The 71,524-nt window shown below is 33.2% G+C and overlaps 7 protein-coding genes and 1 pseudogene across 8 annotated transcripts; 6 read left to right on the top strand and 2 right to left on the bottom strand.

The window, feature by feature from the left end:
- The first annotated feature begins 12,472 nt into the window (after window positions 1-12,472).
- On the top strand, window positions 12,473-13,490 carry LOC123210497 (thaumatin-like protein). Its single transcript, XM_044628886.1, has one exon. The coding sequence runs from the start codon at window positions 12,557-12,559 to the stop codon at window positions 13,232-13,234; it is 678 nt and encodes a 225-aa protein (XP_044484821.1). The 5' UTR covers window positions 12,473-12,556; the 3' UTR covers window positions 13,235-13,490.
- Window positions 13,491-19,555: 6,065 nt separating this feature from the next.
- On the top strand, window positions 19,556-21,003 carry LOC123211392 (16 kDa phloem protein 2). 2 transcript variants are annotated; one of them, XM_044630085.1, is made up of 5 exons: window positions 19,556-19,685; window positions 20,070-20,135; window positions 20,231-20,357; window positions 20,527-20,647; window positions 20,733-21,003. In XM_044630085.1, exons 1-5 carry the CDS (start codon window positions 19,619-19,621, stop codon window positions 20,802-20,804), a joined length of 453 nt encoding a protein of 150 aa, XP_044486020.1. In that variant the 5' UTR covers window positions 19,556-19,618; the 3' UTR covers window positions 20,805-21,003. The 2 variants fall into 2 exon arrangements, with proteins under 2 accessions (XP_044486020.1, XP_044486018.1); XM_044630083.1 differs by having other exon boundaries at window positions 19,564-19,685; window positions 20,067-20,135.
- A 224-nt stretch (window positions 21,004-21,227) lies between these two features.
- On the bottom strand, window positions 21,228-29,745 carry LOC123211391. Its single transcript, XM_044630082.1, has 8 exons — window positions 29,490-29,745; window positions 26,927-27,193; window positions 26,742-26,843; window positions 25,861-26,049; window positions 24,691-24,786; window positions 24,420-24,551; window positions 23,363-23,426; window positions 21,228-23,278 (listed from the first exon to the last, which is right to left on the bottom strand). The coding sequence occupies exons 1-8, from the start codon at window positions 29,568-29,570 to the stop codon at window positions 21,450-21,452; spliced, it is 2,760 nt and encodes a 919-aa protein (XP_044486017.1). The 5' UTR covers window positions 29,571-29,745; the 3' UTR covers window positions 21,228-21,449.
- Window positions 29,746-30,337: 592 nt separating this feature from the next.
- LOC123211764 (transcription initiation factor IIE subunit beta-like) lies at window positions 30,338-35,157 on the top strand. Its single transcript, XM_044630629.1, has 4 exons — window positions 30,338-31,217; window positions 32,158-32,289; window positions 32,430-32,546; window positions 34,294-35,157. The coding sequence occupies exons 1-4, from the start codon at window positions 30,963-30,965 to the stop codon at window positions 34,633-34,635; spliced, it is 846 nt and encodes a 281-aa protein (XP_044486564.1). The 5' UTR covers window positions 30,338-30,962; the 3' UTR covers window positions 34,636-35,157.
- Window positions 35,158-45,014: 9,857 nt separating this feature from the next.
- On the bottom strand, window positions 45,015-50,201 carry LOC123212205 (probable DEAD-box ATP-dependent RNA helicase 48). Its single transcript, XM_044631279.1, has 10 exons — window positions 48,965-50,201; window positions 48,749-48,855; window positions 48,333-48,388; window positions 48,025-48,249; window positions 47,664-47,870; window positions 47,480-47,566; window positions 47,160-47,255; window positions 46,866-47,081; window positions 45,850-46,032; window positions 45,015-45,375 (listed from the first exon to the last, which is right to left on the bottom strand). Exons 1-10 carry the CDS (start codon window positions 50,104-50,106, stop codon window positions 45,145-45,147), a joined length of 2,550 nt encoding a protein of 849 aa, XP_044487214.1. The 5' UTR covers window positions 50,107-50,201; the 3' UTR covers window positions 45,015-45,144.
- Window positions 50,202-51,280: 1,079 nt separating this feature from the next.
- LOC123211115 ((+)-neomenthol dehydrogenase-like) lies at window positions 51,281-52,513 on the top strand. Its single transcript, XM_044629653.1, has 3 exons — window positions 51,281-51,508; window positions 51,829-52,011; window positions 52,124-52,513. Exons 1-3 carry the CDS (start codon window positions 51,281-51,283, stop codon window positions 52,511-52,513), a joined length of 801 nt encoding a protein of 266 aa, XP_044485588.1.
- A 4,846-nt stretch (window positions 52,514-57,359) lies between these two features.
- On the top strand, window positions 57,360-58,761 carry LOC123212453 (salutaridine reductase-like). Its single transcript, XM_044631600.1, has 5 exons — window positions 57,360-57,416; window positions 57,496-57,739; window positions 57,819-57,896; window positions 57,979-58,161; window positions 58,289-58,761. The coding sequence occupies exons 1-5, from the start codon at window positions 57,370-57,372 to the stop codon at window positions 58,664-58,666; spliced, it is 930 nt and encodes a 309-aa protein (XP_044487535.1). The 5' UTR covers window positions 57,360-57,369; the 3' UTR covers window positions 58,667-58,761.
- Window positions 58,762-60,557: 1,796 nt separating this feature from the next.
- On the top strand, window positions 60,558-61,313 carry LOC123211116 (annotated as a pseudogene).
- Window positions 61,314-71,524: the final 10,211 nt, after the last annotated feature.

The following is a 71,524-nucleotide window of genomic DNA, read 5'->3' on the forward strand; positions in this document are numbered from 1 at the left end:
CCTGAAGTTTACAAAATCATGAATATATATATATATATATATATATATATATATATATATATACACACACACACACTCATACACACATATATATGGGCCCGAAGTCTCAAGTTTCATCAAAGTATTTATTTTATAATAACTATATCACATTTACAACTTGAAGTTTGCATAAATTGTGAAAAATATAGACTTGAAGTCCGAAATAGAATCAAAATTAAAGCATACATATTATAATATTATGGATATTAATTACAAAACCAAAAATTAAAAAAAAAAGGATAATATATGAACCTGAAGTTTCAAAAATTAATCTCAATATTTCCTTTACAAAATCAGTTGTTTTGCAAATATAAAATAATATCTGAACTTGAAGCTTCAAAGATTAATTCCTATATATTGTCTATAAAACCATAAGTTTTGTGAATATGACAATATTTGAACTCGAAGTTTCTAAAATTGAGTAGATAATATTAAATGGGCTTTTTACACCATCCTCCACTTAGAATATAAGAGCCTTGAAAAATTGATTAAATAAAATGTTCTAGATAGACAAATACAAAACTACTATTTTTTTTGTGTCATATCCCCAAAGGATTGTAAACTAAATATGTGGATATAATGATAAATCCACTAGATTCATGGAGAAATTTGAACATCAAATTCAATAATAATCTCAATGGCTTTGTACTTTAGTGCAACTCTGTTATGTTCATAATCTTTCAATGATTGAGTTAATGTAGAAGAGAAAATATTTTCCATCTTTTATAAGTTTTATAATATCCTCCTGTAGTTGTAATATTGGAAAAAAAATTATGAGTTAATTTTTTCCGTTAATGAAAACCATCAAAATGGCCTATAAGTACTGCATCATTTCTTGAAGTGAATGCAACTACTAGAAGTAGTTATTATGGGTTTGAGTAAGGTCATAGATAAAATAATTTTTTATCTGAAGATGGTTATAATATAAAATCTCACTTATACCACCAAAAGTGGACAAATATTGGAACAAAACAAATAATAATACAGAGTAAATCACAAAACAATATACGTGGTCATAAATACCATAAGTTGTGTACTTGTAGTACACACAAACATTGGGTAGATTTATGTTAAGCATCCATAAGAATTAAATTTATTGATGATTTAGATTTTGTCAATATAATGAATCTTGATATTTTAAGACTTCTTTCAAGACTAAAATATAGATCACTCGAGTTGTGATATGAATGCACAAGATTTTTTATAATTAAAATTCATCATATATAATTTTTTTGGAGTCATGAATATTATTTTGTGTTTTATAATCATGTTCACCTTTCTTTCACTATTTTGTGTACATTATGACTAACGTAATTTTTAAATAAAAGGATATATACTCCAAAATTGAAGCGTTAACTTCAAAAGTTGATGATGGAGACATGTGTTTGGTAGATAGTGCAACAATGCACACAATTCTGAATGAAAATAAATTTTTCTTAACTTTAGCACTGATTGAAGCTAAAATAAATACTATATTAGGATCAATAAATTTGATTGAAGGTTTTGAAAAAACTACAATTTTGTTGAAAAATGGGATCAAATTAAACATTATTGATACATTATGTTCAAGTAAATCTAGAATAAATTTACTTAGTTTTAAAGATATAAAAAATAATGGTTATTATATTGAAACTATGAGTGAAATTGGTGTAGAATCTATCTGTATAACTAGTAATGCGTCCGAAAGAAAGCTTATACTAGAAAAATTACTTGTTTTATCATCTGGATTGTATTATACAATCATAAAGACAATTGAAACCTATACAGTATTAAAAGAGAAGTTCTCTGATTCAAAAGTCTTTATGCTTTAGCATGACTGTCTAAGTCACTCAGGATCTACAATGTGCATATAATTATTAAAAGTTCACATAGACATATATTAAAAGATCATAAAATTTTATTGTCTAGTGAAAAATTCTGCATTGCCTGTACACAAAACAAATTGGTAATCAGCCATCTCTTTTCAAAATTGGAGTTGAATCTCTATAATTCCTATAAAGGATTCAAGGGGACATATGTGGACCCATTCATTCACTAAGTTGGTCATTTCATTATTTTATGGTTTTAATTGATGCATCTATATGACAGTCTTATATTTGTTTATTACCAATTTGAAATGTTGTATTTGCTAAACTGTTAACATAAATTATCAAATTAAAGACACATTTCACAGATTATTCAATCAAGTCAATATGGGTAGATAATCAGATGAATTTACATCCAAGTAATTTGATGATTATTACATGTCTATGGAAATTGATGTTAAACATCTAGTTTCGCATGTCCACACTCAGAATAGATTAGTTGAGTCTCTCATAAATGACTTCAAGTAATTGCACGTACTTTATTATTAAGAACTCAATTACCAACATTTATGTGGGGACATGTCATATTACATGTTGTAACATTAATTCATTTGTGACCTTCTTCTTATCATCAATATTCTCCTTTATAATTGATTATCGGTCACCAACCTGATATATCTTATTTGACGATATTTGATTGTATTGTATATATCCCTATTGTATCTCTTAAAAGCACAAAAATGGGACTCAAACGTCGTTTGAGAATTTATATTGGATATAATATATCATCCAGTATCATATATTTAAAACTATTAATAGGTGATCTTTTTACTACACAATTTGTAGATTATCAATTTGATGAGACAACATTCTCACGTTTAAGGGAAAAGAAAACGTCTCTTGAAGTTAGACATGAATTTATTTAGTTTGTACTTACCATATCTCGTCTAGATTCTTACACATTTCAAAATGAAACTGAAGTGCAGAAGATAATGCAATTATAAATTATTGCAAACCAAATGTCTAGTGCATTTATAAATATGACAAAAGTGACAAGATCACATGTACTAGCTGTCAATGTACTAACAAGAATTAATATGACTACTGAACAGCTCATTCAAGTTATGACTGATCAATCTACTGCATGTAAGAAACATGGTAGACCTATTGGATTGAAGGGCATTATTTATCGAAAAAGAAAGAAAAATAATTAAACAGATATCAATTATAATGATCCTAAAATGAATGAAAAATCCATAATAGATGTGGAACCATGAAACGGTTAACATTGATGATATATTCTCATTTGCAGTAGCTACTGAAATTATAAATGATGATAATTTTGAACCACGTACTGTAGTTGAGTGCAGACAAAAGCATGATTGGTCTGCATGGGAAGAAGCAATTTGAGCAAAATTAGCTTCTCTAACAAAATGTCAAGTATTCGGATCTGTAGTTCTAACACCTAAAGATGTATAAACTGTTAGATATAAATAGGTATTTATGAGAAAAAGAAATGAAAAAAATGAGATTGCTAAATATAAAGTCAGACTTGTAGCCCAAGACTTTTCCTAAATGCCAAGTATAGACTTTGATGAAACATATAAACCTGTGATGGATATAATCACATTCAAATATTTAATCAGTTTAATAGTCTTTAAAGGATTGGATATGCGTCTAATGAACATAGTTACTGTCTATTTATATGGAAACTTAGATACTGAAATTTATATGAAACTCTCTGAATGGTATAAATTGCCTAAAGCAAAAAGGGTCAATTCAAGAAGCATATACTCAATTAAATTATAAAGATCATTATATGGATTAAAACAATACAAAAGAATGTGGTACAATCACCTCAGTGAATATTTGAAAAAAAAAATGTTATATGAATGACCTTATATATACATGTGTTTTTATTAAAATGTCAAAATTGAGATTTGTCATTATAATAGTTTATGTTGATAACATGAATTTAATTGAACCCCTAAAGAGCTCTAAAAAACTGTTGAATATCTAAAAAAATAATTTGAGATGAAAAATTCGAAAAAAACAAAATATTGTCTAGGCCTGCAGATCAAGCATAATTTAAATAGAATACTTATCAATTAATTAACATATATTGAAAAATTATTAAAATGCTTTAATCTAGATAAGACTTATCCTTAAAGCACCCCAATAGCATAATTTAAATAGAATACTTATCAATTAATTAACATATATTGAAAAATTATTAAAATGTTTTAATCTTGATAAGACTTATCCTTTAAACACCCCAATGATTCTTCAATCTCTTGATTCGAAAAAAAACCTATTTCATTCTAAAAAAGAAGATGAAAAAATACTCAATCCTAAAGTATTATATCTTAATATCATTGGAGCTCTATTATATTTGGCCAAATGCATTAGATTAAGCATATTCTTCGTAGTCAATTTATTGCCCTGATTAGCTTTGCACCAACCCGTCACTATTAGAACGAAATCAAACATATACTTTGTTACTTATGTGGGAGTACAGATTTGAGATTATTCTATTTTGTCAAATCCTTTAAAAATCTTAGTTCAGTTGGATATACTAATACTGGTTATCTTTTTGACCCTCACAAGGCCTGCTCACAGATGAGATATGTTTTTACTTATAATGATACAAGTACATCTTGGCGCTCCACCAAATAGACTTCGGTTGCAACGTCTTCAAATCATTCAAAGACTTTAGCCCTCTATGTATTGACTCAAAGAGTCATTATACTCTTATTCTGATGATAACAAACTACTATGTCTCTAAGCATATTGACTAATGATTTTACTTAAGTGTGAGTTTAGATTGGAAGAATTTATTTAATGCACTTGAAAGAGTTTCAAGATGAAAATAAAAGACAAGACTCAAGTGAAAAATTCTTGAAGATTTGAAGAAAAACTCAAGTTTAGGTAGATATGTTTGTAATTTTGAAGTATTTGTTTTGATTAAAATATTTATTTATATGTGAAAACTCACTTAAAAACTTATTCTCATATCTTTCACAATTTGGGTTAAAATTTTTTTTTTTCAAACTTATTGAGTTAAGCAAAATTTTTATGAAAGTTTATTAATTAATTTAAAATGATGAAGTTTTGTGAACTACATTTTCATGTCTCAAAGTTGGTTTTGAAAGAACTTTCATAAATAAGTTAAATTATCATTTTTCAAAGGTTCAGGGTGTAAATTATAAATTTTCAAAAATTCAGTGGGTAAAATGTAAAAAAAATTGGTTGACCAAATTTGACCAATTGAATTTTTCAATGGCAACTTCGAATTATTTAGAATCCATGCATTTTGGTTTTAGAAATTTAGTTGACCAAATTCAATTCGGTAGACTAAATTTTGTTTGAATTTTCTAACGGTTAGTACCACGTAGACATAAAAGAAGTGTCACATCATATTTGGTTGATCAAATTAGATCCAATTTATGGAATTACATTCGATTGACATAATTTTACGTTTTTTGGAAAATTAAAACAGCTAGTTTTTGTGTACAATAGTAACTTTCCTAATTATTTCTATATAAACTCAATCAAATTCATTTGAAAAAGACTTTTTGTAACATCCGAATTCAGGTGTGTCAGTAAACTCCACTTCCAAAATTACCCCTAGAGTTGATTTTATAACTTGTTGTGTAAAGAAATTGCAAAAGAATTATAGAAAACTGCTAAATGAGCAATATTTTTCAAAGGGGGTAAAGTGGTCATTTTACAAAGATTCAAGGGACAAAGTGGGAATTAAAATTGAAGGGCACACTTGAAATTATATGGTGGTGCTAAGGGTTTTTGGTAATTGACTAAGGATAAAATAGTAATTTATGGAAAATGTTAAGGGCAAAATGGTCCAAAAGGCTTATAAATTATATAATCTATTCATTCTCTTCAACAATTGCCGAGAGCTCCATTATTTTTTTAGCTAAAACTTCCCTTAACCAAAATTCGTCCAAAAACCTAGCTAAACCACCTAATTTTCAGAGGCCCCAGTTATAAAAAGTGTAGATCTGTCAATTCTGGTCAGTTCTAAGGTAAGAAATTTAATTTTTAAGATATGTAAAATTTGAGAGTTTGATGAATGATCATATTTTTGGTTGATTAAGGTTGCCAGAAAGAAGAAAAGAAGGTGAATAAGCTTAAATCACCAAATCAGCAAAGAAAAGGTAAGAATTTCATACTTTACATACTTGAAGTAAATTTGAGTTAGGTTATTTAAATAACCTTTACTTATATCAGTATGTAAGGTATTATAATTAAGGTGATTTATGCTTAAAATGATAAAGAAATTCATTATGATTCAGGATGTAATTTTTGGCCATAAGGGTAAAAAGGTAATTTTGGCCATAAGGGCAAAAATGTCATTTTATGCGATATAGGTTAATATTGTTTAATTATGTGTATGTTATGTGAAATAACCCTTATATTAAACCTATATTGTATAATTGAAATTAATTTGAGGCATGATATATATATATATAAATGCATGAGAAAATAATATGATATTTGAGAAGGAATGAAAAGAATAAGGGAAAATAACAAATGCGCATATTTCATATTATGGATATATATGCATACATGAGGAATCATAACATATGCATGATTTAGAAAAAAAAATAAAGAAAGAGGAAAAATATTTTCTAAGTCATGCATGCTTTCATAATGACTCATATGATACAGGAAAGCAGAAAACATACTTAAAATTCTTACACGCCAGCTGTACTGTGTGGACAGCAAATAAAATAATCGGTTGTATTGTGTGGACAACCAGCTGTACTGTGTGGACAGCAAATAAAATAATCGGTTGTACTGTGTGGACAACCAGTTGTACTGTGTGGACAACAAAGAAAAATATCAGCTGTACTGTGTGGACAGCAAATAAAATAATCGGTTGTACTGTGTGGACAACCAGCTGTACTGTGTGGATAACAAATAAAATAATCAGTTGTACTGTGTGGACAACCAGCTGTACTGTGTGGACAGCAAAGAAAAATATCAGCTGTACTGTGTGGACAGCAAAGAAAAATATTAGCTGTACTGTGTGGACAGCAAAGAAAAAAAAAATGCGTGTAAGAGAGAATTATACTTTGTATGGTGACTGCAAGTACTATCATATGTAGTCTAGATCGATCAATGAGAAAGAGAGAGAAACAAATTAGTAAATATTTTATGAAAGTCATTTGCATTAGAATTATGCATACAAGCCTGTATGACTGATAAAGAGTTAAGAAAGATGTACGAACAGAAAATAGAAATGTCATGACACTCATACATGCATAAATCATAATGAGTGATTCATATCTGTATAATAAGGAAATGAATAAATGTGTGAAAGAAAAGAATTATGATATGTGTTAAATGCGTGTCCTGTGTCAATTATTTTATTGTAAATAGTTCAGACACGCTGAGTATGGAAAAGATTAGAAAAGATTAGTACTGGTATAAAATGCTTTAAGTGTTAAGTATGATTTTCTTACTGAGCCATAGTCGCTCACCCCGTTTAATTTAATATTTTACAGGTAAAGAAATGCAGCAAAGGTTCCCGGGGAGCACTAATGAGACATGAGGCTAAGGGAGGAAGGCACCATAATTTTGTGATTTAAATGTTATGATGTATATGTAATATATATATATATATATATATATATATATATATATATATATATATATACACGACTAGATTTGAAAATTGATTATAAAGTTTCTGTGGGTGATAATTTTTATATTTGTTATTATTATTATGTATTTATTTTACTAATTGTGATTAAGTTGATAAAAATCCAGTCGATTGGTAGGACTGGTTTGTGTGAATTATAAATTGGGAGTGTTACAGGGCATAATGAAAAAGAGAAAAATATTCCCCGGGCCCTCTAAAATAGGGGAACTCATGCCGTTTTTCTGTAACACACCCAATGGTTAGGAGAGGTTACACTTTTGCCACCAAGAAATTTTATAGATTTGAGAACAAATCAATTTTGAGCTATTCACTTGCAAATTCTCTTCTTTATTCAAAACTTTTGCTTACACACTTTTTGATTTCATTTGCATTAGGTTGTAATAAGCGTAAATTTTCATATACACTCTTTAAGAGAGATTATATTTCAAAATTCATACTATGAAAGAGTGAGGTTCACTCTTGAAGAGACAAAAAAATTTTTAGTGAGAGAAATTAAGTTTTAGTACTTGTAAAGGTTAATAGCACCTTGTGAAGAAAAGCTTGGTTGAGATTTTGTCAACCAAAGATTAGTGGAATACTCCAAGGAAGATAGCTTGAAGAAGTGGACGTAGGTAGGGTTATGCCAAACCACTCTATATCATGTGTTTAATTTTCTTATTCCTTAAACTTATATTTTATGTTATGTTATTTTGATTGTGTTAATTATTCAAAATATCTCTTTTCATTCTCATAAATTGCATTAAAATAGTTAACATCCATTAAATTAAATAAATTGGTTTAATTCTTTAATTTGGTAAAAATTGTTTTAGTTTGCTAATTCACTCCTTTTAGGCTATTTGATCCTTTATCATGAAACCAGTTGAGAATGTATATAGTTATGGTTTATCATTCATTATATATAGAATACATGCAGTCTTCTTTTTACAATAAACACTTCTTCCTATTATATAAAGACAATGCAATATGTATTGTTCAAATTAGAGGTGGATACATTAAAAAATACAAAACTAAACATATCTCACCAAAGTTTTTTTACACTCATAAGCTCTAGCAAAACAGAAAAATTAATGTCAAACAAATATGATTTAGTGAAAATCTAACAGATTTATTCATCAAGACATTATCGACATTAACATTTGAAAAGTTAGTGTATAATATCAATATGTGACGACTCAACAGACTACCAAATTAATTTCATTACAAAGAGGAGGCACATTCATTAGAAGAAGCATTTATCAAGGGAGCAAATTTTTTAATTTTATCATATATTGAATAAAATATACACTATACTCTTTTTCCTTTTACTAGGTTTTGTCCCACTGGATTTTCCTAATAAGATTTTTAATGAGGCAATTTAAATATGGTCAATATTACTTTATAAAATATTAAATAATTACGTTTATCTGTTTTAGTTTTTATCCTATTGAAATTTTTTTTAATAAGAGTAATATAATTATTTATAAATAGTAGAAATCTAATGAGAAGTGTTAAATATACTGTAGATTTTCCACCACATAATCAAGTTTGATGTGAGAATGCATTAAATAATTTGGTGGCTTTCGTAAATATAATTTTCCCACCCAGCGAAGAAATGGGCCATTTGGGCAGGCAATATTGACTTTGGGTGGCTTGCTTTAAATGGCCCTGGAAATTTGCTTTATCTCATGTACTAGAGGGGGGGAAACTGGCATGAATATCCCCTCCTCTCTTCATTTGTTAGTGCCACGCATACATTGATTATTAATTCGTCTCCAGCCTTTCATCTTTCTTTCATTTTTCTTTCAATTCTCTTTTTAGTTATATAAATTTAATGACAAGACTCTTTTTTTCATTTTATATTAAATGCAATTTTGGGAGACTTTTCCAACTCCATAAAGAAAGATAACCTCACCTTACATACAAAGTGAAGTTGCTTCACCTCACATACAAAATGAAGTTTCAATAAAGAAGTGAAGTTTTTGTTGCCATAGATAAAATCAAAAAGCATTAAGGTCAAACTCCGTAAGACTGACTTATTTAATTATTTACTCTAATTCAATGGTTTATACTTGATGAATTAGAAAAAAAAAAATTAACGTTTTACTAACTAGTTTTTAACTTCTACAGTTATTGAATTATCATTCATGTTTAATGGTTTAATAAAGAGATTGTAAAATTATAAAAAAAAAAATCAGAAAACTTTGGATGAAGCAAGAGACGAAGCGTCATCTTTTTCTAGAGACTTCATCTGGAGTCTTTGGTTTCCAACATCGGAAAAGTGAAGAAAAGGGAAAGAGAAATCAAAAAAAGGAAGAAAAGGGATAGAGAGAGAATCCCACCAGTGAAAACATCAGAGAAGGGGAGGGACAAAAAAAAAATCTTAGGAAGAAAAATATAATTTTTCAAAGTTTAATTTTGGGGGAGATAATGATTAGTTTTCTAAACTTAAGGGAGAATAGATAATGTTTTATTATTTTTAATATATTACTAATTAAATAACGATTTTATAAAAAAAATTTAGTAATTATATTAATTGGATTGATGATCAAAGTGTTATCTTTGAATTATTTTTGTTTTATTAATATAGTGGTTACTCTAAAGTTAAAATGTTGTTTAGTTGGAAGTCAAAACAATGTTTTTCTTTTTTTTTTAAAATAAAAATTAAAATAATTAACATTGCCTGAGTTGTAGGATGTTATAAAATATTTTAAGTTTATTAGATTTTTTATGAAAAAGTTCAATAACATATTATATATTATTAGGTTTCTCTCCAAAACTTACATCTATCCAAAGATGTCATTTACAAAGGTTAAATTGAAAAAAACTAGTCATTACATTCAGGCAAATTTAGAAGCTCTATGGTTTCGAAGCACCTAGTTTAATCATATATTTGAATAACCCAAAATTAATTTTATTTAGTATTTTGTAACTTATTTGATGGTTTTGTGAATTATGTTTGTGTAGATGTGAATTGCATTCATGTAGAGAGACAGAGAAAAATATTTTGGAAATGATTGTAAAAATAATACATGGTAGTTTGTCCTATGATGATACAGATGATGTGTTATCATATGATTGAATAATTTTAAATTAAAAATAAAATATTATCCAATTATATAATGATACATCATCTGAATACTTAAATTATTTTTAAAAAAGTATACATACACACATAATATTACTCAAATTATAATCTATTTATAGAGAAGAGTATTTTATGTAATTGAAAAATTTTGAATATCAACCGTCTTACAATGCATTTACATTTTTTCAGAAGAAAACATCTCAATTTTTTAAACATTATCTAAAACATTCCTCAACATCTTTCTAACATAGCTTATTGATTATCATTGTCTATAAAGAAGCAAATAAATAATTGATACACTTTATTATGGCAGCCATACTTCTTTATAATTCCAAGAAAACATGTTTGTTCTTTGTTAAATTTATAACATTTTCCTCATTAAAAGAAGTTTTTATTGGTTCATTCAGTTTATCAATTTTGATTATATTTGACTGAGTTAATAAATAAACTGTTTTTTAATATTAATTAGATCGAATTTAAAACTGGTTTTCGATTCAATCGATTGAATTGGTTAATCCGATTCGGTTTTCAAAACAGTGATAAATACCTCTATAAAAATAGAATAAGGAATAGGAGTGAGAGGAATAATCAATATTGTCATGAAATGTTGTATATAAATGATGTAAAAGGATTAATACGTTTATGAAATTCATCTTCTCTTTGATGAAATTGAGAGAAAAAATATATAAATTCTTCACCCATACAAATTCCTATCCTCTTCGTTATGGTACATAATTCTTAGAATAAAGTTATATATATAAACAAATTTTATAAATTTATTTATAGAAATACATGTGACAGTTTGTGATTTAGTTATGTAATTGTTTATTTTTTTAACTTTAAAATTATCCAATCAGATTCTATCACATTCGGTTGTATATATAAATTTGTATAATTCATTTATACGTATAATATTACCCAATTCTTGGATTGATTATGGCAAAAAGTTTTATTAGATGATCTGAGATGTTAGTCAAATGGAGATTTTACAAGATACATAAATAAGCATACCTATGATCACGCAGAAAGAATCGAAGTCCTGCAATGGACAGACCTCCACCGCATCACCCGGTTTGGGATAAAGTCCAGTCAAAACTGAAAAACTGAACAGCATAGAAGCTTCATTTATGTAGTTTAATTTTCTCCCTTTGCATGCGCATCATCAGCCTCATCCTGCGGCCATTGGATCTGTAAGTTGAAGACTTTTGGATACGTGAATGATCCCAACACCCAAACTAATGAAAGGAAACTAATTGGCCAAAAGATTGTTTCCCACCCTAAGGTTTGCTGATATGACAATTCATATATGTTATCTTTGAAAAATCAAAATAACCACCCATAAACTCTTTCCGTCATAAAAATAAACTCTTTCCGTTAATAAAAATGGTTAGAAATAAGGGTTAAATGGTTATGGTAATTTTGGGTAAACAATACAAATTTTAAGTGCGTACAGTCACCAGGAAGAATAGTCTTTTGGCCAAAATTAATTTATTCAAATTGTGGCGTCACCCACCTTATAGTATACTTGATATTCCAAAACATCATCGTTTTTCCACAGGCATGCCAAATACAAATTTTCCACTATCTTGACGAATACTTTTCCAAGTCAAACAAGCCAAAACAAAAAACGTTAAATTTCCAACAACGTTAGAAATGCTCAATCAATAAAATGATGTACACAACTTATATATATAATTTTATATATAAATAATAATGTACTATAATATGATTAAATATTATTTAATTTTTAATTATTTAATTATATAATAATATATCAATATTTATATATATAACACTAATATTAAATATATATATATATATATATATATATATAAATAATAATGTATAGCAAACTAGAACCAGCGGGCTTTCTATATAAACCCCAGTTTGTATCATCTCAAACACCACTCAAAACATCAAATCAATAGAGTTTTATTGATTTAGTATCAATTTTCTTCCGAAATGAAGTTCTTGCAAACCTTCTCCGTTTCTTCATTCCTTCTAATTACCCTTTCCATCACCTTGGCTAATGCAGCCACTTTTGATATTACAAACAATTGCCCATACACTGTCTGGGCGGCTGCTGTGCCCGGTGGTGGTAGACCGCTTAACCAAGGTCAAACATGGACCATCAGTGCTGAACCCGGCACAAAAGAAGCCCGCATTTGGGCCAGAACCAATTGTCAGTTTGATGGCAATGGGCGAGGCAAGTGTGAAACCGGTGACTGTAACGGCCTTCTCGAATGCCAAGTCTACGGCACACCACCAAACACATTGGCTGAGTACGCTTTGAAGCAATACATGGACATGGACTTCATTGATATGTCTAATATCGATGGGTTTAATGTTCCAATGGAGTTCAGTTCCGTTTCAGGTGGCTGCAACCGTGTGATTAAATGCACGGCGGATATCATCGGCCAGTGCCCGAATGAGCTCAAGGTTCCTGGAGGATGTAACGGCCCATGTCCTGTATTCAAGACGGAGGAACACTGCTGCAATTCTGGCAACTGTGGACCTACAAATTACTCCAAGTTTTTCAAGGATCGGTGCCCAGACGTTTACAGTTATCCTAAAGATGATGCAACTAGCACATTTACTTGCCCCAGTGGGACTAACTACAAGGTTGTATTTTGCCCTTGAAGTCTTGTGAAGACCGGGTCAAAATAATACTACACTTTGTCTATGGAATAAGGCCTTGAATAAATTTGTCATTATAATTAAGCACACATAATGATGTGCACTTATAATTAATAAATGTAATACCAATGATGAAATCATGAATTTCATTGATGGACTTGTTATAATTTTAATTTTTGTTTGTATTTCAATAGATTTTCCCGTAGGTGATCAAAGCCAGCAAACATATGAACCCTATTTATCAACTCCCAATTATTTATTCTGTTTCCATAACATATTGACATTTACTTTTCTTATTGAATATAATAATAGGGGAATTAATAAAAGTCTCAAATTGTCACCTGGCAATTGATTTTTATTGATCATATCCGTAAATTCCTCATGGAATTGGAATTTCTTCTGATTGACGGGAGCTTACACCAGGGCATATCTCATTGTTTCTAACTATTAGTAAATAAAGGCGGTATTCACGTACGTATTATGTTGGTCATATACTCGTAGAATACTTTAAAAAGACAAATTTTTATTCATGAATATAAATAAACTTGTGGCAAAATAGATTGAAATTAATAATTTCATTATAGTCGATATATTAAGAATAACACATCAATTTCACCTAAGATCTCATATTGATTTCCAGCGTGGTTGTGTTAGAGAGGGCTCTCTCGCCAGCGAGAATGGTAAAAAAATAAAAATATTTTTTTTTTCTGAACAAAATTGCTCATAATTATTGACACAATTTGATTGATCAGTACCCTTTTATGGTATTAAATTTAGAATACCCCTTTTATTTATCCTCCAAATAAAAAAATTTCTGGTGAACTCTATTAAATAGATTACTTCCGCAACTTTTGTTATGGGACACTAATTATTTTTCTAAGCACTAAATAAAAATGATTGAACATGATCTTCAGCGATACTGTGGCTATAAAATCACACACATTATACGAGAGGTCCATTAATTAAGAATTTGAAGCATTTTTCTTTGTCACCACTCCAAATTCAAAGACTTTTACTATTCTCATCTTGACTTCTTGACTTCTTGTATAGGGTGTACGTTTTTCCATCTCTTTTATCTTTATCTATTACCAAGTAGCACCATTTGTTTGACCTGACGTCTCTACTCTATCTTAACTTTGATTTGAAGCTAAAGGATGATCACGAAAATATTACCTGAAATTTTCTCTGATGTTCTCTCATCAGCATTTTCTTTTCTATTTTTTTTTTTCTAAAGAGAACAACATCATGCACGCTATCTTTCTTCTCAACTTCTCCAAATTATGAGCTTCTCTAGAATCCTCTCTCTTTACTCTTTATTATTACCTCTTTATACTTGAGCCTTATGTTGACTGGAAATATAAGTGGTAAGGGTAAAAGGTAAAAGAACCAATCAATTGACAAACAAAATTGGGGTATAATGGATTCAATGTATTGGTTTCACTATCAAGTTAAGGTGAAACAAAGGAAGACATTTCTCATTTATAAAGGCTCTAAAACGTTAGGGTGTCGTTGTATTGTCGGGTGTTGTACACGGGGTCTAGAAACAATCTCAAAATATTTCCTCTGAAAATGGGCAAAGACAGAACCAGGTAGTAATTGCCCACAAAATTAGAATTAATACAAAATAGTATTAAGATAATATCAAAGAAAGCTCATGATAACACATGGGGTTCGCGGAGGGCGTGGAAGCCCTCCACATGGAATAACTTAAGAGCTACATTTAGTGATGGGGAATCATGAATGAAAGACACCACACCAACTTATGCCAGTAAATGAGACTTGGCAGAATATAGGGCTTGGTATATGAATGAGAATTTAAAAGGAAAATAGCATCTTTAGTAGCCTTACACAACTTTCCTATAACTCTCTTGCTTGATGACTTTTCATTAACTACTCCACTAAATACATGGAACCTTGAAAACAAGAAGCATTACAGTAACTTTCAAGGGATTTTCTCAGTTTGTCATATGAGCTTTCTCATAGCTCCATGCAGTAACTCTTAACAACCACTCTCATAATTTGCATTCATTGCTGAGACCTCACCATTGCCTTGTCAAGGTACTGATATCTCTACTATCATGACAATCGTTCTTCCTTTGTGCAAATACATTCTGTCATTCATTACAAACACTTTGGGGTTATAGTGGGGAACCAATGCAATTCGATGTCGAATGAGTAACCGTTTCAAGATACTGCATTGCATTCGATTAAACTTGATTCACTGGTTGATCGTCGGAGGGTTCACACTTGTAGACGGATCGATGGACTTTGGGAGCGTGTAATTACATAAAAACTAGAGAACCATTTTTTAGCGTCAACATTTAACACCATTTTGTGGGGATACTGAACAAAAGGTTTGTGTGTTCTACTGAGAAAAAATGGGGAGAGTATGGGGTGATGACCACTTGATGGAGTATGTCAGCGTTCGAAGACCAAATTAACTCTAAAATATTAAAACTTCTGCAAATTATTTAGCTGAACTTAAAAGAAATAATTGATTTAAGATTCAATCTGTTATATGGTATTCTCAGCACATGGAATTTCTCTCCAAAAAGTGTCTTCGAAGGATCTATTCAGGCAACTATAATTAGTGACCAGATGTCAAACTAGCTCTTTCCCACAACAAGGACACAACTTTCTACCTCGAGGCAACAAGAAAACCTCCACTTATTAAGAAACCTATTCAAAATCTTCTATAAAAATTTTCCTGTTTACTATAAATTTTCCTATTTCTTATATGTTGCAGTAAAAGAAACTATCCTCACCTTCTCAATCAAGGTGTATTTTTGACATTTTCAATATTTTCTTTTGATTCAATTGGAATCACAATCAATCCTTAAAATTATATTTGAATTACAACCTATTGTTTATCATAATTTGAATGTAACTTCTCTTTGTCAATCTTACAAATATAAAAGACTATCCAAAAGAGAATTATCACAACTAGAGTCAAATACTTTGCATCCTTAAAAGATGTATTATTCATTATATACATCATTTACAAGATACACTTAAACTAATAGTTACATTATAGATATAAATATTTTGATTATCGGATCAAACCATGCTAAACTATCATATTTTATTTACTTTTATATTATAGTAGACATTAGACTTATCGAATTTAATTGATGATATCCTGACTTTTTTGTATTAGGCTTTAAATTGTATATATCAATTAATGATGAAAAAACACATCAACAATTTGTCATGGGGAGGGCCTCCACCATATTCAATCACTATACACTTTAGCTATCAGAATTTCATCAATGGCTTATGAAAGGTGGCACAGGATATTAAGTTTTGGATAATCAGTCTTACAAAGATTTTGATAATAGCTCAAAACCACCTCTTTAATTTTACAAAAATCTAGTTAACCTGTCACAGTGATAAACATCTTGCCACCAGATCACAATGTGGTTGCCCAACCAAAATCGGTTGAAGGTGACTCCCCGATCATTGCTTGCCATATACAAAATGCTAACCAAGTAGCATACACACCTCATAAAAGAGGGTCTACCCCTAGGAGGGGAATAGTTGTAAAAATATTTGGACCATCACAAATTCTACTCACTCCCACTGACGTCGGCAACGATGTAACAACAACCAAAGGATTCCTAATCCTCATTAGTGCACCTTGCGCCTTAAAAATGTTGGTTCCAAGTGGAAAAACACCCCTTGGCAAGAAAAACCCCAACGTAAGGCATCTCATTTTTTGCTAACGGCGAGATAAGAAACATAGGCTACCAAACCCGAAGGCCACGGTACACTACTACCTAAATGCTTCTTTGGCCTCTCAGGAGAAGGTGGTAGAATATACCCCAACAGGTAAAGTCTTTCAACCAAGGGACATGCCTCCCATCAAGGGAACTCTACCCACCAATCAATACCTTGCACGGGCCATTTTCTAGTTACAAGATACGAGAACTAACGCCATCAAGTCCAAGTTACGAAATGACAATAAATGGATAACGCCTATAGACATATGGAATAGATCTTCAGTTTAAAGGATAATATTTGCTTAGCGTGTTCACATGTTAATGCCATATCGACTATGGTAAATAGCCCAAATTGGGTCATTAAACCTATAAACTAAATGTGTGTGACCACCTAATGCCTGTCGAGCCTCTTTAGAGATGGTGACTAAACACAACCCAATGCACATCACATTGGGAAACTTTGCTCAAACTCTTGATACTCTAGTAGCATAAACTTTCAAATTAGACTTTTAAGGAAAATACATTCCTTCCTCCCACCATGCGATGAAATAGGTTTGCAAAATCCCACATTGGAAAGACATACTTTAACAACACACCTTACCCATTATAAATAAGTTCAACCAAATTCCAAAAGTTTCATTTTGGGAAGAGAAACTTTAACAACTCATGCCACCTATTATAAATACCTATATTCTTTTTCTTTATCAACACAATTTAACTTTCTTGCAATATTTTCTTTTAGTAGAGAACATAAATTTTAAATATATTTTAATAATTTTTTTTCATTCGTGCTTGAGTTGAGCCCCTGTGGCTTGAGCTTAAGCTCAATAGTTTCTTATACCTTAGCTCAAGCTCAACCCATAATTGCTCGTTTTGAGTTCAATTGTGTTAAGCTAACATTCAAGTTTGAGTCAACTTTACTTGCATCCAACCTATGTGGAAGACATCAATCATTTATGTCTAACTCAGTAAATATGTAAAGTTTTCAATACGGACAATATTTGTTGACATGGTAACTTTTTTTATCCCAGAGACTTATTGGCATACAAGATACTCTAGTTTTTTTACAATCTATTGCCCAATTGTTTACATTGACTCCTTTCAAGATGATGCAATATTTACTTGCACTGATCGTACTAATTATATGGTTGTATTCAGCCCTGAAACATTCAACAGGTGATAGAAGAAAGGGCATTTTGTTGCATGTAGTTTGTGTTTGCAAACTTCCTGGGGTAGACGAACATGAATTTTAATTTGGTTTAATAAAACCATATCCAAATATAGTTTATATTAGAGCTTAATGTGATCATTAAGTATAGCTTAATACACTTCACAGATTATAATTTAGATGAATGATATCAATATAAACTTTAGGATTTGTTAAACCTTTAATAGAAGTCCAATAACCTATTGAGTTTCTCTCTCCAAAACCAAAATAGTACTTTTAATACATAATAATTTTATCCATTCAAAGTTTTAATTCAGTTTAATGAGGAGAAGATTGGTCATCATATTCTGACAAATTTTTATGAGTTATAAAGATTCAAAAGTTGTGGTTTAATTATTGGTCATCACATTCAAACAAATTTCAAGAGCTCTATAGATTCAAAGGATATGACTTAATCAAGTATTCATATAAAAATTAATTTTAATTCAATAATTTATAGTATAAGTATATGCTATAATTCTATGAATTGGATGGTTTTATTTTGTTTATGTAAATTTATATTACAGTTTGATGCTATAATGCATCAAATTTTTGCTTCTTTTGAACTTAGCGGCCTTCTTGTGCAATGAAGAAAAGATACTTCATAAATAGTCGGCCAAGTTTAAATCTCCTTATTAATTTGTGTGGGTATCTACATAGGTGTTCTTCTAGGAAGATTGAGAGAATGGGGTCTATATAACATGACTGATCAATAGAAATACTCCAACGCTCTATCTTTGTCATATATTCCATACATCACACTGGATAGATATCATCTTCATAGAATGCGATTTATTTTTAAAATGTCTTGGTGTTGAAATGGTAAACACACGAGACTTAAAATCTCAAAATAGATATCATCTTGAGTTTGTCCATGCAGTTGTGCACTCTTCAAATGAGAATTTATTTTCTAAAAGATCTTAGCTTTCATGTTTTGGTGGGTCTTCGAGATCTTTTTGACAATCTATGTTGTGTTGAAGGAATATCTATATGATCTAATCGATTGCATAAAGCCCGCGGTAGTAATAGAACCGGGGAAAGTATACATAAGTATACAGAAGGGATATCTTTGTCAAATGAAAATTCATTACATCTAGTATATGTTAGTTCTTCAGGTTGTCAGTAGTGTGAATATGGCTTAGTGTTTGATGAAATTATTCCTATGAACATATAATTAACCATAAACAAAATAAAGAGCAATTAATGAGATCCTTACCAATTTTAATTTTCACTTGGACTAGGACATGCATTTTCTGAAATTTAACATGTTGTGTGAAAAAATAAAAATAATATTGCACGACCTCAACAAGCCATCCACTTGTCTACATTTCCAAATTTCTCAGCTTCAAAGCTTGTTTTAGAATTTTCCTTCTTTTTCTTTACAACCTCCCAATTAATTGCACGTACGAACAACACATTCATAAAAACTTTCTTCAACAGAAACCGATCCCCAAAAATAAGATGCCTCGCGGAACGCTTGAAGTTCTTCTAGTTGGTGCTAAGGGCCTTGAAGATACTGATTTCCTGGGTACCTTTCTTAATCCTCTTGTTTGTTTTGATTGAAATTCTTTATTGATTATCTCCTTTGAGTTGTCATTTTATTCAAAGACATTACTATCATGTTATCCGATTCAAGAGTTCAGAGATTAGAGACATGGAATTTGATACAAATATAATCCAAATGTGGTAGACAGAAACTTTATAAAGGCTTTTGTTATTTTACGTGAAAACCAATATAAATTTTGGCAAAATCACACTTCAAAAATTAGTTATTAACATTTGAAAACTTAAAATTATATAAATCTTATAGAAACTCATTTTTTCAAAATCTCATACTTTTGCATTTAGAATTTTAACAAATTCCATATCTAATCTACTCTGTTGGGTAATTGATTTAAATGGAAACAAGCAGGAAATATGGATCCATACGTTACCCTAACTTGCCGAACTCAAGAGCGGAAGAGCAGTGTTGCATCAGGTAATTCAGCTTTCTATTAATTAAGATACCTTTGTTTTTTTGGTTCAAATTATGTACTCAGAACTTAATTTAATGATATTTATATTGATTAACAGGACAAGGAACACAACCAAAGTGGAACGAGAATTTTACGTTTACAGTATCTGATGGCACTAAAGAACTCAAAATCAGGATAATGGACAGTGACTTCGCCACTAGCGATGATTTTGTTGGGGAAGCAACGTGAGTACCAGCACATATATATATTTTTTTATTTATTTTTAATTTAAAATCATTTAACCATATAATGTCATATTATTTATATATTTAAATTATGTATTAAAAATATGTAGTATAAATTCATTAAAAATAAATAATAAAATTGAGTTTGTTGGTATTGTAATGTTGGCAGGATTCCATTGGAGCCAGTGTTCATGGAAAGAAGCCACCCCCCAACAGCATACAACGTTGTCAAGGATGGAAAATTTCAAGGGGAGATTCAACTTGGCCTCACTTTCAAGCCTGAGATAAATGTAATTTGTCTCCCTTTCAAACCTAAACCTTAAACTCTAAACAATTATAATATTCACTTCCTAATGACTTTTTTTTCTCTTTTAGGAACGCCATGATTGTGGATTTGACTACGAGGAAAGCTATGGCGGATGGAAACATTCTTCTAACGACTACTAAACTCTCTTCACACAGAATTTGCTCAACACCACATACAAATGCGGCACTCTAATATACAAAATAAGTGGTCTATCTAATTTAAATATTTTTGTTTATGAAATCATATAAATGTTTCAGATTCAATAGTTGTACCCCATATTATCATCAAAAAGTAGAAATGCAATTTTTGCTGAATCCAGTGAATGTGAGCATTGAATCATAGTCTACACAATCCCATTATGTCAAATGTTGTAGCAGTTATCTGTGACATGAATTTAATTTATGAAAATGATCTCCAAACCTGAATTCACTCAAGTGACAACAATAATTTGAAATATGTGTATAAAAATGGTTACCAAATGATAGTAATCTCCAATGTCCCACAGTACTGCCACAATCATTTGACAAGATGATGGAGGTAAAGCAAACGGATAAGATCACCAGTGAAATTCATAAAGCTTTTGGCCTCTATATTTACTGAACAAAACCATACAAAAATGGAGGCTTCAACAGTTACTCTCGCTTTCCGCTTATAGAGTTTGGTTTTAATTACATGAGACCATGAAAACCCAAAAACAATTGAGGTGATTGTTTCAGGAAGTACATTAATCACTAATGGCTAAAGATAATTAGCATGCATTTAGTGAAAAAGATAATCACCTCAAATTAGGACTTCAACACCCCAGGTACTTCTTTATTCCCTTCTAAGCTTGGTTGTTGGGCTGTAATGCTACTAAAACTTGGTAAGCTTACATTGCCCGAGGGTCGCAATGGAGTTACGGAAAACTGCTGTTGGGTGGTCGTTTGTTTTTCTGCTACATCAAACTGGAATGAAACATCAGTTTGAGAAAAGCTGTGCATGCTTAAATCAGGCAGGTCAGGTTTACTGACTGTCTGAATCTGAGATGCGTAAAGCTGATGCTGGAAGTAATCATGAATTGCCAAATTGTCATCTACAGGTATTGCACCTGTGAGTGTCTTAAATGCAAATTCCACGCAGGGATCCGACCAAGGATCCTCAAATGGAAATACAGGATGTGACTCTGAATTTTCGTTATTCATTTTCTTATTTTGGACCTGCTGAGGCTGCTTTACGGAATTTTCATTTTCCATCTGCTGAGCCTGCCCCTCTGGCATTTCATTCTCCATCTGCTGAGGCAGCCACTTTAGATTCTCATTTTCGCACTGCTGAGGTTGCCACTCTGGCTTCACATTTTTCAACTGCTGATGTTGCCCCTCTGACTTATCATTATTTGCCTGTTGGGATTGCCTTTCAGAAACAGATTGGAGTTCAAGAGGGTTCTCAGTCATGGTTGATGATTGTTCAGGCAATGGAAAGTTTATGTCAGCATGGTGTGCAAGTGTTGTTATATGTCTGGCATCAAGGCAATGGGATACGCCATCTTCCAGACTACTTGGATACAAGCCTGCATCTGCTGCGGCCTCACTCACTTTAAACTTTCTGGTTGCATTGAAGAGTGCTCGTTCACTGACTGTTGAATCAGGTACCAGCTCAGGCTCAAAGCCAGCAAGTCTTTTTGAAGATCGACGTGGCAAGTTAAGTTCTTTCTTCTTCTTGGATTTGATTGAGTTACTCTCAACATTTTTGGCACTACACGTCTCCATGTTAGTCAGCTCTAATCTCTTCCCTTGCAGAATATCAGCAGCAGGAGTTGAAACAGGTTTGTTATCAGTTATACCATCAACTGGTATTTCACCAGTCACGGTCTTAAATGCAAATTCTAAGCATGAATCAAGCTGAGAATAGGGGAAGGATAAATTTGATTCTGACTTGTCATCATTACTTTTAGTAGATTCCATCTTTTGCATTTGCTGTCCTGGAATAACTTTGTTCCTCAAAGGTTTGATCTTCTGTGATTGTGCTTCCTTTGATGAATTGTTTACTTCAGAAGACACACAATTTGCCATATTTATTATAGGGCCAGCATTGAGATTCTTTGATACTTCAGCAGCCAACCCATTGGAAGTCAAATCTACAGTTGAAATGGCTTCACTTTTGCAAGATTCTGCAGTTTTCTTCTTACAAACATGTTCAATGGAGACATTATCAACCACCAGCTCAGGTTCATGCCCAGCAAGTCTTTTTGAAGTCCTACGAGGCAAGCTAAGCTTTTTCTTATCTTCAGATTTGTTGGAATTCTTCAGAGATTTTCCTCTGCTGCATTCTATCCCACAATCAAGTGAATTCTTTCCTTGCAGAGTATCAGTAGGAGGAGTTGAAACTGGCCCATTATCAGAGAAAGTTATGTTGCCTTCAACTCCCTTGGAAACTTTAGGTTTTGAGTGCACTGAATAGCCAAAACTAGAGGTTCTCTTGGCTTCAGCGTCCTCTACAGTCACCATTTTCTCTGGGGAAATCTCAGCTGAGGCAGTTCCAGCAAGACCAGTTTCAGCAGAAATCCTCTTCCCTTGCCTTTTCTTCAAGGCCTCTGCTTCTGGAACTGCAGAGCTGCAAGCTTCAGAACTCTCCTTAGCTGCAACAGCAATTTTTTCGGTCTGTCATTTTCCTTATCGTTTATTGCTCATTGTCTGAAAACAGCAATAATTCAACATCTGACCTGGAAAAAGTTGTCTCCTGGTTGCAGAATGCTCCAATTTCTGCCTTTTGGCAGCCGGCAATGGCTAAGATCAACAGAAGGCAAAACACATGAAATTTATTTAGATAATAGATTTCTTTTAACTGTAAATTTGCTTCAAAACTGCAATAGCCTGCTATATTCAATTATCTAAAGTTGCAGCTAAATTGATGAGGCATCTGCCAGATATGGGCTTTGGTTTTAAATAAACATAAACTGAACCATTGACCCACAAGCAGCATAGTGTCCTGCTGCCCAAAGCAGAATCACCAAGACAATTCAGAAATAATTCGTGTTGAACCCACTATTAGCACTATCAATAGGCAGATAGTTGTTAATTAACCTTGTGAGTGGAGTGATTGCCAACACATTTCTTGATAATCACACAAGAACATATACACGGATAGATAGTCCAACAAAGGTCATTAGCTTCATGAAACAAAGAAGATTACAATTACCACATCAAAATAGTCCCATTTCTTTTAATATATTTGCAGTAATTTGGGAGAGAGAGACTATTTGATATTTTCTTCCATTTATCTTCCCTATGTAATGAATCCACCAGTTCCAAATTGAAGTCTGCATTTTCTTAATTCTCAAAACATCTGGAGGAAATTTTTCCAATTTCAGCTAAACCCAAATTCCAAGTTTTACAACCACCAGAAAGTTTGATTGATTAAATGCAGTTTAAACTTAATAAACTATCCTCCAACATCAGCGTGATGTTTTAACAGGTGCCATAATCAGATGCATCAATAGCTGGGAATAAACCTTAATATTCAATCCTAGTTTCTCAATACTTGCAGCATTCAATTGATGACATAATTCATTTAGCTTCAATGTATTTTTTTAAACTTCCCAAAACATTTATCAAGTACATAGATATTATTTCATAAGCAAGCATGCATCTTGCAGTTATCTAAACGACTTGAGTGTAATTATGCAAGCTTAATGACATGAGGGATATGGTATGCAACAGCTAGCAAAGATTATAACAATGATTCATTATATGAAATTACAAAAATAGGTGCAAACATACTGAGGCTTCTAGATCATGGGCATCCCTTTTAGATGGTTTAAATGCATGTCTACTAATCTCCCCATGTTCAAGATAGCGGAATACATCCTTTTTGGAGCGGAACACATATCCAGTAACTGGATCCACATAATACTGCAGCAAGGAAGCACTGATCAAAATAAACACGTGCTAAAAGGAAGACATTTCAGCAAATGAGCCACACACAACAAATGAAATAAATTAGCACAAGGGCACTTTAAGTAAGGCAAGAGTTACAACAGAAACTCCATACCGGATCTTTTCTAATTCCAAATGCACTCTTTCTAATTTTTGTTTCCTTAATCCACCCTGGTGGTAAATCAGCCACAATAGATTTCTCAACCACAACCTAGATTTTACAGATAGTCAGGTTACATATCAATTAAACAAAAAATAATTAATAACAATAACAATAACACATCAAATTCATAAATTAAGAATTTAATGATAACATGACTTCTTAATGCCATAAAATAAATATGTCATAACACAATGCACCATTGCCCCCTGGTTTATATTTAAATACAACAAGTTGTGCATTTTTAAGTTTTGAGATATTTATACAGCTATGCCTCAACTGAATATAAAATATATTTAACTTATTAAAAGAGCATCAAAATATATAGATACACACACACATGGAAAACCTTATCTTCATTGTCATTATTTTGAAAGGAATCCTCAACCTGATTATTCAATCTAACTGCCTCAAGATTGCACCTTTCATTCTAGATACATTATCCCTCGTCAGTCAACTCCACACAAATGTTCCAAAAGTTAAGTTACCCAAACACCAAACATTCTGCTAAGACCCATATTTACATCTCCTGGAGTTAGAGGAATCAAAAGGAGAAGAATGCCTCAAAGGGAAGTGGAAGCCAAAGAGGGAAACAGATGGCATTTTCACGGGGACCAGGACCACAAAGTTTGGAGAGGATGCGTGTCATTCCTCCAGAAGAGTTGATGGTTATGGAGTATAAAAGTGGAAGAAAAGCGGGAGAAAATAAAGCTGGGAAATTACAAGGAAATTAAAAGATTTTGAAGGAGAGCGCTGGCCTCTCAAATGCCAAGCAACCTGGACATTTCTGTAGATATTGAGTTGTGGAGAAAATTTGCAATTCGGTTACTGTTTGATTAGATTTTGTTGATCGTCAACAGACCTGATTGTATTGAACCATTACTCTTGGGATTTAATACATATCATTGATACTCCAGTTCATTGTGCCTATCTGCTGTGTTGTGTTTGTGTGTGGGAGTGTTGGTGTGGAGACTGATTCAGTGCAGGAGATAGTTGAAGAAAAAGGGTTGCAGTATCAGAGGAGAAAAGAGTGACAGGAAAAGTGAGGAAAGCAGACCAGGTATCTATCACATGCTCATCATAAAGCAAATAAAATTATTATAATATGAGAAATTCAAAACAAACTTTGCTAGCAGAACACGTTTTTTTGCGTGTTTTCTTCTGCTTGGAGGAGCAACTTTTGAGCTTTGCAGATTCAAGATTGCATGTTTCCTTCTGCTTTGATGAGCAACTTTTGCACTTTGCAGATTTGAGATAACGGACCACCTCTGGTTTTGAAAAGAATTTACACCCTGTCAATGGATCACTGTAAATCTGCAACAAGAAAGCTGTTATATGAGAAGATGTAAATACAGTGAAATTGTCAGAGCAATTCAACAGAGTTTTAGAACAGATAATCGTCTTAGAAAGTATATCAAGTTATTAAATAGACCCAAATCTTTATTAAACCTAACCATTGTAAGACAAAAAATTGGTTTCCCAAAAGAAAATTGATGTCATGATTTATCAATAGTATAATTTTGGTTATAGAATGCTAAAAGAGTTAAGAGTAGCAAATTTAAGAGAATCTTATTATAAAGTTAAAAAGCAAAAATTCACCACACTGATGTCCGCAGATATTCTATATAAAAACAAAATCTAAATAACCTTCCAAGAATTTTCAAGCATCTAAATCATAGCAGATATCAACTCATCTTTTAGCATGCAATGCACACCACAAAACTGTCACCAACATGTTGGAATAAAGAACTATCATCAATAGTACCAAATTGACAAAAAGTTACAGAACTCAACATATGATATTAAGTTGCAGCTAAACAACAGACAACATCAACTGAGACTTTACCATGAAAGCTATTAAGAGGGTGGTGATACACAGAAAAGTAACATTAAAAATGGTAATAAATATGTCATTTCTCTTGTTCTTTTTTTAATCACTATTATTTTTTCTTTTCATATGATAGTAAAACAAATACACAAAGAATGACAAAAGATACATATAATACCTTGTATGAACTTCCAATATGGACACCACTCTTTCGGGTTTTCAAGTCCACAACCCAGCCATCAGGTAACCAGTCAGGATGTTCATTTTCATTTGCCACAGGCTGTATGCAATAAATCAAGAACAATTAAATCAAACTAATCAAAAAAAGTGAGGAAGGATTAAGTAGGGAATTTGAACTCTCACTTTAATATTACTATTTTCTGAGTGCCTTCTGCCAGAGTCACTAATAGGTTTAGGAACTTTCAATTTAATATCACTATTTTTTGAGGGCCTTCTGCTGTGGCCACTAATAGGTTTTGGAATTCTCAGTTTAATATCACTATTTTCTGTGGGTCTTCTGCTGCAGCTGATAGAAGGTTTAGGGTCATGAAGAGTTCTTTCCACTTTAATATATCGAAGCAGATCCTCTTTGGAAAAGAATTTTTGACCAGTTCCTCGATTCATGTAACACTACAAAAGCCAAATAAATTATAAGCTTAGTAACAATATTATGGTGGATAAATTAATTCAAAATTTACCCTTTATAATTCGGAAGTTCCATCCCACATTTTTTCTTAGTGTTATTTCAATTATTACCTTAATGCATGTCCATGCCAACAAATAGTTCTTACTAGAGGTGTAATCGAGCTGAGCTAGGTCTTGGCTCGAGCAAGGTTTGATGGCATTAAGGCAAAACTTGAGCTTGTGCTCGATAGCTCATGCTCACCAAGCTAAGAAGTTCTTGGCTCGAGCTCTGCTTGCAAATTTATATTTAAACCTCATAACTTATATATTTATCAATTACTCCTATTCAAAGTCAAGAAGTAAGATTTAGAGATAAAAGTTCAACATTTGAAACTTATAGGGGTTTTTGGATATTTTACTCGAGTCAAGACATGAGCTTGCAAGCTTAAAGAGCCGACAAACAGCAAGCTTGGGCTTGGCTCAAGAGACAAACTCCGAGCTCAGGCAAACAATAATCAAGCTTATCCAAGCTCAACAAGAGTCAAGCCGCAAGCAGCCCACAAGCGGGTTGGCTTGATTACACCCCTAGTTCTAACTTCAATGGCTACATTCCATCATCAAAAAGACAAAGTATAAGCGGAGAAAATTATAATTAATTGCATCAAATTTGTTCATAAAAATTTTAAGCTATTGCACTTGATATACAGCTTCTCAAAAAATCAACAAGAGAGTGAAAGTTAGCGAAGGAAAATCAACTGAAAGAAAATAGATAAGATGATGTTTCTCTAGATAGAAAAGATATCAAACTGTAAAGAAATAGAAAAAAATTTATACGTGCTTTGTGGAAATTTAAATGACTTAAGTTCTCAATAGTGGTGTAGTATCTAATAAAGTTTATTTGCGATTGACAAATTTATGTGGACCTTGTGAATAAAGCTTACACTTAGTCAACTCCTACTGCTAAGCAAGTATATGCACTAGCTTTCCCAAGCTTTGGATAAGCAAATACACGAAAATTTTAAACCCAAAATGTTTAAAGTTGAAGCCCAGGGAAATGTATTGAGGCAAAAGACTATAGCCGATGCTCTTAGCTAGTTTTGATAGCAGCCAATAACATTCCAAGAACCTTAAAACTTCCATAACAGTGTCCCTCATGGTCATACATACAGTGATTCTGTTGCATTAACTACATCACCCATAAAATATTGCATATTGCACGCCAGGATGTTGGACATCTGAACAATTAATTAATAAAATTTTAATTCACTTCTGTTACCTACAAAGTATTTTGCATTAATTTCGGCACAAAAAAAACACACTCCATTGTAATCAATCACTTTAATAATCCTTCATAAGTGAGAGTTGTACAAGAGAAGATGAGAATGAATAAAGTTTCTGGTGAAAAGAAGGGAACATTCTACTTCCTTTCTTTTAACATTTCATTACATTGTTTCATAGTTACAAGTTGAAGTTTATATACAATGAGGGTAGCACAAACTGAAATTTCAGACAAGCAGCTGCCTAAATTAAATGCAGCCATATGAGCTACAGAAGACTACTCTCCTAGGACACAACTAGAACACTTACACTCTCTTGTCACAGATTACAACAACCAACAATGACAAAAAAAAAGCCTATCATCGTGCAAATGTCCAAAATTTCTAATTTTTTTGTGAGCTTTTATCATCTTTATTCTCACATTGAAAAGTGATTCACTATTACTAATTTGATTTGGAGGAAGCGAAACAGTATATGGGACCAAAAAAACAGGTAGGCAGAGAAGTCATCCCTTCATTCATATGTTTGGATGAATATGACTGGAGAAAGAATGAGCAGTCACTTTCTGTTGTTGGGTATTCTCTAAAAGGAATAGAAATATAAACAAATCATTGCACGATAATAACTTCATTATTACACCTGTATGTCATCAACAACCATAACACCGAAGACAAAAGAAGAAACATAAATTTCCTCGCTTAATGCCTCTTATCTTTCAAATATATCCAATTAATATCTTTACAACCATTTAAAAGGCTTTTTCTCTATCCTTCCACCTATCAGCACAATTTCCCTTCTTTCTATCGAAGAAAATGATAACACAAAAAATTTCTAGAAAAAAAACTAAGTTCCTTCATACAGCCACCAAAACACTAACATTCCATACTGTTCAATCCACATGCAACTAACAAACAGTTCAACTTCCCGTCTTCCTCAAACCAATCAAGCAATAACAAAACAAAGTGCAAATTACAAGTTTACTAAGCTTATTACAAATAGCAACTAATTTCGAGTTTGATTTTACCTTTTTTTTGCGCCCATTCTTCTGAGCTTTGAACTGGACAGTCCATCCGGCGGGCAGCCGTTCCGAACTTTCCGCCGGCATTATCGCCGGAATCCGAAGTCTCCTACAAAGAATTCGGCTTGTTACCTCGCGATCATAGTGGAAGTCTCGACTTTGACTTCGTAGGGTTTGAATTCAACAAAGATTGGATTCTGTTCTGTGAAAATCGAAGCCGTGGCGAAGGGCATGTAAATAAATGGTAATGGAAAATCATGGCCACGTGTTGAGAAGTTTTTATTTTATTTTATTTATATTATCTCGATCGAGAAGAAAATAGTGTTTATCACAGAGATTGAGGGCTAAACAGTAAAATCACTTAAACCAACTAATCAAATCCATTGATACATTAGTTTTCGCTAAACATATTAACATGATATAATCTCTAAATACATTTTATTATTTAAAAAATTTGTTTATCGTATTAATGATGATAGATTCTGAGCACACCATAGTGAAATCTGAGCACATCCGGTCAAACCTCTCATCGGCGAAAACATAAATATGAAAATACCCAGTAAATAAATAATTTATCAAAGTGCCACAATAAATTCATAATATTTTTTGGCGCTTCACAATATGTTCGATTTACAGACTTACCCAAAATTTCTACTATCATACTATCAAATATAATTGGTTATTGAAGAAATTTGTACTACCAACTGACTGAATTTGTTATTTATTTGAATTTAATTTTAATTTTGCTAATTATAATTATAAAACTTCGAAGTAAAAAAATATGAAAAAGAAAATTGTTATATTACAATTATAGCCTGGCTTAGTGGGAGCTAAAAATCACATCCTATTTCTAGTCCTCAGTCTCGCGAATTGATTGGAGGCCCAGTAGGTTGTTAAATTCTCAGCTTTGGCTGTTGGCAGTAAGCATTTGCACGCGTAGCGCGAAGGGGTGTTCTAGATTTCATATCTCTTGCTGCGAACATTCCTCTGAAAATTCTCCATTCTTAATTGTGGATTTATCGCAAATCCAAAGCATCCGAGATCTCCTCTAGGGAGGTTTGTTTTGAAATTCTATTTTCCATTTCTTTCATAATTTTATTCGTTGGGTTTACGAGGAGAAAGACTCGTGCAACTTATCCACGTTTTAGGTTCCTTGATTAGTGATAAAAGAAGTATTGTTTTTCTTTCGCAAAGGACGTGAAACTAATTTTTCTGTGAAAATCGTTCATCAGATGGTCCTTTAGGTCAACAAAATAAACCCTAATTCGAAAACAAAAGATTATAGTTAGTGATTTTCAAATTTTGTGTTATTCGATCCTTAATTTTTTTTTTTTTTATATATAAGGATCTTGGGTACTGTTGTTCTCTTAGAAAATTTTTAAGAATTTTGTGTACTGTTTATCTCATTTTGTTCATCGGAGCACAAGTTTTTCAGCAATTGGACTCATTGGATTTAAGTAAACAAGTTTAAATTTCAAGATGTTTTTAAATGAACAATTGGATAAATTCAAGAAGCAGCAAGAGAAGTGCCAGGCAACTCTCACCAGCATTGCTGCCAAATCTTCAAAGTCATCATCGTCCAGGGCTCCACCTGTAGCGGCGTCACCTGTAACAAAGGCTCCTGCTCCTGCTGTCAAATTTTCAAATGATACAGAGAGACTTCAACATATTAATAGCATCCGAAAGGCCCCTGTTGGGGCTCAGATTAAGCGTGTTATAGACCTTCTCTTGGAGGTTCTAGTCTAACCCTTTCCTTTCTTTGTCCAATTTGCTAATATATAAATTCTCTAACTCTAAATTTCTAATATTTATTGAAACCAACTGGGAACACAAATGTTCATAGTTTGTGGAACACACTTACAGTTATTGCATAACATTGCATATAATTAACACACAGGTTGTGGTGGTTTGTTTTGAAGGTGCAGATGGTTGTTGAGACTATTATCTAGGTCATAGCCAATAAGCAAAATATTAGGAAGTGGAAAAAAGAAACCTTTGGGAGGTTATTGGATGTGGAAGGGTTTCTTTGATAAAGTTATTTTTGGCAGGATAATATGTTCATTGATCATGAAGTGATTGTGGGTTTTTGGAACCAAGAGGAAGGCCCTAGGTTTTAAAGTGGTAGGTTCTTTGGCATTTGGGGAAATTATTAGAGCTTTGTACCAATGCTGTAGTGCAACATTGTGGCAATTCTTGCTGGTGGCTGTCTGGTACATGGTTGATTTTTCTAGCGGTTGGAAGTGGTAAAACGACAATATTTGATGGTTTATACATGTCTCATTATATTTGTTTTATATTGGGCACTGATGACTAAATATTTATCAATTCCTTGTCAAAGAAAGTCCTGAAATATGGCATTCAGTTTGTGGGGCACGGACTCATTGAAATCATAGAAGTGAGGGTTCCAGCAGATTATGAATTGTGTTATGGTCTGTTTTAAGGAATTTAGATTCAGGGGACAATATACAGCAGTTGTTGAGTGTTGTATATTTTATATCATGTTCAAACATATTCCCTCTCTCTTCTCTTTTCCATAGTCTTTCTTCCTCCCCATTGTGTGTTCATCTGTTCCTGTGATTTTTTTTATGTTAAGGAGTAAATGCTAACACCCAATTTGCTGTGATCACTTGAGAAGTTTAAAGCATCTTATAAGTTGTTGTATGAATTTGTATAGACAAGACAAGCCTTTACACCTGAGCAAATTAATGAAGCATGTTATGTTGATGTGAAAGCCAACAAAGCTGTTTTTGACAGCTTGAGGAACAACCCAAAAGTCCACTATGATGGGAGACGCTTCTCCTACAAGGTAACTGTTAAATCTGTGCACCTGCAAATCCTTTTGAGTTGGCATATTTTGGAATCAATATATGAATCATAATTAATGTGATGATTACTGACTTTTTTTACTTCCCTAGAAGATGACTTTTTTTTAATATTTTCATATAGTCCAAGCATGATGTGAAGGATAAGAGTGAACTACTTGTCTTAATTCGAAAATTTCCAGAGGGAATTGCTGTCATTGATCTTAAAGATGCATACCCAACTGTGATGGAGGACTTACAGGTATATCAAAATTTATTCTCTTTCTTGTGTTGAAAAGATTTCATCACTGTACTCAAACTTTATGTGGCACTTTAGTTTGGTGTATGTAAACCTCTAAGAAGAACTTCTATCTTGTTGTGAAACCATAAATGAACCTTTTTGGTGTCTGTTTGACAATATGAAGTTTATGAGCATTATGAGTGTACCCCCATCCAAGACTGATTGGTGATTGATACTAGGGGTGAGCAAAAGGATCAGGTGGAACTAGAATTGTAAGATACCCAACATTGTGGTTTTTGTACCTACCTGGAACCAACATCTACAAGGTAGGTTCTGGTTCCAAAAATTATGGAACTGGCACTGTGCAGGTAGGTTTTGATCTCACTACTTAAAGGAACTGAAACCTACCTGAGAATCAGAACCGGAATCGAATTTAGGGTGGCTGGGTACCTTTTCTTTTCGAACATTTTGTTATAGAAGTTAATAAACCTAAAAAATCCTTCATCATCACTATCATTTTTAGATGATGCCCCCTCCTTTGCTTCATAATCATCATCATCCTCACATCCAATAACACCAAGATAGTGGAATATTCACATTTTTTATGTCCTGACCCCCAAACAACGTTAAAGCATGTGAGATTTGCAACCTCTTTTGTTGGAAACCTAACTTTGACTCTTGCTAGTTAAGTACACGGGCCAGGGAAACCAGGTGGCTCCATTCCTCTTTTATGCTTCATTTTCTTCAAAAAATTTCAACTTTCCATTTGTTTCGTGAGAAAAAGTGTTAAAAGTCTGCAATTTCATTAAAAGCTAGGTAGCTTCATTTTTTTTGTTTAAACTTTCTCCAAGATATTTAGTCTTTGTTTGTTCCTAGGGGAAAACTGAACTATTAATTAAAAAGCAGAGAGCTTCACTTTTCTTCAGTTTTTATAATTGTGAATTTTGATGAACAATGTTGGGTACCCAGGAAGCAGAATCTACCCTCTGTAGGTTCTAGGTAGGAACTTGTCCTTACTGGTTTCGGTTCCTAAATCTTAGAGACTGATATTGTGTGGTTTTGGTCCAGTTCCTTCTTTTGGAGTAGGGTACCTGAACCTGTTCACCCCTAATTGATATTGTAAAAAATGATGAGATGATTGAGAACTGCAGATCCATCGTTGTTCTTGTTATCTATGGATGCTGAGGCTAATAGGATGGTTGTGTAAGTTCTTTCCTGATGGAGTTGTAAAGGATGAAAGTCAATAATAGTCATTATGAAATGATATAGTTTTCTTTTAATGGAATAGGTGAAATTTGACCTTTATTGGCCTTAAAGATTATTGAAGAATAAGATAGAAGCTTTGAAATATTTAAATTCACTTCTGCTTGGATGCCAGTAATTTATGAAATCCTGCAACCTTGCAAAAGGAGCCATTTTGAATGTTAATATGGTTTTTTTTTTTTTTTCTCATGTGGTGTATGAAGGTCTCTATATGGTTATGCTCTTGGGAACCTCTTTTCTTTTGATTTCTCAAAAATAGTTTGTTGTTCACCTATAATGTATAGATTATGTACATCTCTATTCTATGGCTCTCAATTGATGTTTTAAACAGCAATGTTAGCAGAAGGTTTACTTGTCGAAGTGAGTGAGAAAGATAGGAGCACATGTCAAATTACATTTTGTAATACTGCTTTTTGAAATGCTTGCATGGTGGGCTGAGTATTCAATTTTGAATTATTTTGTGTTATCTTTAGATCTTAAAGTTGCAAGTCATTGTCTTTTGCAGGCTTTAAAAGCTGCAGGACAGATCTGGTTGTTGTCAAATTTTGATTCTCAAGAAGACATTGCCTATCCTAATGACCCTAGGGTGCCAATCAAGGTGGATGATGACCTTAAACAACTTTTCCGAGAGATTGAATTACCGCGGGACATGCTTGATATTGAGAAGGATCTTGCAAAGACTGGTATGAAGCCTGCTACCAATACTGCACAGAGGAGGGCTGCAGCACAAGTGCAGGGCATTTCTACTAAGGCCAAGCCCAAGAAGAAGAAGCATGAGATCAGCAAGAGAACCAAGCTGACCAATGCACATCTTCCTGAGCTTTTTCAGAATCTCAATGGATCTTGAAACTTGAGGCTATGTCAAGACATTCTTGAACTGCCCATTCGGAGATATTCATATTTTGACTTGGAAATTATGCTTCTTCACAAGTCTTGGGTTATGTAGATAAGGATCTTCGGAGATTGCACTAAAATGATGTGACTTGGTACATGCTTTTTATCAAGTGAATTCTAGTGCTGTGTGGTCTAGGATTTTTCATGGCTTAACACAAACTTTTTATTCACTTCAAACTTCGCATTAGTGGTTGAGATTGATGGTTGCTTTGTTATGATGTAATTCTGACTCTGATAGGGGGTTAAACACCATAAAGGAAGAGGAATAATGTGGGGTTTGCAAGCTTGATACATTGAAAATTTACATTCACATGTCCTGTTTATCAGTCTTCAATGCCTAGCTGGAAAGGGACGTGTATGACTCGGAACTTGTCTTTTACTATTTGGGTTTTGAGCGCAAACGACTATAGCTACAAACTCTTTTGTTCTTTTCCAATTCCATTTCAATCAAATTTGTAGTCGGTTGTTGGCTGAATTTATAAGTGCTTTTAGATTTGAGCAAATTAATTTGGGTTTTAAAGATGATGTAACATAAATGTGATTAGTATTTGTTAATATTAAAGTCTCTGGTTGTCCTCAGGTTCATGTTGTCTGGGTTATTTGCTTCCACATTGATGATTCAACAAGCCGTGTAACCTATATAATGTAGCCCTGAATTTTGGACCGTCTGCTTAATTTCGTGTTATGTTTTACAAAGTCTAAAATATTTTATATGATTCAAACAAAACCTGACTCAGCAAAGGCCCCCACTTTCATTTTTAATATCAGGCTTAAGCATAGATCAAATTAATGTATGGGTCGGTGAAATTTTCTCATCTGGGGGTCCTTGAGTGAGCATCATTCCCCCTCTCACTCTCTGCATGCAGACATAGCAGACGTCAGACTGATAGCAACTGACAATTGCATATGTGAAAAGTCCTCCAAATTTTTAATCATTCAACTTCCTTGAGGCTTTTTAATATTTTTAATCATGGAAGTGACATCCTGGAATCCTTTCAAAATGTATTACTTTGACCTCCAACAAGAAAACAAACAATAACCCTTTTAAAAATACACCTAAAATATTGTTTATCGCTTTACAAATTCCCATAAATTTGCCCCACCATTCACACTGCAAAATCAGTTACCTAATTAATTCTTCTTCCTGACGATGATGGAAGATGATTACTGAATTCAGTTTATCTAATTGATGATGCAGTCGGTGGACAATCATAAAATCAAATAATTTTGTTCGCGTAGTCTTTTCATCTTTAAGGCCGTTTTGTTTGGCCTACAAATTAATGATTTGAACATGAACAACTGAAAATTAATCATCCATCAACGAACACATTTCCCAGATCAAAATATTACAGTATACCCTGGAAAAAGAATTGCATTTATTTCCCAAGATTGCTATATAATCTGATAACATTCAATCAAAATAAGATTACAAAACGACGATAACTTGCAACCTTTTCTTCATGTATATCTATTATACATCTTCGTCAAAAGATAACAGAAGAAAAAAAAATAATTGTACTATATATTAGACTGCAAAAATAATCTTTATATCTACCTAATTAATGGCAAAAGGACTAATGATCAGTTATGTAGCGGGTTCGGTCCCCCTGGAACTTTTCGATAAGAAACTCCATAGAGAGCGTTGGTTGCTTCTTTGGTGGAGCTTTCAGGAGCTTTTGCAGGAAAATGCCATGAGAAAGTAGGGTGGAATTTTGTTGAGGTTTCTGCACTAGTGGGTGGGTGGAGATATCGACTACTTGAAGTTTGGCAGGCTGCAACTATAATCAAGAAGAATAAAAATGGGAATTTGGGATTGAGAATCTTCATGATTTTAAAGTTGAGAAACAGATTAAAAAGATGTTCACAACAGCAGAAAAGGCTAAAGTGAATTGAGTATGTTCATAAATAAAACCAGGCATGGAGTCTTATAAATATGGCCTCAAGCAACCCATGGTACTGAGAGCCAAGACTCACGATTAATCTATTGAAATGACAATTTTACCCTTCCTTTTATACATTTGTAATCACAACACCCCCTTATCAAAATGCCTTAACTTCACCTGAAAATCAACTTCTAAGAATCAGCAAAATGGGCATCAACTATATACATAAGACAATTCATTGAGAAGCATCAAAATTGTTGAAGGAATATAATTAGAGTTCTGCAAAATTGTTAAAACATCAGAGTTGATAGGGTAAGGTAATTTGGTCCTTGAGGATCCAAATTTCAAGTGCTTGTGTTGGCGTTGACTTTAGATTAATCAGATCTCTCTTGTTTCCATCTGCGTTCTGATTATTGAAGTACTGGTACAATTATTGGTGGATCTCTCGTATATATAGTTAAGGCACATTCTTCAACACGGCTTGGTTGACAAGTAGTGCACATGTTGATGATCTGCCTTCATCACATGTTCTTGCTTCTAAGCTATTCATAGTCTTCTTCTTCAAGAGAAGCCACGTTTAAACAATGAGCTTCATCAACTCAAATTTAATTTTGGAAATGAAATATGAATAGAAGAAGAACAAAGAAGGATTATATATTGCTAAGTCAACAATAAATTTGTGCTGGTCCAAGAAGATTTAGATGTTCTAATACAGGGGTCTTGTGCCACCTCAGCTGAAAGGGTGTTATCACTCAAGTGGATTGAAAAGGTTGAATTTTAGTGAGCGGCATAATTTAGATTTCTGATACAAAATGATTTCATTTTGATCATTTCTTTGATACAGTTTTACCAAGTCCTTTTCCAGGATTGTTTAGCCTCTTGGAACTTGGAATTTCTTTTTCTTTGCTCACTATTTCTGAAGTGAACTTAATCCTCGCAGGCCTAAATAATCTTTTAATATTTATATCTTGGAGTTTAAGCGTGGTGGTTAAGGGAAAGACAAATTACTAATTAGACTTAAACATTGCTAGAGGCTTGGCAGAATTACAAGAACTATTTCAGAACAATGGATAATCAATGAAGACAAATAATTCTTGAGTTGTTTTAATAAATTATTATTATTTTTGCTTTATTTATAGACAATACCCATTTCCCAGGTCATAAAATTCTTTGGGCCCAATGGTGCTTAAAATTAATTAGGTATTAAAGAAGTGGACCATATAACAATTGATTATGATAAGGTCTCTATCTTCATACGGTTGTTCTAATTCACCATGGTTAGGCAAGTCTGGTCACAATTATGCAGAAACCACACAATTTTGAGAAACTTTTAAGTTCTGAGTCCTATTTAATTTCCTGTAGTACTCAAGTTCAATTTTGGGTTCTTTTGTAAAAATAATGTTGTATGAATGAAACTGTTTCTTATTGCAGAAATGAAGTTGTGGGGATTTTATTATTTGTGTTGGCCTTTTGCGGATGACCAGTCAACAATTGCCCAACTTGACATTTCTTAAAACAACATCATTCCATTGCATAGCTATGAATAATTCTTTCTTGTCTAAATGAACCATCTTTCTTCTTCTTTGATTTTTTATATAATATATAGTTAAGTAGGCTTTCAACCCATCATTCAGTTTGAAATTAAGGAAAATGAAAACTTCTGTTGCAGGGTGAGAAGAGTCAAGAGTTTGATGATTTGAAGTTTGTAAAGATACACTTTTCAATGTCAACATTCAGGAATATAAGGGATTAGCTTGTTGCATGGAGCAAATAGTTGGAAACATAATTATTAATATGGTTGGTAGATGAACAATGTGATGGCTTGATTTGTATGTGCATCCCATTACACACAGTTAATTGATGAAAATTTGAGCAGCTACTGCATCCTCGACAAGCCAAGAGAAGGTTTTTTTTTTTTTTTATATCGGGGAACCTCACCAGAGTAAATAAAACTCTAGATTTAGTAACTGATCTTCATAACAACTAAATCATATAAGTCAAAAGTTTAATATTAAAACGTTGTTGTAGGTGATTTGAACCTATATCATTTTTTGCATGAAATCCTAACATTATCACTTAAGCCACCTTTGACAGCAAGTCAAGAGAAGTTCACACAGACAATTATGGGAAATATGCTCTGGGAATGATCTCAAAAAAGAGAATGAAAAGTTTGAATCTATTTAAAGAACAGTAACCTGTGAGGAACATTCAGAATAGGACGCTGTTTAGGGAAAAGAGGAAAATGAGTGGCTTTGTTTGTGATCTTACACGTCAAGTAAATTAATATTTGGCAAAAGAAGTTAATACAAGTGATAAGATTTAAACAGGAGATGCAATGGGAAAAGTATAATGTAGAAGACTGTGTCTATTTTCTGAGGTACATATCAATGATATAATGGAAAATAAATGTGGTTAAAGACAGGAATGTGTCCACTCTGAAATGGGCAGAACTTGATGTTAGGGTCTGTTGATAATCAAAGAGTGAATTACATTTTTCAATCCATTAATAGCATAAGTAACTTTTTTTTCACGTTCAACGTACCATAATTAACGGAAAAGCCCTGTTATAACTTCACTTAAGTAAAATGACTAAAGTATCCCTAATTTTTTTTTTATGTGAAATTACTATACTGTCCTTTCCTTTTACTTATTTTTCTCTTTTTCCTTCTTCTCCATTTTCATTTTCTCTCTCCTTCTTCTCTATTTTTGCCTCAGAAATAGCCGCCAACCTTAGCCTCTATTTTGACTTTAAGCTTTGATTTTAAAATTTCATTTGCACAATTTATCTTGACAACTTCAACAATTTAGGACCCTTACAATTTCCAGCCTACAATCAATCACCATCAATTAAAATCAAAATAGCTCATTCCTTGAATCACCAGACACAACCATACCTTATGTGAGTTTATTTCTGTAATAGAGGTATCATAGGACTTCCCCAATTCAATAAAAGAAGGATCGTCATCATCCTTCCAATACCAAAGTAGACTAAAAGATTCACTAGGTGTCAAATTCCATTGTATTCGAGAAGTCAAAGATTTGTTGGGAATTTTGCATGGAAGAAGAGGTAGATCATAATATGATGCAGAAGAAAATCAATGTGAATGAAAAAAAGTTCTAAGATTATCAATGGGGCACATGATCAAAATCACATTCGGCAATTTATTTTTTAATTTCCGGAAATAGTGAAGATGGGATCTCTTGAATTTCATGTTGGTTGGTGGTAATGATTTTGGGTTTTGAATATAAGTGGTGATGATGGCCGTCCGTGTTGATAGTCATTAGTCATGATGGCTCTTGGTGTTCACGGTGGTGTTAATGACGACGTTTTGACAGTAATAGTTTTGAGTTTTAGATATAAATGGTGATGATGGCTGTTGTTGTTAAGGGTGACCAATATGGCTTTTGGGTCTTCATTGTGGCGATAGGGATTGGTTTTGGCCCTTTTGGGTTTTACTGACTTTGGCTGGCATTTATATGATTGACACTGGCAGTATCTAATATGGCCAGGCCCTGTATTTTTCGTTCTGCGGCTAGTCATACGAGTTGTGAGGGCTTTTAAATCGTTAACCTTAGCACATGGAGAAATATTATCAAGTACATCAACTTTCGATTATTGTAAATGGGAGAAGGACTATTTCCCACCTAACTTTTGATGCATTTTTAAAATGCAACCCACGGCAGATAAAAATCCACTTTTTCCACCCATGAGCCAACTATCGTCCAATTTTTTAGTTAGGTACATGGGCAAAATTGTCATTTACTATTTAAAACTTTAAAACTTTAAAACTTTACCGTTTCCCCCCTCCAGGTTTTAAAAACTAATAACTAACATATCCTCAAAGTTTGAAAAGTTTAATTTCACCCCTAGGGTTTGCTTCCTTCTTCAGCCACCACTGATGGCCGACGCAATCGATCGATCTCCCATCTCCGACTACAAAGGACGACGAAGGAGTCGTCCAGATCTGGAAGAACAGACGAAGGACGACGCTTTGTCGTCCTTCGTCATAACATTTGGATGATGCGACGAGCGACGAAGGACAGCGAAGAGTCGTCCTTCGTCGCCTGGGTGGAGCGACGAAGAGAGACCTCTTCGTCGCATGTTGGTGTGACGAAGAGATCTTCGTCTCTTCGTCGCACCGTGTGACGAGGAGATGAAGATCCCTTCATCGCATCACCACCGTCGCACCAGGAGAAGGAGGAGACCGATGACGACACCGGAGACGACGTCGAGAGATGAAGTTGAAGAATGGGGGTGAAACTGCTAGTGGGCGGCTGTATTTTGAAAAATATGAAAACCCTAGGTTTGGGGGTGAAAATGTTAGTTTTCAAAGTTTAAAAACTTTAGGTAAGGTGAAATGTTAGTTTCTAAAACCTAAAGGGGGTGAATGATAAAACCCTCACATCAATTTTGGGATAAATTTTGCAGACTAATTGAGGGGTATTTTTGTTATTTCATCTAACAAGGGTAAAATGGATATTTTACCCTTATGCAAATAGATATCATCCATATTAACGGCTCATGGGTGGGAAAAGTGGATTTTCATCTGCCGTTAGTGGCATTTTAGAAACGCATAAAAAATTAGGTGGGAAATAGTCCTCCCTATTGTAAATATATTGTGTGAACTCTAGTATCTATTTATCAATTTTTTCAAAGTTTCACAAACATACAAAAAATTTCAATCCAAAACTTTTATTTGAAAGTTTTAATATTCTTCTAATTTTATTAACCTTTGATTATTCTAAAGGTTGTGAAACTTTTACGAAAAAAAATATTTTTATACTAATTTCAACATAGATATTTGATCAAAGTAAATTGTCGGTTATATTATGAATTGAGAGAAGGGCAAAGGACTATTTCCTACTTAAGTTTTAGCTCAATCTAAAAAATACATCCGTGATAAATGAAAAACTCAAACACCAATATATTTTTAAACTACTGTTAAATATAAGGGTAAAACCATCGATTAATAATAATATTAAAAAAATATATTGTTTTATTTTATTTTCTCCTTCAGGTTTTAAAATTTAATATTTAATCCCCATACCCGAACTTTGAAAAGTGATTTCCCCCCTCCCCAAATCCCTAATTTTTTCTTCATTTCTCCCTCCAGTCATCGATGATCGATGCGACTGGTTGCTAGACAATGAACATCATCCATATTTTGACGATTCTCATCGTCCGGAGATTTGGACAAAAAAGCTTTATCTAGGTCTGGACGGTGCTTATCTAGATCTAGATGATGGTTGTCATCCTTTGATGATAGTCATCGTCTAGAGATTGTCCTTTAGATGACTCCATCTTATTTCTCTGTCATTGGTCGGCCATTATCGAAAAAAGTGGTTAGATTTCAGAGAAAAAAAGTGAATTTTTCAAAACTTAATTTAGAAATAAAAATATTGGTTTTTTAAACTAAAGGAGAAATACAAGATATAATTTTAATTTTACTGATAAAATAATAAATTTATCTCTTAATCTTAATAGAAAATTTGTGAGTTTGTCTTAACATATTAAAATTTGGATAGATATTTAAGTTTTTAACAGTTCAATAAAACTTGGGGAGGTTGGGGTTGTTTTGGTTGGGGGGAATTGTCGTTTTCCATTGAGAGAATTCTAAAAGTTGGAGTGGAGTTCATTAAGGTGTAAAAACCATCCTCGGTTATGGATAGGACTGGTTTCGAGTCAAATCGAGTTCAAACTCAGCTCGACTTAATAATAATAGAGCTCGAACTCGTTATGTTTGAGTTCGAACTCGATTTGAGTTTAATTCAGCTCATTTTGAATTCAAGCTTTTAATTAATTCGTCATTAACTGATATCATTTTAATACATGTTGATTAAAAATTACGTCATTTTGTATCAAAATTTTTAATTTATAAATTTTGATAAACAAGCTCGAACTCAGTTTGAGCTCAAAAATATTAGCTTGAGCTCGAATTAGTTTAAAGCTAACTGTTTCAAACTCATTTAAATCAAATTTAAGTTTAAATTTAAATAAATTTGATTTAAATTTAATTCTATTTATGGAGGCAAGCTTCCCCCAATCTTAATTAGACCGACCCAAATGGCCTGTCCAGATTTCAAAACAGATATAAGATGTGACAAAATTCTAGGAAGTCGACCATCCTTGTTTGCCAGAGGCAAGCTAGAAACTTGATCATCATCGTTGTCAGTTTTTCACATGTATGCGGATACCTTTTGATGCCACAACTTTGATTAATGGTTTGCAGGAAATGATGCAACTGATGACTTTGAGAATGCTGGTCACAACAACAGTGCAAAAGCAATGATGGATGACTTCCATCTAGGTCGGTCACATCCATGCAGTCACCATTCCCACCCAGGCGAAGTACACACCTCCCAAGGAATTTACTGCAGAAGATATTTATATTGGTTTGGTTGAACTCCACTAATTAGACAGATTTTGACCGACACCCAAGTGGAAGATAAACTTGTATAACTTGAGTTAAGTTCTAAAAGTAATATTTAAACCTCTTAATTATTAAATTATTATATTTTAATATTATAATTTATATATTTATTAATTATATTTATATTAAAAAAATTTAGAGATATAAATTTAAAATTTTTAAAATTTATTAATATTTTATTTTAATAAAATTATGAATTTACAACTCTATCATACTAATTATTTTTAAATATGAGTTTAATTTAAAAACTTAATTCAACTAATTCGGATTCAAACTTAACTTAAAAGTAATTTGGGAGTCCAAACAACACCTATTCACTATTAGACAAAACACTAGATTCCATCATAAAACTACTCTAGTTCCTAGTTCTCTTGTTAATCTTTGGCTTAGCTTCTGACATTTGTTTATATGGTAATTGCAATCATATGTATTATCTTTTATTGAGATGATATATTTTATATGTACGAAAAGACCATTTATATGAAATTCTTTTGATAAATTAATTCAGTAAATATATTTATACAACATATACATATATGTTACATTAAACTGTTTATAAATAATTTTAATGTTTAAAATTTATCATTATCTTTTGATAGAATCATTTAATACTATAATACTCAAAAATATATAATATGAGTCTTCAGTCAAAATAATATTATGATTACGGATGCTTCTAGAATGATCGTCTCATGTAACTATAGAATTATCATGATCAAGTGATGTGTCTCTTGCCAAAATTTTACTATTTTAAATATATTAATTAATTTATAATAAAAATATATAATTTTATTAATTTAAAATAATGATTATATTTAATTATACAATAATGACAATCGAGTTTAGGATGCTACCCTAATATGATTAACCGCATAATCAATCTTAGATGGTTAAGATTATAATGTAAAATTTATTCACTGCTGGACTTTTCCAAAACAATGAGCAAGGTAAAGCTAGTGCGGTAAATATGGAAATGTGCAGTGATATTCATTCATACTAACCATTTTAATGTGAGTTCCTTTTCATGTGCTCTCTTTTATTGATTATCAGCTTAGGGCAAGTATCTGTTCATAGAAATAGATTCTTTAGCCAAGTATAGCTTATCAATCATTGTCAAAGGCCTTTACTGAGTTGAAACAAGACAAAACCCAAGCTAGAACAACTTAGCTAAAGTTAACTGCAAAAGCTACAAAGTGGATTTTTAAGTATTTCCAGTCCTCAAAGCGCATCCGAATTCAACTATCAGCAGGTAAATTAATCACTATTCCACAGCAAGTCATTTCCTCTTAGTTATCTACACAGTACAAAATCAAAAACATTATCGAATTTACTAAAATTGTAGGATCATAAACTCTCTGCAAATCAGAAGAGTGAAAGAAAGCTAGTTTTGAAATTTTAAGAGTTGCCAAAGTGAACATCTGCCTGTAGAAATCTATAGAACTACACAAGACATGTCAAACATTGGTCCTTTCTGTAAGTGTCCATGAATTCAATGGTATCATATTTATTTACAAATTAGAAACTTTCACTTCTGGGTACGCAAGAATTAATCAAATTAACCAAAAAAGGTTTTTCCAAAACAAAAATATAAGACCTAGGATGATATAATATTAACTAATCTTTGAGGATCCTAATTTTTTTTTGCATAAACTAAACAACCAAAACATATTAGCTTACATAATGAATGTACCTTTGAAGATGAGCATCCATGGAAAAGTCTCTATTTGAAAAGCTTTTGCTTCTATTCAATCCGTTCATCATTTTCGTTTTCTTCCTAGTGATAACCGTCATCACCATATCTTCTTGATCGAAACTTTCTGCTATTAAGTACAAATTGGGTATTTCATGTTTTCTTTCAGTGGTCGAAAATGGGGAGGTTGGAGCAGGTCTATGAAAAAAGTTTCTTTTCTGAAGTCTCATTTATTATGGCAATTCTTCTACCAGGGTCATACACAAATAACATCCACGTATTTTTCTTTTTTAACTAGATGTGGCATTCAATAAATTGTTGGATTGTCTCGCCAGAAGTCTATGAAAAGATTTTACTTTCAGTTACTACTGTGATTAAAACAAAATGCTTTTATTCTTACATTCTTAATCTACAATAAGAATCATGTTTTCGTTGAGATATATTTTCTCAAATCCGTGCTACTTTCGGATTCGAATGCCAGGAATATCTTTCAAACCCATTTTCAATGCCATCTTTCTGAATAAGGGTGGAGGCCTTTGTAAGCCAATAGACTCGGCAAATTTGTTGGCTAGCTCAGCAAGCGCTGACTTATCCCTACCAATTTCTCTAACTGAATTGTAAAAACCAAGCCAAGCATTATATGCTGCCTCTTTAACACTACCATCAATCTTTGCCATCAAAGTCTCCACCTGCAAGGCAAACAGAAATTCAAGCATTACATATGAGAAATTGGTCACATTCCTACCATATGACAGATATCCGAGAATGAAATCCTAAAACCGATGTATATGCAAATAATTCAAGGTGAAAGTGGTTAAAAGAAAATTAGTTTAGCAAAAGGCTGGCCAACATGTTAGTGTACTCCTGTCTATATAATATTATCTTAGCACAATTTATGAATAGCCATTGGGCATTCTGAATCAGTGAAAAACTTCTAAGAACTGCTACCTACACTGGCTTATTAAATATGAAAAATTCTTGTGACTAGGCTGTGAGATAACAACAAGCTTTCTTTAAATTTTAGCATTTCAACTCCACAAACCATGTTCCATACGTGACAGAGATTGTTATTTTAAATCACACTTTCAATATCAGCTACGATCATCAATTCAAAGGCACAGTACAAAAAGTGGAACCAGAGCATGTCATCTTTACACGCATACCTGAAGTTTAGAGTCTGGATCTAAATGTGGAGAAGGACATCTGTCAAGGGGCAAATCTTTTAAATCATCCAGGAAATATTCTTCCCATGGTGCAAGCAACAAGATGCCTTCTCCTTCTTTGTCCTCTCGATCTGTTATTCCAAGTCTATGTATGTATTGTTCCCTATCCGAAGGAATACCCACCTGATAATTGTCAAGTATATAAATTGTTTAATATGAATGACATGTTAGGTGTTCAATCAGATACTAGTAACAACCAACTCATATGTAACTTTCTTAGGCCCCCGATTGAGATAACTTACTATTGAAGGAAGCACAAAGTTAAGGAGCTTAAAGTTTACAAGCAGAGGAAAACAGAAGCGGCTATGGAATAAGAAAGAAATTAGTAGCTGATACTCAATAAGGAAAAACACCCAATACGCTAAATTTGTTTAGACTGAATTAGGAGAGTCAGCTATGAAGTTTATTATGAGTTGCCTTAGATTAGGAACCATATTAGGGTTGAGAAAACTTGTCTATAAAAATCGGTGGAACAAGTTTTATTCATAGAAAGAACTCTATAAGCAGAGTAGCTCACAAAATTACAATAAAGAGTTTTCATATTATCTGCTGCTGCTAGACTTTTCACAAATTTATTACAAACCTTGGAGTTGCAGCAAACTTGAATAGTGGATCCATTCCTAGCCACTCAGATACATTCCACATATTCTTTAGAAACAAGTGCAGTCAATATGAAAGTAGAAAAGACACTGGAAACCTTTGAAAGTGAAAATATCATCATGAACAATATCACTAAAATAATTCTGATAAAAAATGTGTCTCACTTTTCTGAAACTATGTAAGGCAAATTGATTCTTTAATAGTCACTTGCCAGTCAGATACCACCAGGTAAGATATTTGGATGTGGTTTTGTATGTGATATAAATGTTCCACAACTTATGTATAACTCAATGAAAAATCTGAGAGTAATATGCATCATAGTAAAATTAAATAAGAATATCATGTTTTATTAATACCTGAACAACCAAAGTAACATTAGGGTAATTCATTCCGCGTGCCAATACATCTGATGTAACAAGAATAAGCTGCTTTGATTCCCTGAATTCATTAGAGACACGAGTTTGATATAATTGAGGCTTTCTAGAATGTATCTCCCTCACATTCATTTTCATTTCCTGAAGAAGCAAATACAGGAGTGATGCTACCATTTCGGTTGAACAGAATAAAATGACCTGAAAACAAGTTAAGATAGTTAAGCCTTGAGCAAATGTATACCAACTGAATGCAAACCAGAAACTAATTCATCTTACCTTGTAGTCAGGTGCTTTTGCAATATGATCCTTCAATAGATGGTACACTATTTGAAAATGCAATTCATGTGGTGCAATAAGACAAGACTGTTTAATCTGCATTTAACAAGCCAGAACACTCATCAAATCTTGTAGCTTCCCAGTGTTTAATTAAAAAACAAATGAAACATCCATTGGTGATTTAGTTCTTTCTTTCTTTTTATGAATTAAAATCCAGACATTTTAAAAGATCAATCAAGAGAAAGGGTATAGGTAAACCAGAATTATCCAAAAAACCAGCATTTTAATGGAACTACAAGAAAAGATAATGTTGTAGCCACCTTTGTCGGAGTTTCCACACAACCCATACCCACTGTGTCAATATATGCATGCTCATTTTTCAAAACAAGCTGAGATATTCGACGAACCTGCATAATCATATTCATCTTAATCTGCATCTGTTCACAGAGAAAGAAAGAAAACAATTTTGTGAACTACAGATGATAGAAATGGAAACAATGTAACCTCCTTTGGAATCGTTGCAGAAAACATTATGGACTGCCTCTGACGGGGCAAACAATCAACAATTTTTTCCACGTCCTTCCGAAATCCCAGGTCTAGTAAGTGGTCAACTTCATCAAGTACAAGCATTTTCAATGCCATCAGATGCGTAGACAATCCAGACTTATTCTCTATATGATCCAGCAACCGGCCAGGAGTTGCAACTAATATCTGCAAAATTTTAAAGAAAGTAATACAAGGTGATTATATAATAGAAAAAAATTAATTTTCTTTTGTTAATTCTGCTAGTGTATGTTCACTCTCTGTGTAACCACATTAAATCAAATGAACAAACAAGTTTTAATGTCAACACGAGTATGTGAACCTGACACAGATCTGCTTCTAAGCGTTTCTGATCATCTTTGAAACGAGTACCTCCCACGAGTGTTTGCACACCTATGCCATCATGATACTTCAGCAAAGAAATAGCTTCTCCTGCAATCTGACTTGCAAGCTCTCTTGTGGGACAAAGAATTAGAACAAATATTGGGGACACTCGTTGACGGGTCCCACTACTTGTGGCCTTCAAAACTGTTTCAATTGCCAGAAGCTGTTTGTGTTTAATAGCAGCATTGACAGAGAAAAAAAGACTTCAACTATTCAAATAAAAAAGATAGAGGGAGTTGCAGTTACCAAAAAAGCTGCGCTTTTTCCTGTGAGAGTTTTGGCTTTGACCAAAGCATCATTCCCTGTTCAAATAAGAATAAGAACCGTCACTTATGTCATTTAGTAGTTTAAATGGAATAAATCAAAACATCATGTTCATATATACAAAAAACTCATACAAAGCTAGAAGAAGCCAATTTCTAGGTCAAGATGAGCAATTGACAATAAGATCAGGTATTTAATGGGGAAAAAAAAAAAAACAGACCACTTCCATGAATTTAAAATTGATGACTCAATTCTAACCCCCAAAAAAAATCAACTTGGACACTCAAAACAGCTTGTATCAAACTCATTCTAACTCATGAATAGTGCAAACTGCAGTCTGGACATACTAATTGAGGCAAATCATATTAATAGTACATATGAAGCAGCAAATAACATACCCTCAAGGCAAATAGAAAGAGTAGCATTCTGTACCCTGGTCATTTGAACATAGCCAGCAGCTGTGAGTGCTTTGACTGTCAATGGAGATATCCCACACTCATCAAATCTGCAGAAACAAAGATCAATAACATCGCCAGTCAACACACTGAAATTCCACAATGTCATGCACATGCACATGAAATCCATATTGTCTCTCAAAAATAGGTACAACTCGCCTTTTCTGACTAAGAGCTGATTCTTCCTCCCTTTGCACCTCTTGCTCACCATTTTCGGTCAATTTTTTCTTACTAATCTCCTTCCTAATGAACTCCACCTGCTCCAAAAAATCACTCTCTTTCTCAACATCCTTTAGCGGCACTCTCTTTGTTATCTTCACATCATACTTCCCCAAAGATGTAGTACTTCCCATCTTCTTCACATCTCTCCAACCTTCCACTTTCTTGTCAATATCCTCCAAATCCAAATCTGAATCATAATCACTTGAAGAACTCTCATTTCTCTTAAACCTCCTTCGACCCAGTAATCCTTTTTTCTTTCTAAACTCACTCAAATTCCTTGAATCACCATTTTCGTGGGTATTTCCCAAATTGCAAGCAAAAGGCCTCACTTTATTTCCCTTTCGGAAACCAAATTCATCTTCACCAGAAGAACTCTGGTTTCTACTATACTTCTGCTTTGCTGACCCTGAAAAATTCATTTTCTCCACAAAATCACTGCCATTTCTCAAATTATTCCCACTTTTAGCAACATTACCCATTATATTACGAGCAGTATTATAACTCCTTCCACTTGCAACCGAATAATTTCTAGTTTTCACATGATTACTAAAATTATAATTTTGAGAATCCACATTTCTATAATTATTATCAACTAAATTACGCTTGTCTGATATCATGCTCCTCAAATCATTTGGCGAACTAAACGATCTGGGCCGTTCATTTGTTGGCGCAATCCGTTGTGATTGTTCCTCGGATGATTTCAAAGGGCCATCGTCTTCATTCCACAAATCCTCAGCCCCAGCTTTCATGAAGCGATCCGCTAAAGCTTTAATGTGCTGTTGGGGGGTCATGGGAGTGTGGTTGGTGGGTTCTTGGTCGGGTTTCGAACACAAATCGGATTTAACGAAGAGTTTATTTCGGATTTCGGAACGGATACGGGCTTGATAGAGTTGTTTTTCTTGATCGAGAAGTCGCTTTTCTTTCTCCTTGGCTTTCTTCTCGTGCATGCGCTTCCATTGCCATTTGTTTAAGCCACCAGGGAAGGTCCGCGGGCCACCGCCCATGGTCCGGGTAAAGACCCGACTGAAGCGGAGAACGTTAGTTAAGGGTTTTGAACGGCGGAGAAGGGAAGAAGACATGGTGGTAAGTAGGGTTTTAGGAGCGAAACAAATGGTTCAGGGTCTAAGCATAATAGAACTAGAATTTTATTGGAATATTGTCGAAACTACCCCTAAGGTTTGCATACGTATTATGGGGAGAAAAACTCTGCCGATACTTAAATGTTTGTCGTCTTTGGTTTAAAATATTTATCTTTAATTAGTCATCATATTTTGCTTGAATTAGTTGATAAGCCACTTTCGACGATGACCCCTCGTTTGGGCACGACGTTATCTTACAGACAAAATTGATTCATTTGGACTAAGAAAGTTAAAAAATAAAGGGTTTTAACACTTCTTCTAGATTTTATTAAATTCAGATATCATTAGTTAGAAAAAAAGTATTGAAAAGAGAGAGATCAGTCATTATTTATCTAAAAATCGTTAACAAAATTTAAAATCTAAATAAAAGAAAAAATATAACATTTTAAAACTTACTCTTGAAAAAAAAATTATAAATTTTATAAATAAAAAAAAAACATGATATAAACTTTTGTTTTTTGATATTTTTATTAAATGATAATTTTATTTTTAACTCTAATTAAAAATTTTTACAATAATTGATTTATGAAAAGATATTTACGTTTTTGAAGTGGAAAGATAGAATTTTAGGATTTTATTAAACCTTAGGAAAAAGTCTTTTGGCCTCTGATTAATATTCCCTCCCGTATGCATTTCACTAGCTATGAGTACGAGGAAGACCATGATTCAAGCTTAGAGGAGTTTAAGAGCCTATAATAGACTGCCTAGCAAGACTACTGTCGGCTCATTTCTTGCGGCTTCTAGGGTTTATGTCAAGGTCAAAGGTTAAAAATTAAAACGAAAAAATATAATGGAGTATGAGTATATTCGGAAATTATTATATCAATTCTGGACACAATTTTTATTAAGGTTGAACTTACAAAAAACAATGTCAGTAATCAATTTTTTTTGAGGTTTGAATGACACAGTGGAGAAGAACAAATTCAATAACATGGTTACATTAGGATGATGTAATAGGTAATGTGACAACCCAGTCACCTGTGAGCTCAACAAATTCAAATAATTGACCAACAAGAAGAAAATTTGAACAATAAATATCCATACTAGAGGCAACGCCTTAAATCATATACAACAGCAACCACAATCGGGATGGCTGCCCCAACAAAAACGTTATATGGGTGGTTTTCAAGCACTAATGAATTTAGTAGTGCAACTGGAACTCGCTTTTTTGTTTGAATCTGGTTGCAGGATTGCAGTTGTTACAGGGGGAAACAAAAGGATTGGATTTGAGATATGCAGGCAATTAGCTTCCAATGGGATAAGTGTTGTATTAACTGCAAGGGATGTGAAGAGGGGCAATGATGCTGTTGAGAAGCTCAACTCTTCTGGGCTTGCTGATGTGGTTTTCATCAACTGGATGTCATAGATGCCGCCGGTAGTACTTCTCTGGCATCTTTCATCAAAACCAACTATGGAAAACTTGATATACTGGTATTTAATTATCATTCTTAACACCTTTTTTAAGTTCTAATAATTGTTATCTCGTCCTGATATCAATGTTGTTTTAATTTATGGGTCAACAATGCAGGAGTTCTTGGAGCAGAAATCAACATACAGAATCCTGGAAGACCTATAAATCTTGATATGGATGAAGTAAGTCTTAATTTTGATGGAAATGGTGGTAATCAAAAGACAACTATTAACCGGTGAATTTGATGACAGAGTGAAATTGCTAGTTCACAAAGCTTGAAAGAAATTGTAAAGCAAACCTATGAATCAGAAGAGAATTGTCTGAGAACAAACTACTATAGAAGTAAGCAAGTGACGAAAGCTCTTATTCCACTTTTTCAACAATCCAATTCAGCGAGGATTGTGAATCTTTCCTCCTCCTTAGCTCAGCTAAGGGTGCAAAATCCAAACTCAATTTATCCAATCCATCTTAGCAGTTGTAGCAGTTGTAGCAGAAAGCATAAAGTGCTCCCATTTGTAAATTTGATTTGTTGTTCTTACATTTCAGATTCTTCAGAATGAAGGAGCAAAGAGGGTTCTGGGGGATGTTGGCAATCTCACTGAAGAAAAAATAGACAAGGTAGTGGAGGAGTTTCTAGGAGATGTCAAAGAGAATTTAGTGGAAAGAAAAGGCTGGCCTACTAATTATTCAGCTTGTATTGTGTCCAAGGCAGCTCTTAACGCTTTTGGGAGGATTTTAGCAAGGCAATACCCCAGAATTCTCATCAACTCAGTTGATCCTGGCTATGTTAGCACTGATGCTAACAACAATACTGGCCCCATGACTGTCGAAGAAGGCGCCAAAGGTCCTGTGATGCTAGCGTTGATGCAGGATGGTGGGGCTTCTGGTCTGTTCTTTAATCAGATGGAAGTCTCATCCTTCTTATACAAAACATGAAGCACATTGTTATATCTCATTCTGAATTTTACATCTCTGTATAAACTTAGACATCCTGCAAATAATAAATTATTTCCATACAAATATGGCATGAAATCAGTCTACGGCTTCAGGATTGTAGCTCTACTAGTTGCCAGTGAGGACTAAATTACTTCCATGGACTAAAGAACAATATCATAGGACAGAGCCCCCTGCCCCCTCCAGACAGGAGCCTTCGGCATTTTTATTTTCTTTATAGTTGGAGAAATAATAATCACTCAACAAATTAAAATTGAAGTGTTAGTGCAGCATGCCACTGGTCTTTATCTTAACATTTGTTATACAATTATTTGAAGTCAATTTGTATGCAACACATGGGGTAAGTCTTCCAATATTATAGTATCTTTACTGGAAAAAGGTCAATTCTCATAGCAATGGCAAATAAAACTTCCCTGGACTGGACACCAGGGTGACCTCACCACGCCTTCGGAATAACAAATGCTACTTCATTATCTCCCATTAGTCTTACCTGTGAATCTTCCATGCTCTTCAAATGCTAAAAAATTAGAATAACAAACTTGAATTGACTGTTCAATCAAACAAAGTCACCATGTCTTTCTAGTTCAAAATGTGGAACTTTCGATATATTACTGTAGCCTACAATTTGTAAGTTCCATGATCAAGAAAGATTAGTTTGAAAAAAAAAAAACCCTAAAAATAATACCTATGTAGCACATAAACGGAAACGGACAAACGTGGAAACGCGAAAACGGAAACGTGAAAACGCATTTTTTAAAAAATATAGGAAATGAAAACGTGAGAAAACTTATAAATATGAAAAATATAAGGTTTTTTTTTTTTTATAAATACTAAATTTTTTATAACAAAAATACATAAATTTGTATAATATAAAAATAAATAATACAAAAAAATGAAGAGAAATAATACTATAAAATAGAATCATAGAACCTATTGTAAATTGTTCTTGAGCAAACACACATAAATATTCAAGAAAAAAACAACAATTCACACCAATCTATATGATATATTGGGAAAGAGATGAGTAACACATCAAAGAGTAGAGAGGAGATGAATTCAATATGAGATTTAAAGACATTTTTGGTTTGAAAATACAAAAAATATGTATTTAATCGATTTCACAATTTTTCTTCTAAAAGAAATGTGTTTAAAAATTTTTCAAAAATTTTGAAATGACCTGAAATGTTTCCTATAAGTTTTGGAGAGTTTCGGAAATGGAAACATTTTCGAAACATAGAAACGCATCCCATTGTAAGTTTCCGTGCTACTGAATAATACATATCTTCAAAACTTTTACATTCATCTTCATTTATGATCACTAAACATGTTAAAATTCATTAACTCTGATTAAAGATATTGTAATGGAGAAAAACTTACTTTAAAAAAATAAAAAAAAAAGAAAAGAATTGTTCTACCCTTATGTTACAGAATTCTAATATAATGTCGACCATAACTTGACTTTCTTTTGCTCATTCATTAAGATTACAATGATGTGAAAAAAAACACCAACTAGAAGTATACTAAATTGTGATATGCGATTCAAGCAAGCAATCAAGAATAGTAAAATCTTGACGAATATAATGCAATATTTGAAGTGGTTTGGCCTACTACTCAAAAGTTTATATCCACTATTATGTCATTGATATTCTAATGAGAATTTGGTAATGTAACAATAGTGATTAGAAACTTCTCTCCCTAAGTCTATTAATAATCTTGCATATATAAGATAAAAAATAAGATTCAATGTTTAAATACAAGGTTCAATACATTTAAACCCTAATATAGTGAATCTAAATATACAAGTGGTAGCACTTGATCACATTATCCCACTGATATACAAGATAATGGGGGAAATCTTGTGATGATAGGGAATAGAGATGGGAAATAATTTCATAATATCGGGGGAGACTGAAGTGGCATGTTGATGAGATCGTAGGGAATGGTTGAAACAACTAAGTCTCTTTCTCTTTGTTCTTTTTTTTTTCGATTGGAGGACTTTACTCTCATTCAGGTTCGATCAACTTGTAGGTGATATGGCTAGTCATTGATTGTATGTGTAGTTGCCTCTTTAATGTCGCTCTTGTACATTTGACTAAGGTGAAGTTTGATTGGACAATAACTCACCCTCAGTTTCTATAGTTTAAGTAAGACTTTAGAAACTCTTCACCTTTTTGGAAGGATAACTGACACATGGGCAATTAAGATCTATATCTGAAAGCATGTCATGAAAATGACATTTCCACTTTGCATTTAATGTGTTGCATGCATGTATTGTATGTTTGTTGTGATAATTGTAATCACCATGATTTCTTATTGGGCACAATTTGTGTACCCAATCGGATCAATGACATTGCTTCCCAATCAATCCCAATTTTCTTATAAAAACACCTTTGTACCAATGCTTTGTAATCTTCTTTATCCTAAAATTTCTAAGTTGTTCAAATTCTTAAGCTCTTTGCAAACCCTAAAAGCTTTTAAAAAGCCTTTAGAAACCTATAACAAAACTTTCACCCTCTTGAACTTTTCAATGACTTTTTAAATTCTCTTTTCAAACAAAAAATTTTGGAACCTTCTTCACTTTCAAAAGAAAACGAACTAAAACGCCTTTTTTTCTCAAATTGTGCATAAGGTGGGTTTCTTTGACCTCATACATTGTATTTAAGTGTTGTGTCACTTGAATATTTTTTAGGTATAGTTTTAACTATGTAGCCTATCTTTTGGGTAGATTTTTAGGGCTTGTTAGTTGCATTTCAAGGTAGAAGATTATTGTTAAGGTTAGACTTGGTAAACTAGCGGATTATCTGAGGGTGACTATGTGTTACCTACCAAAAAATGGGTACGAGCAATGAGTTTTTGGACTCGTGCCTGAATATTTATTTTTTTTCGGGTGAGTTGAGTATACCTATGGTTGCCCACAATGATGTCCAGATCCATCGCCATCATCAGTCTTTTTCCACCTTCATTGTTGGTGGCTCTAAGAGTTTTGTTATGGATCAACCAAAATTTGTCCACATACTCAAAATTTGTTACAAGTTCTTTACGATCTATGGACAATGAGCTTGGAAGCAATCATATCAAGAAAATTGGAAAGAATGCTTAGCATCAAGTTTATGGGGGAGTCTTGCAATTTTTCCTCAATAGCCATAATTATACTTTGAAATGGGTGTTTGGTTTGGTAAATATTTTATTACTAAAATTAAAAGATTCTCTTGATAATTACTTAGTATAAATTATTACTATATTTGATAAAATTTAATTTAAAATGATAGGTATAAATAATTATTGTGTTTGATTAGAAGTAATAAAAAAATGTTAATATATCACTTTACTTAAATACCTTAAGTATAATTATTCTAAAATATTTTTTATTTTATTTATCATATTAATTGAAATTGAAATTATTTTTGGCTTAAAAAATTAATAAATAAAGATATAATTATAATAAAATCAAGATTACTCTGATAATATTTTAATATTTAAAATGGAATTAACAATAAGATTATCTATCACATCACTATTAATAATAAAAATTTATTAATCAATAAAATAAAATTATATAAATAATAAAACATAAATTACTTAAGCAATTTTTAATTGTCTTTAACCAAATGTCCCCTAGAAGCCAAAAATGAAATCAATCAATAGCGTATACTCTAAAAAATTTATGAACATTGATTTTCGTAAATATAATTGGATACTATATTTGACAAATGAAAACATAACAATTTAATGGAGAAAAAAATTTTGAAATTGAAATATCCATTAGCAAAAATTGTAACCGCAAACTTTCCTCGCTCTTGATGATTGACTTGACATAAACAAAATAATAAAAAAAGTTAAAAAAAAAATCAGATATACAGATTTTAAAGGGCCAAAGCAATATTTCCCACCCAAGGTATGCTTTTTTGCCAAATGCACCCCATTAACTTTCAAAATTTCATTTACCCATCCATAGACCGTTAAAATTAACTGAATCTGTTAGTCACATTATTTTCTCCCTCAAACCGTAAAAACTAACAATTTTCTCTCACCCCAAGTTTTCAAAAATTGTATTTTTCCCTTAGGATTTTTAAACCTTCAGAACTCATTTTTTCGATAATGACTGGTGATCTCCAAGCACCTACTCTCTCTCTCCGACGACCCCTCCTTCTGATAGTACATCTCCCGACGCCATGTGGCATCGTCGTTGACGAAGACGACACTTCTTCATTGAGACGAAGATGTCATTTTCGTCTCTAAACGAAGACGCGTCGTCTTTATCTCAACGAAGACGAGTCATCTTCATCGACGACGATGCCTAGGAGGGGAAGACGCCGCACGATCGGAAAGAGGAGACGCTGGGGAGGAAGAGACGTCGCGTGGAGATCATCGAACGTTGCCAAAAAATTCAATCCGAAAGTTTGGAAACCCTATAAGGGAAAATATTGTTTTTAAAAACTTGGGTTGGGAAAAAATTATTAGTTTTTAGGGTTTGAGAGAAAAATAAAATAAAATTTAAGTTTATTTTTAATGTTACAGATAAAATGATGATTTTATCTTTAAAACTGTTTTTTTTAACAGTCTATGAATAGGTAACCGGGGGGAGGAAATTTGGCAAAAAAGCATACCTTGGGTGGGACATAGTCGTTTGGCCATTTTAAAGCTGTGCATGACGGTGGTGAAGAGCCCAGCAGCCTAATCCAGTAAAATTTAATAATATGGTTACGTAAGGATGATGTAACGGCTTATGTGAGAACCCAGTCAGCTGTGAGCTCAACATATTAAAATATTCTACCATCAAGAAGAAAATTTGAACTATAAATATCCATACTAGAGGCAACGCCTTAAATCATATACAAATGAGTTTAGCAACAGCAACCGCAACTGGCATGGCTTCAACAAAAAGGTAATAAGGGTGGTTTTCAAGCATTAATGAATTTAGTAGTGCACTTAGAACTCACTTTTTTGTTTGAATTTGGCTGCAGGATTGCAGTTGTTACAGGGGGAAACAAAGGGATTGGATTTGAGATATGCAGACAATTAGCTTCCAATGGGATTAGTGTTGTATTAACTGCAAGGGATGTGAAGAGGGGCATTGAGGCCGTTGAGAAGCTCAACTCTTCTGGGCTTGTTGATGTGGCTTTTCATCAATTAGATGTGGCAGATGCCGCCAGTAGTGCTTCTCTGGCATCTTTCATTAAAACCAACTATGGAAAACTTGATATACTGGTAATTATCATTCTTAGCACCCTTTTTATGCTCTAATAATTGTTCTCTCGTCCTGACAATAATATTGTTTTATTTACAGGTCAACAATGCAGGAGTTGTTGGAGCTGAATACAACATACAAGAACCTGGTACTACTATAGATCTTGATATGGATGAAGTAAGTCTTAATTTTGATGGAAATGGTGCTAATCAAACATTTATTCCAAAAGATAATTATCAACTGGTGAATTTGATGACAGAGTGAAATTGCTAGTTCACCAATCTTGAAAGAAATTGTAAAACAAACGTATGAATCAGCAGAGAATTGCCTGAGAACAAACTATTATGGAAGCAAGCAAGTGACAAAAACTCTTATTCCACTTCTTCAACAATCCAATTCAGCGAGGATTGTGAATGTTTCCTCTTCTTTAGGTCAGCTAAAGGTGCAACATCCAAAACACAATTTATCCTGAGCAAAGTATCTATTGTTAGGAATTTTATCCAATCTAGCCAACTGAAGAAAATTCTAGATTAGATTTGTAACTTGGATTCCTTGTTCTTATATTTCAGATTCTTCAGAATGAAGGAGCAAAGAGGGTTCTGGGGGATATTGACAATCTCACTGAAGAAAAAATAGACAAGGTAGTGGAGGAGTTTCTAGGAGATGTCAAAGAGAATTTAGTGGAAAGAAAAGACTGGCCTACTAATTATTCAGCTTATATTGTGTCCAAGGCAGCTCTCAATGCTTTTGCAAGGATTTTAGCAAGACAATACCCCAGAATTCTCATGAACTCAGTTCATCCTGGCTATGTTAGCACTGATGCCAACTACAATACCGGTCCCTTGACTGTTGAAGAAGGTTCTAAAGGTGCTGTAATGCTGGCGTTGATGCACGATGGTGGGCCTTCTGGTCTTTTCTTTTATGAGATGGAAGTCTCATCCTTTTAATACAAAAACATGAAACACAACTGAATAATTTGTGACAACTCATTCTGAAATTTTCATCGTTGTATAAACTTTTTCATTTTTATGATAATTGAGGATCCACTCATATTTATTGAATAGATAAATTTAAAATATAATAATCAAACTCACAATTATTATATTAAGTAAATCAAGGTTTTACAAGTGTAATAAAGGCTCCAATACAGGCCTTTACAGTAAAAGTTTTAATGTTTTATCAGTTTTGTTAATCTTAAGTCATTTTTGTATAAACTTAGACATCTATTGTATGCTATGATGCCAAAAAAATAATAACAAATTCTATCTTTCTCATTGCCAATTATTTTCTCCATACAAATATAGCGGAGCACCCAAGCCCTCTGTAGATGAAAGCACCCAATCATTTGATGAAATCACTCTACATGTTCAGGATTCTAGCTCTACTAGTTGCGCAAACGGACTAAATTACTTGCGTGAAAATCATAGGACAGAACCCCCAGCAGACAGGAGCTGCCGGCCCTTTTTATTTTCATTTTAGTTGGCGAAATCATAATTACTGACCAAATTAAAATAGTCATTATCATTACATTTCTTATACAACTATTTGATGTCAATTTGTATGCAGCACCGGGGTTAAGTCTTCCAATGTTATAGTATCTTTAACTGGAAAAAGGTCAATCCTCATAGCTGTAACATCTTTGGTCCAATAATCCGCCCCACTATTAAGATATTATTCACTTTTGGACACACAGTCCATCATGGTATTGTTTCTGAGTTTTGTAACCCAAAACGCGTCTTAACTGTTTAAGGAGCTCACAGACTATTTAACCAGTTAAATTCTCTCACCACTAACAGATGTGAAATACATAGACAGAGTACAGACAGTCCAACATCTCTCCCATGTTTTGTCAATGTGGGATTTGCCTAAAGGCATCACACATAGCAATGGCAAAAAAAATTTCCCTGGACTAGACACCAACCAGGGTGACCTTACCACACATTCAGAATAACAAATGCTACTTCACTAGTTCATTGTTTCCCATTAATCTTACCTGTGAATCTTTCATGCTCTTCAAATGCTGAAAATTAGAATAACAAAATTGAATTGGCCTTTCGATAAAACAGAGTCACCATGTCTTCCTAGTTCAAAATGTAGAACTGTCTTATTATATACTATTTGTAAGTTCCATGATTAAGGAAGATCATTTTTTTTCAAAAAAAAAAACCTAGAAATATTAGACATCATCAAAACTTCTATATTCATGTTCATTTATTTACCATGATATTGTGATGGAGAAAGCTTATATAAGGCCCTGTGATTTACAATTTTTTTTACTTATTTTTATTAAGAAAATTAAAAAAAGAATTATTCTTCACTCCTATCATAGAAATCTAATACAATGTAACCATAACTTGACCTATTTTTGCTCATTCAGTGACAATATGTTGATTTAAAAAATCATACCAACTAGAAGTATACCAACTTGTATTGTGTGATTCAGTGCAACTAGTTAACGGTATTAAAATCTTGATTAACATAATGCAATTTTTAAAGTGGTTTGGTTCATCACTCAAAAGCTACAACCACCATTTATTTATTGATATCTTGATGAGAATCTGGTAGAGTAACAATAGTGATTGCAAATTTCTCTTCCTAAGCCTATATATAATATTGAATTTATAGGACATGAAGTAATAAGGTTCAATGTGTACTTACCTGGTTGAATACATTTAAACCCTAATTTAGTGAATCTAAACATCCAGGTGGTAGCAGTTGATCACATCATCTCTTGGATATACATGATAATGGGAAAATCTTGTGATGATAGGGAATCGAGATGGAAAGTGATCTTATGGTATCAACATACAGGATCTTGGAAGTATTCTAAATCTTGGCATGGATGAAGTAAGTCTAAATTTTGATGGAAATGGTGGTAATTAAACATTTGATGTATACAAATAAACAATTATTAACCGGTGAATTGATGACAGAGTGAAATTGCTAGTTCACCAACCTTGAAAGAAATTACAAAGTAAACGTACGAATTAGCAGAGAATTGTCTGAGAACAGACTACTATGGAAGCAAGCAAGTGACAAAAGCTCTTACTCCACTTCTTCAACAATCCAATTCAGCGAGAATTGTGAATGTTTCCTCCTCCTTAGGTTAGCTAAAGGTGTAAAATCCACAACTCAATTTATCTTGAGAAAAGTATCTATTGTTGGGATCATTCCAGATTCCATTTGTAAATTTGATTTCTTGTTTTTGGATTTCAGATTCTTCAGAATGAAGGAGCAAGGAGGGTTCTGGGGGATATTGACAATCTCACTGAAGAAAAAGTAGACAAGGTAACGGAGGAGTTTCCAGGAGATGTCAAAGAGAATTTAGTGGAAAGTAAAGGCTGGCCTATTAATAGTTCAGCTTATATTGTGTCCAAGGCAGCTCTCAATGCTTTTGCAAGGATTTTAGCAAGAAAATACCCCAGAATTCTCATCAACTCAGTTCATCCTGGTTATGTTAGCACTGATATCAACTTCAATGCTGGTCCCTTGACTGTTGATGAAGGCGCCAAAGGTCCTGCAATGCTGGCGTTGATGCACGATGGTGGGCCTTCTGGCCTTTTCTTTTATCAGACGGAAGTCTCATCCTTTTAATAAAAAACATGAAACACAACTGAATAATTTGTTACAACTCATTCTCGGTTTTACATCTTTGCATAAACTTGGACATTTACTGTACGCTATGATGCCAAAAAATAATAATAAATTTTAGCCTTGTTATTGCCAATTATTTTCTCCATACAATCATAGCAGACCACTCAAGCCCTATGTAGATGAAAGCACCCAATCACTTGATGAAATCACTCTAAAGTTTCAGGATTCTAGCTCTACTTGTTGCCAAAAAGGACTAAGTTACTTCCATGAGAATCATAGGACAAAACCCCACCAGACAGGAGCCGCCGGCCTTTTTATTTTCTTTTTCGTTGGTGAAATAAAAGTCACTGACCAAATCAGACTAGTCTTTCATAACATTTGTTATACAATTATTTGATGTCAATTTGTATGCAACAATTGGGGTTAAGTCTTGCAGTATTATGGTATCATTCACTGGAAAAAGGTCAATTCTCATAGCTATGGCAAATAAAACTTCCCTGGACTGGACAACCAGGGTGACCTCACCACACATTTGGAATAAGAAATCCTAGGTACCTGTGAATCTTTCATTCTCTTCAAACGCTTAAAAATTAGAACAACAAACTTAAAATGACCCTTCAATACAACAAAGTCACCGTGTCTTCCTAGTTCAAGATGTGGAACTGTCTATATTTGTTGGATTATTGAAATAAGCAGGTACAGATACAAATGATGTAAGGGAAGCAAGAGAAATTGAAACTGGATGTTAAGGTTTTTATTCATCCATAGAAAACTATTTACAAATTACACATATCAAGGATTGTAACAACTAAAAAATGTAAACAATTTATGGGTAAAAATAAGCAAAAAGATCACAACAATCTAATGACTAAGTCTGTTGAAATCTGCAAATTTTGATATGATATTTTTGTTATTTTTTTTTATTTTGACCTGGTCTTTTGGCACCTGAAATGCCATGATTTCAACACTCCTCCTTGGCATTTAGGTGACAAAACATCTATCTTCTGCTTAAGCTTTTCAAATCCTTCCTTAGGCAACCACATATTAAAGATATCTGAAAATTGATCTTTAGAACTGTAGTAAACAAGTAACACTTCATTTGATTGTTGAACTTCTCTGATAAAGTGAAACTTAATTTTGATGTGTTTTGTTCGACTATGGAACACTGGATTTCTTGAAATAGATACTATTGAAATGTTATCCACCATAATCTTAGTTACTTCTGTTTGTTTCTTTCCTAAGTTATTAAGAAGCTTCCTTAACCAGATACCTTGACTTACCACATATGCTGTAAATATGTACTCTGTCTCTGTTGTTGATAGAGTTGTGGTTTCTTGTTTCTTAGAACTTGTTGTTTTGTTTAATTAAAATTGCATAAGTTTATTCTGTAGAAAATAGAAGTTACGGAGAACAAAAATAGGCTGCTAAGCTATATTTTATTAAAATGATTACACTGTTTAAATAGATCAACTAAAAACATAAAAGAACTAAAAATATGTAGCACATTAAGTCAATGATACTCCTAACTTGCTGCTGCTATTAACAAATACCAGAAAATAGAACAAATTAACAGAAACAAATATGTGCAGCCTTGACTTAGTCCAAATCAAAATCTGCCACTTCAACAACTGTCAACAGCTACTGAGGCACATCACAAACACTCCTCCTTGCCTTAGTAACTGCATACTCCAAGTTTCTTTCTCAGAGACTCAAATTTGCTTTCAGAAAGTGCCTTCGTAAAAATATCAGCAAGCTGATTTTCTATTTTGCAGTACAACAAACATACTTCTCCATTTTTTTGCACTTCTCTTAAAAAATACAACTTAATGTTGAAATGTTTAGTCTTCCCATGGAATACTAGATTATTGGAGATTGCGATAGCTGTCTGATTGTCAATAAACACCTTTGTGCTCTCCTTTTGCTCTATATGTAAGTTAGCTAAAATCTTCCTAAGCCATAAGGCTTGATTTACAGCAGCTGTAGCAGCAATGAACTCTACCTCAGCTGTTGATTGAGCAATAATCTCTTGCTTCTTGGAACACCAAGAGAACACACCTGAGCCAAAACTGAAACAGTACCCTAAGGTACTCTTCATGTCATCAATGAACCCTCCCCAATCACTATCAAAATAGCCATGAAAATGAAAATTTTGATAATTACAAAACTTAACTCCATAATCTAGAGTCCCTTTGACATATCTTAAAACACGTTTGGCTGCTTTGAGATTCACTTCACTTGCACAGTGCATAAATCTTGACAAGACACTCACAGTATACAAAATGCTAGGCCTTGTTGCTGTGAGATACATTAGGCACCTAATTAGGCTTCTGTAAATAAACTCTTCTACCTTCTCTGCACCATCTTCTTTGCTGAGTTTTTCTTTCTGATTCATAGGAGTGCTCATTGGTTTGCAATCCTCCATCTAAAACTTTTTTAAAATCTCCTTAGCATATTTCTTTTGACAGATGAATACACCTTACTGATTTTGTTTAATCTCCATGCCAAGAAAATATGCCATTTCTCCTAGGTCTGTCATTTCAAAGACCTTCATCATCTCTTTCTTGAACAGTTCAATGAGCACAACATCACTTCCTGTTACCAAGAGATCATCCACATATAGAGAAACAATCATTATATCAGTTTTTTGAAATTTAACATAGAGAGTAGATTCACTTAGACTTTTTACAAAGCCTAAGTTCAGTAAGTGCTCATTAATTCTGTTGTACCAAGCCCTTGGAGCCTGCTTTAAACCATATAAGGCTTTCTTGAGTAAAAAAACTTTGTTTTCCTGCCCTTTCACTAGAAAACCTTCAGGCTACTCAACATAAATCTCCTCCTACAAATAACCATTGAGAAAAGCAGATTTGACGTCAAGCTGAAACACTTTCCATCCATTTTGAGCAACTAATGCTTGTAGCATTCTGATGGTGTCCAATCTAGCAACTGGAGCAAATGTTTCTAAGAAATCAACACCGAACACTTGAGCAAAACCCTTCACCATAAGTCTAGCTTTGTGTTTGTTGATGGAGCCATCAGTATTCAATTTTGTTCTGAACACCCATTTGACACCAATGATCTTCCTATTCTCAAGCCTCTCAACCAACTCCCAAGTTTGGTTCTTCTCAATCATATTCAGCTCCTCCTTCATTGCATCTATCCATTTTGGATCCTTTTTAGCTTCCTCAAATCCTGCAGGCTTAAGAATAGCAACATTACATCTCTGATAAATATCAGAAAGTGGTCTAATACCTCTAAAAAGTGGCTTATCAACCTCCTCTCTATGATTTAGTGGGATGTTGATGTTTTGATTTCCCTTTTCAGTTTCCCAATGCCACTGTTGATGCTCCACAAAATGAACATCTTTACTTATCAAAATCTTCCATGTTTGAGGTTGAAAGATTTTGTAAGCTTTAGAGAAATCACTGTAGCCAATAAAAATGTTTGGCTCTGCCCTTCCATCAAGCTTGTCCCTTTTCACTTGAGGAACATGTGCAAAACAAATACAACCAAAAATTTTAAGATTTAGGATAGATGGTTTAAATCCATATCATACCTCAAATGGTGTCTTCCCTTTTACAGCCTTAGTGGGAAGTCTATTCAATAGAAACACAGTAGTATTCGCAGCTTCTGCCCAAAAAGTTTTAGGCAACCCTTTTTCATGTAGCATACATCTTGCCATCTCCATTATGGTTCTATTCTTCCTTTCACTCACTCTGTTTTGTTGTGGAGTGTAAGGGGCAATAAGTTGGTGCTCAATACTAGCCTCTTCACAAAACATATTGAATTGTTCTGATTTGTATTCTTTGCCATTGTCTGATCTCAAGACTTGAATTCTATAACCACTTTGGTTCTCAATCCATGCCTTGAACCTCCAAAACATACCAACAACCTCTGACTTGAACCTGAGGAAATAAATCCAGCACATTCTGGTGAAATCGTCTATAAAAATAATGTAATATTTACTCCCTTTGAGTGAAGGAGTCCTCTGAGGTCTAGCTAGATTTGTGTGGATCAATTGCAGCTTTTTAGTTACTCTCCAGGCTGACTGTTTGAAGGAAAGTCTAGCTTGCTTGCCATATTGACAAGCCATGCAACTTGGTAGTTCAGTCTCCATATGAGGTAAACCTCGAACCAGCTCTTTCCTTTGCATATATAGCACTGCAGCATGATGAAAATGGCCTAGCCTCTTGTGCCAGGTTTCTGTACTACTTACTGAAATAGGATAGGCTACCTGTTCATCCTCCATTGGGTTAAGAGAAAAACACTTGCCTCTCATTTTGATTCTAAACATCACCTGGTTACTTGAATCTTTGATCAAACAATGCTTATCTTCAAAAATTACTTTGAAACCCTTCTCAAGCAACTGTCCAACACTTAGCAAATTTTGATCAATATCAGGAACAAATAAAACATCAGAAATCATCTTTGTACCTGTGCAAGTTTCAATGGCTACTGTTCCCTTTCTTTTGACTGTAATTTGCTCACCATTGCCAATTTTAACTCTTGACACTTCAGATCTGTCAAGCTCCTTAAAAAGTTGTTGATCATAGGTCATATGGTTGGTACACCCATTGTCAATGAGCCAATTTTCACTTGAGCTACAGCTAGCAAAACATGTGGCTACAAATAATTGCTCTTTCTCCTCCTGTTGGTCTGCAACTTGAGCTTCATTTTGCTGATGAGAGTTGCTCTTGTAGATTTTCTCATGATGTCCCATTTTGTTGCATTTACTACACTTCACATCTGGCCTTCTCCAACATTTGAAAGGAGGATGCCCTTTCTTGCCACATTGATGACAAGGAGGGTAATTTTTCTTCTTGTTGCCACTGCTACTATTGTTGTCATTAGCAGCAGCTTCATTTGCATTAGCATTCTTCTTTTTTCCTTTCTTTATTTTTCCTTTGTTTTGGAGCTTAGCTTGAAGGGCACTTTCAATTTCACCTTCTTGCCTCATAAGTCTTCTTTGTTCTTGTGTCTGTAATGCATTCAATAATTCTGCCAAAGTAATACTTGACAGATCTTTAGAGTTTTCCAAAGAGGTAATTGTTGCCTCAAATTTTTCAGGCACTGTAACAAGGATTTTTTGTACAATCCTACTGTCAGGCATATCAGAATTCAACAATCTTACCCGATTAACAATGCTAAGGAGCCTGTCAGCATACTCCTTGATTGTTTCTGACTTTTTCATCCTCTACATCTCAAATTCCCTAATCAAATTCATCACTCGCATCCCTTTGACTTTCTCATTGCCTTCATACTCTTTCTTGAGGAAGTCCCAAATTTCTTTGGCTGTTTTTAGGGTCATAATCCTGGTAAAGATTGTTGGTGAGACAGCGGAAAACAAGCATGATTTTGCCTTTGACTTCCTTTGCCTTCTTTCTTTGTGAAACTTGATTTGAGCAAGTGTTGGATTGTTTGGCAATGGAGGAATCTCGTAATCCTCTTCAACAGCCTCCCAAAGATCACTTGCATCCAAGTAGGCCTCCATTCTAACTGCCTAAACCTGATAATTTTCCCCATCAAATACAGGTGGTACAACTGCTGTAAATGGTGAGTCTGAATTCATTGTTTGATAGACCTACTGGAAAGTTGGTTAGGTCTTTTAATGGGAAGCACTTGGAAATACTCACAAGTCCCGTAAGAAGAGGGCTCTGATACCAATTTGTTGGTTTGTTTAATTAAAATTGCAGAAGTTTATTCTGCAAAAAATAGAAGTTACGGAGAACAAAAATAGGCTGCTAAGCTATATTTTATTAAAATGATTACACTGCTTAAATAGATCAACTAAAAACAGAAAAGAACTAAAAATATGCAGCACATTAAGTCAATGATACTCCTAACTTGTTGCTGCTATTAACAAACACCAGAAAAATAGAACAAATTAACATAAACAAATATGTGTAGCCTTGACTTAGTCCAAATCAAAATCTGCCACTTCAACAACTGTCAACAGCTACTGAGGCACATCACAAACAGAACTTCATGTGAAATTTCTAGAACCTAATGAGAATAAGTATCCTAAAGTGCTTTGAGAATCATCAACACTTCTGTACAGAGTACAATACTTCTAGTGAGAGTTTTTATAGTTATCTAGGTGATGGAGGAGTGAATTGTCTAATCGCTTAAAGGCACGAGTTATCTCCAAGATTCCAATTTGTTGCATAGTCATAATAAGGTACTGTTTTCAACATTTTTTCCACTTTCAAGCTCAATTGTTTTATTGTTTACCACTGTTTTCGCCATTTTCAAACTTAGTCAGGGTTTTGTTTGTACGATATCTCCCAAATTTCAAACTTAACTAGGTTTGTTGTTCAAATACTTTTCTTCAATTTTCAAATTTATATATATATATATATATATATATATATAGACACACACATTTAAAAATGGAGACACCGATGAATTTTATGTGGGTCAGGAATCAATTTTTTTTTTTTGGTATGGATGACATAGTAGTGAAGAACCCAGTAGCCTAGACCAGGAAAATTCAATAACATAAGTTAAAAAATAAGACTTACTTCATTTGGTGAAGAGAAAAGGCTGGACTACTAATTTTTCAGCTTATATTGTGTCCAAGGCAGCTCTCAATGCTTTTGCGAGGATTTCAGCAAGAAAATACCCCACAATTCTCATCAACTCAGTTCATCCTGGCTATGTTAGCACTGACATCAACTACAATACTGGCCCCCTGACTGTTGAAGAAGGCGCCAAAGGTCCTGTAATGCTGGCGTTGATGCGCGATGGTGGGCCTTCTGGTCTTTTCTTTAATCAGATGGAAGTCTCAGCCTTTTAATACAAAACATGAAACAGATCAGTCCATCACATGGTGACAAGTTTGTATTAATTAGTATTACTGTTTGTATAAACTTGGACATATGTACTCTACGCCATGATGCCAAAAAATAATCATGAATTCTAGCTTTCTTCTTGGCAATTATTTTGTCTAAGGGTCGATATGAACCAAATCGAATTTAAACATATTTCATATTGAGTTCAGCTCAAATAGAATATGGTTTAGCTCGAGTTCGTTGGACTAGAATAAACGATGGCTTGAGTTCAGTTTGAGCAAAAAATGATTCAACTCAAATTCATAGTTCAAATCAATGGTTTGAATTTGTGACTTGATTTGGCTTAAATAAAAAATGGTTCGATTCAAGTTTGACTCAAATTCATAACTCAAATTAATAATTTGAATTCGTTGCTTAGTTTGACTTAAATTCATGATCTATTCATAGCTCATTAACAAAACAAAATCATTTGCCTAAGTAATAGATAAATTCACCGATTTGAGTTGTAAATTTAAACCAAACCGAGCCATGAATTTGAATCATAAATTCGAATCGAATCAAACCACAAGTTTAAACTATTGATTTGAACAATAAATTTGAGGCGAACACCTCCTTACTTAAGTATAGTGAAATTTCAAAAACAAACCAAGTGTTCTAACTTGAATATGGCTTGAATTCGAATAAATTGAATTTGAATCAAACCCCACTAGCTTCAAAGACCAAGTCAGTTCGGTTTAGATTCAGTCTTAACTTTGTCCCTACAAATACAGCAGAGTATACCAATGACTACATTTGTTGTGAACTCAGGCCCTATGTAGATGAAAGCACCGAACCATTTGATGAAATCACTCTACACTTTTAGGATTCTCGCTCCACTAGTTGCCAAAAAGGAATAAATTGCTTCCATGGAACGAAGAACAATATCATAGGAAAGAACCACCGCGTGACTGGAGTCGCCGGACTTTTATATTATTTATAGTTGGTGAAATAATGATCACGTACCGACCAAATTAAAATATAAATGTTAGCGGAGCATCACATTAGTCTTTATCATAACATTTGTTATACAATTATAATAATTGTAGCCCGGCCGGCCCCGAATTGTTCTTCCCTCTTATAATAGAAATCTAGCAAAATGCCAACAATAACTTACTTGCTTTTGCTCATTCTATAAGAATATAAACGTGATTCAATGCAGGCAGTCAACAATAGTAAAATTTTGCTGAACATAATACAATTTTTAAAATGGTTTAGTCTACTACTTAAAAGTTTACATTCATCGTTGTTTAAATGATATTCTTATGAGAATTTGGTTGAGTAAAAGTACTAGTGATTATAAAACTTCTCTTATAAACTTTCGAATAATCTTGAATTTATAAGACAAGAGATAAGGTTTGATGTGTAATAACATAGTTGAATACATTTGAATCGTAATATAGTAAATCTAATCATCTAAGAGGTAAGAGTTCATCACATTATCCCGTTGATATATGTAATAATGAGATAATCTTGTGATGATAGGGAATAGAGATAAAAAGTAATATTATAATATTGGGGGACTAGAATGACATGTTGAGGAGATCGCAGGATATGATTAAAACTTCCAAGTCTCTCTTTCTCTTATTTCTAGAGTAGAGGATTTCTAACTACATTTAGGGTAGCCATTGATTGTATGGATAATTGTGTATTCAATATCACTTTTGTACATTTGACTAATTAAGGCATAATCGTACTCTACAGCAACTCTCCCTTAGCTTTTAGAGTGTAAGTAAAGTTTTAAAAACTGTTCACCTTTTTGCATAGATGAACAACACGTGGATGATCAAGATTTCTACTTGAAAACATGTTATGTAAATGACATTTCTACCTTGCATTTAATATATTACATGCACGTGTAATATGCTTGTCATGATAGTTCAAATCGCCACAATTTCTTATTGGGCACATTTGTATGCCTCGTTAGATCAATAACATGTGTCATCAACTTAACTTAAATAGTTGAGATTGTTTTCCACTCAATCATGATTTTCGCATAAAAACACCTTTAACAATAACTTGTTGGGGTAGAAGAATATTGTTATGGTTTCTTTCTTTTGTTTCTCATTAGTATAAAACTTGTAAGTAGTTGTTTTTTATGGACTCTAGGTATGTGGTCATTAGTTGAACTTTTCGATAATTATAGTCATCTATTTCCCTTTCTCCATATGTCTTCTATAAGATTAGTCAATGATGGAGGATTTAACCTTGTTGGCTTGGAATCGATTAGCTTAGAGGTGATCTCCACAAGTAGTGCGTTTCCCATGATAAGAAAGTGAATAGTGACAAAACTAGTTATAGAGGACCCTCCAATTGAAATTGAAACTAAGGTTCAGTCCAACGGCACTGAGCCTAGTGGAGAGCAAAATGAAGGGAACAATCCTCTATTGGGAGTTGGGGCCTTGTTATCTAGCGTAGGCAACGAAGAGATCATGGAGATTGATAACGGGAAGTGATTCTCAGTTAGGGTAACAAACATTGTGCGGATAAGAAATCGTTATAGTATCTCCATCTAATTTTTAGAACCATATATTGAAAAGAGCAATATTATGTGTACCCACTTTGGGCACACAAATATATACACACTCATATGTGTCATCATATGATTGGTTATTGTTTTATTCTTAGTTCAAAATCATTCAATCACATGATGACACATATAAATGTGTATATATTTGTATACCCAAAATGGGTATACATAGTTTTATTGTATTGAAAAACATAATAACATCTCTACATTTCAATCATTTAAATTACTTTTAGTTAAAAAAATGATATATTAAAAATAGAAGAATTAATCAAAGATTAAAAAAATTATAAATAGATGGATAAGATTTAAAAAACTCATAAATTGACAAATATTTCACTTTCATTATTCATAATTGGTAATACATTTAATTATATATACAACAATGCATATTCATAATATGTTGATAGAGAAATGAAGTGTTGAAAATGTGATTGGCAACACATTATTCATTGATAATATTGTATTTGTTTTAGAGGTCTAACCGTAAATCAAATCAAATCAAACCAAACCACAATTTTCAATTTGGTTTGGTTTGATTGGAAACACAAAAATAATATAGTTTGGTTTAAGATTTTGTCAAATTGTTTTTTTTTTTTTTGAAGTTTTGTTTGAAATTTTTTTACATTAGATCATACGCACCCCTACTTCCTTACAACAAATATCGAACGTTAATAAATAAATTTGATTATTACAATCTTTTGCTACAACTATAAAAAATATTCTACAGTACTTGTCCTTAAATAATGTATCATCAGTGCAAATCATTGAACAATAATGCTCATGAAATGTCCTTATTAAACATTCCAAGACAATAAATAAAAACTTAAACTAATCAAAATTCTCAATCTCAATATGTG

This window comes from Mangifera indica, chromosome 3 (assembly GCF_011075055.1).
Source record: "Mangifera indica cultivar Alphonso chromosome 3, CATAS_Mindica_2.1, whole genome shotgun sequence".
In the NCBI taxonomy this organism is placed as follows: domain Eukaryota; kingdom Viridiplantae; phylum Streptophyta; class Magnoliopsida; order Sapindales; family Anacardiaceae; genus Mangifera; species Mangifera indica.

Excerpts from the sequence above, each read along its gene's own strand:
- LOC123210497 (XM_044628886.1), top strand. The coding sequence starts at position 12,557 with ATGAAGTTCTTGCAAACCTTCTCCGTTTCTTCATTCCTTCTAATTACC.
- LOC123211392 (XM_044630083.1), top strand. The coding sequence starts at position 19,619 with ATGCCTCGCGGAACGCTTGAAGTTCTTCTAGTTGGTGCTAAGGGCCTT. Across the intron at positions 19,686-20,066 it reads TGAAGATACTGATTTCCTGG|CAGGAAATATGGATCCATAC; the intron begins GTACCTTTCTTA and ends AATGGAAACAAG. Across the intron at positions 20,358-20,526 it reads GATTTTGTTGGGGAAGCAAC|GATTCCATTGGAGCCAGTGT; the intron begins GTGAGTACCAGC and ends TAATGTTGGCAG.
- LOC123211391 (XM_044630082.1), bottom strand. The coding sequence starts at position 29,570 with ATGCCGGCGGAAAGTTCGGAACGGCTGCCCGCCGGATGGACTGTCCAG. Across the intron at positions 26,050-26,741 it reads ATATTGGAAGTTCATACAAG|ATTTACAGTGATCCATTGAC; the intron begins GTATTATATGTA and ends TTCTTGTTGCAG. Across the intron at positions 23,279-23,362 it reads CAGGAGACAACTTTTTCCAG|CTAAGGAGAGTTCTGAAGCT; the intron begins GTCAGATGTTGA and ends TTGCTGTTGCAG.
- LOC123211764 (XM_044630629.1), top strand. The coding sequence starts at position 30,963 with ATGTTTTTAAATGAACAATTGGATAAATTCAAGAAGCAGCAAGAGAAG. Across the intron at positions 32,290-32,429 it reads GGAGACGCTTCTCCTACAAG|TCCAAGCATGATGTGAAGGA; the intron begins GTAACTGTTAAA and ends ATTTTCATATAG. Across the intron at positions 32,547-34,293 it reads CTGTGATGGAGGACTTACAG|GCTTTAAAAGCTGCAGGACA; the intron begins GTATATCAAAAT and ends TGTCTTTTGCAG.
- LOC123212205 (XM_044631279.1), bottom strand. The coding sequence starts at position 50,106 with ATGTCTTCTTCCCTTCTCCGCCGTTCAAAACCCTTAACTAACGTTCTC. Across the intron at positions 48,856-48,964 it reads TCAGCTCTTAGTCAGAAAAG|ATTTGATGAGTGTGGGATAT; the intron begins GCGAGTTGTACC and ends TTGTTTCTGCAG. Across the intron at positions 45,376-45,849 it reads ATCCAGACTCTAAACTTCAG|GTGGAGACTTTGATGGCAAA; the intron begins GTATGCGTGTAA and ends TTTGCCTTGCAG.
- LOC123211115 (XM_044629653.1), top strand. The coding sequence starts at position 51,281 with ATGGGTGGTTTTCAAGCACTAATGAATTTAGTAGTGCAACTGGAACTC. Across the intron at positions 51,509-51,828 it reads CTTCTGGGCTTGCTGATGTG|AGTGAAATTGCTAGTTCACA; the intron begins GTTTTCATCAAC and ends ATTTGATGACAG. Across the intron at positions 52,012-52,123 it reads CCTCCTTAGCTCAGCTAAGG|ATTCTTCAGAATGAAGGAGC; the intron begins GTGCAAAATCCA and ends CTTACATTTCAG.
- LOC123212453 (XM_044631600.1), top strand. The coding sequence starts at position 57,370 with ATGAGTTTAGCAACAGCAACCGCAACTGGCATGGCTTCAACAAAAAG. Across the intron at positions 57,417-57,495 it reads GGCATGGCTTCAACAAAAAG|GATTGCAGTTGTTACAGGGG; the intron begins GTAATAAGGGTG and ends ATTTGGCTGCAG. Across the intron at positions 58,162-58,288 it reads CTTCTTTAGGTCAGCTAAAG|ATTCTTCAGAATGAAGGAGC; the intron begins GTGCAACATCCA and ends CTTATATTTCAG.